The sequence below is a fragment of the Bos taurus genome, chromosome 9, assembly GCF_002263795.3.
Source record: "Bos taurus isolate L1 Dominette 01449 registration number 42190680 breed Hereford chromosome 9, ARS-UCD2.0, whole genome shotgun sequence".
Classification (NCBI taxonomy): domain Eukaryota; kingdom Metazoa; phylum Chordata; class Mammalia; order Artiodactyla; family Bovidae; genus Bos; species Bos taurus.
In genome coordinates this window covers 72,941,717-73,005,700 of record NC_037336.1, presented here as the reverse complement: position 1 = coordinate 73,005,700, position 63,984 = coordinate 72,941,717, and the positions used below count along the sequence as shown (strand labels likewise).

The 63,984-nt window shown below is 43.6% G+C and overlaps 1 protein-coding gene and 1 long non-coding RNA gene across 3 annotated transcripts; both read left to right on the top strand.

The window, feature by feature from the left end:
* The first annotated feature begins 3,779 nt into the window (after positions 1-3,779).
* ALDH8A1 (aldehyde dehydrogenase 8 family member A1) lies at positions 3,780-28,375 on the top strand. 2 transcript variants are annotated; one of them, NM_001075626.1, is given in 7 exon segments: positions 3,807-3,967; positions 8,511-8,658; positions 11,534-11,689; positions 13,296-13,445; positions 18,362-18,618; positions 20,573-20,734; positions 27,091-28,375. In NM_001075626.1, coding segments are annotated over 7 exon segments (1,464 nt in total). In that variant the 5' UTR covers positions 3,807-3,829; the 3' UTR covers positions 27,544-28,375.
* Positions 28,376-33,926: 5,551 nt separating this feature from the next.
* On the top strand, positions 33,927-38,071 carry LOC112448139 (uncharacterized). Its single transcript, XR_003036538.2, has 3 exons — positions 33,927-36,116; positions 36,709-36,819; positions 37,646-38,071. It is a non-coding gene; the product is annotated as an uncharacterized lncRNA (long non-coding RNA).
* Positions 38,072-63,984: the final 25,913 nt, after the last annotated feature.

Below are 63,984 nucleotides of genomic sequence, written 5' to 3'. Positions count from 1 at the left end.
GAACAAGGTAAAGCAGCAGCAGTCATCCACGTTAGCCACAAGAGGGCGTTAATCTACTCAGGCGTGTCTGCTGCTGCTTCGTCACTTCAGTCGTGTCCGACTCTGTGCGACCCCATAGACGGCAGCCCACCAGGCTCCCCTGTTCCTGGGATTCTCCAGGCAAGAACACTGGAGTGGGTTGCCATTTCCTTCTCCAATGCATGAAAGTGAAAAGTGAAAGTGAAGTCGCTCAGTCGTGTCTGACTCTTAGCGACCCGAGGGACTGCAGCCCACCAGCAGGTGTGTCTAGTGTTGGTTAACTCAATTCATCAGGAGCGCAGAATAACCTTGTCCAATGTCAGAGATTTAAGAATTAGCAGTGTCCAATAGGAGAACACCATGCCCCAGCTGTGAGTGCCAGGTCAGCTTTTAGCTTTCAGAAGATCCCACTTCTCTTATATTGAAACCACTTAAATTAATAGTGAAATAAATGAAATAAATATGGTAACACTATTTACAAAAGCCAAGACATGGAAACAACCTAAATGCCCATCGAGTGATGAATGAATAAAGATGTGGTATGCACACATGATGGAATATCACTGCACCATAGACAAGAGTGAAATAATGCCCTTTGCAGCAATAGGGATGGACCTAGAGATGAGTGAAGTATTAATAAGACAGCAAAAGACAAATATATCACTCATGTGAAACCTAAAAAAGTGATACAAATGAATTATTTACAAACAGATCCACAAAACAAACTAAATTCATAAATCATAAATTTACAAACAGATCCACAAAACAAACTTTATGATTACCAAAGGGGAAGGGGGGGAGGGATGAATTGGAAATTAACAGATACACACTTCAGTTCAGTTGCTCAGTTGTGCCCAACTCTTTGTGACCCCATGGACTGCAGCACGCCAGGCCTCCCTGTCCATCACCAACTCCCGGAGTTCACTCAAACTCATGTCCATTGAGTCAGTGATGCCATCCCACCATCTCATCCTCTATTGTCCCCTTCTCCTGCCTTCAATCTTTCCCAGCATCAGGGTCTATTCCAATGAGTCAGCTCTTCACATCAGGTGGCCAAAGTACTGGAGCTTCAGCTTCAACATCAGTCCTTCCAGTGAATATTCAGGACTGATCTCCTTTAGGATGGACTGGTTGGATCTCCTTGCAGTCCAAGGGACTCTCAAGAGTCTTCAACACCACATTTCAAAAGCATCAATTCTTCAGCGCTCAGCTTTCTTTATAGTCCAACTCTCACATCCATACATAACTAATGGAAAAACCATAGCCTTGACTAGCCAGACCTTTGTTGGCAAAGTAATGTCTCTGCTTTCTAATATGCTATCTAGGTTGGTCATAACTTTCCTTCCAAGGAGTAAGCGCTTTTTAATTTCATGGCTGCAGTCACCATTTGCAATGATTTTGGAGCCCCCCAAAATAAAGTCTGTCACTGGTTCCACTGTTTCTCCATCTATTTCCCATGAAGTGATGGGACCGGATGCCATGATCTTCATTTTCTGAATGTTGAGCTTTAAGCCAACTTTTTCACTCTCCTCTTTCACTTTCATCAAGAGGCTCTTTAGTTCTTCTTCACTTTCTGCCATAAGGGTGGTATCTGAGGTTATTGATATTTCTCCCGGCAATCTTGATTCCAGCTTGTGCTTCTTCCAGCCCAGCGTTTCTCATGATGTACTCTGCATAGAAGTTAAATCAGCAGGGTGACAATATACAGCCTTGACGTACTCCTTTTCCTATTTGGAACCAGTCTGTTGTTCCATGTCCAGTTCTAACTGTTGCTTCCTGATCTGCATACAGATTTCTCAAGAGTCAGGTCAGGTGGTCTGGTATTCCCATCTCTTTCAGAATTTTCCAGAGATTGTTGTGATCAAAGGCTTTGGTATCGTCAATAAAGCAGAAATAGATGTTTTTCTGGAACTCTCTTGCTTTTTTGATGATCCAGTGGATGTTGGCAATTTGATCATAATGGGCTTCCCACGTGGCGCTAGTGGTAAAGAACCTGCCTGCCAGTGCAGGAGATGCAAGAGATTCGAGAGACACAGGTTCCATCCCTGGATTGGGAAGATCCCCTGGAGGAGAGCATGGCAACCCATTCCAGTGTTCTTGCCTGGAGAATCCCATATACAAGAGGGGTGGTCCATGGTCCATAGGGTCGCAAAGAGTCAGAAACAACTGAAGCTACTTAGCAGCAAATATAAAATAGATAAGCAGCAAGGTCATGCTGTGTAGCCCGGAGAACTCTATTCAGTATCTTATAATAATCTATAAGGGAAAAGAATCTTAAAGAGTATACATCTGAAACTAACACAATGTTGTAAAACAACTATACTTCAACATAAAAGGAAACTGTTTGGGGGCTTCCCTGGTACTACAATGAATAAGAATCTGCCTGCCAATGCAGGGGACATGGGCTTGATCCCTGGTCGCGGAAGATTCCACATGCCGTGGGGGAACTAAGGTTGAGAGCTGCAACTACTGTAGCACGTGTGCCTAGAGCCTGTGCTCCATGATAGGAGAAGCCACTGATGCCAGAAGCCAATGCACTGCAACTAGAGAAAGCCTGCATGCAGCAACCAAGACCCAGCAACCACAAATCAAATAAATAAATACAAAAAATGTCATATTAAAAAAATAAAGAAGCTGTTCTTCAGGCAGCTTGGCAACATAGCTCCTCTTAGTCTTTCACATTCCCTGCTTAACAGTGATATGTAGCATCTTTTCACACCCTCATTAGTCTACTCTGTTCCCTTTGCTATGAATTGCTTTTTCCTTTCCTTTGCTTGGGGCTTCTCTGGTGGCTTAGAAGGTAAAGGATCTGCCTGAAATGCAGGAGACCTGGGTTTGATCCCTGGGGCAGGAAGATCCCCTGGAGAAGGAAATGGCAACCCACTCAGCGTTCTTGCCTGGAGAATCCCAGGGATGGGAAGCCTGGTGGGCTGCTGTCTATGGGTCGCACAGAGTTGGACACAACTGAAGCGACTTAGCAGCACTAGCAGCAGCAGCAGAGAGACTAACACTTTCACACTATCCTTTGCTTATCTTTTCTATGAGGTTGTTCCTTTCTCTTACCTATTTGCAGAAATTCTTACATCATGGACATGGATCCTGGTTGTGTTATACACATCATGCATAGTTTTGGCTGATGTCATCATCTTCATAGCACCTCTGGGAAGATGTTGCTGCAGCAACCACCCTGGTTTCAGGATGGACAGTGTAGTCACAAGACAGTCAGGGTAGAAGTTGGTGGGTGGTGGAAAGAGAGAGTCTGCCCTCAACCACCTCTGATGGTGAAGGCAGTGACGGATGCACTGAGGAAAAAGCAGGCAACTTGGAGACGAGATGACTGTTTAGCCTTACCAACTATGCCATTTGGACTTCACTTCTTTGAAGCTGGCTTTTCTACAAAAGAGGGGAAATTTGCTTTCTATAGGTTTTTGTGTGGAACAAATGAGTAAATTCGTGTAAACAGCCTGCCTCAGGGCCTGGCAGTATCCGTCTGGCACCCAATAACATGATATAGACAGATGCTTTTTGGCCATTTTGAAGGATCATCAACCCATAGCTGATGCTACTTTAATATATTTTTATTATCCATTTGTCATAATGTCCTGGTCAGCTGTGACATATTTGGGAACTCTTCATTCAAAGCTTGGAGACTGAAATACTCTCAGACTGTAAGGTCGCCGCCCACTTTCAGTGATTGGCAGATGAGGCCCTGGGGCCGGAAGTGAGGAGGAGACTAAGTCAGGAGTCCTGGAGTCGGGGGCGGTAACTTCATCCAGCAAAGCCAAGGGGAAGGGCAGGCGAATCCTTTACTATGGCTGGAAGAGGAGGTCTTTTGATGCTGGAAAACTTCATAGGTGGAAAATTTTTACCTTGTAGCTCATACCTAGATTCCTATGATCCCTCCACAGGGGAAGTGTACTGCCATGTGCCAAACAGTGGGAAAGAAGAGGTGAGTACATTCAGCTGGAGGAGACTGAAATCTACTTAGCCTGGCAGTGACTTATGGTACTTAATTTTCGAGGAGCAAAGAGGATGGCTAAATGTTAGCCGAAGGAAGATTTTTAGTTCTAAGAAGGTTTATTTTGTAGTTGGGTGTATATGATGTATGGAACAAATCTCAGGTGATCATATGCAGAAATGACTAATAAGCTAGATAACCTCACAGGGAGCCACAACTCTCAGATATTCCTCAGTGGCTGCTAGTAAAAAGTAGTATTTGTAAGAATTATCATATTACTAAGTGTTCCCTTTCTTGATCAAGTTTGCCTGAATTTGCCACTGTATTCATGGATTTCCAGAAAACCTGTTACTTCACTAAAGTAAACAAAATTTTTAAACCCAGGGATTACTTATCCTCTAATAATTCTTCATGTCTTAAAATTATCTAATAAAGTAAAAACCGATCATTTGAACGATGAAATGCAAAATCAAATTCCTACATATTTTTGGATTTAAATTTAACATTACTTTTTCTTACTCAAAGGAAACACACACACATTAAAACTTTTTTTCAGTGATGTAGAGTTAATATTATTCAAGAGTTTTGTAAGATATTTAAGATATATTTGATTAGTATCTTATTGCACTGAGAAAATAAGTATATTTGAGGTGATAAATGTGGCTGATGAATGTATACTCATCTAAAGCCTAATAGATTTTAATTTACTTTGTAAAGCACAAAGAACTAGATTATTTAAAAGATAAATGTAGTCTTTATATATATATTAGCAAATAAGTATATGCAAGGCATTTTTTTAAAAAAGGGTTAAGATATTTTTTTCTCTAAGTTAATAATATTGTAAATCTGTTTTGTATTAAAAAAAAAAACCTTTAGACTTCTGGATTAAAGTTTGCAAATATTGACTAGTTTGTTGGTTAAACTGTAACCCACAGTTTTATCTGTTTCAAATGACCAGGGATTACATGCGGAAAATCCAGCTTTGTGTTTTCCAGTTCTCCCTGTCTGAGTCCTTTCTGAAATAAAGTTAAAAATGACAAGTACATCAAATTCAGGTGAAATCTTTTCTGCAGCTAATGACTCAGCCTTTTCAGATGAGAGAGAGGGATCAGTACACCTGCCGGTAGAGGAATGTATATTTTGGATTTCCCAGTAATCTAGCTTGCAAACATTGCATCTGATCCCACAAATCTCATGTTTTTCTGGCTTGAAGAATATGGTTGTCATGCAGGTTACAAGCCCAATGTCCCCCAAAAGTCACTCACAAAAAGTGCTGCGATGCTGCCGACGGGGCTTGTGGTCTTTCAGCATCTGCCTTGTGCTGGGCATTCACTAAGCCATGGAGCAAAAATCATCCCAAATCAGCATTGTAACACCTGTAAATGAGACTCTATCATCATCCTTATTTTACGGGTGACAGCGTGCTTATATCAGTGATCACACGTACACACACGCAGGCACACACTTTCATAGCTTTTGCACTGTAGTGTTGCAGTCATAAGCACAGATTGGGGTTCGACTGCCTGGCTTCAAAGATCGGCAGCACCACTTACTATGTATGGTCTGAACTTAGAGCTGAACCTCCCTGTGCCTCAGTCTCTTTATCTATAAAATGGGGATAATAATAACATCTTCAGTGTTGTTCTGAAGATTAAACAGACTGACATATGTAGAGCCCTTTGTGTCTAGCATCGGTAAAAGCTTTCCAAGTAGCTTTTGCTGTTATTATTGTATATAGTGGATTAATACGTGCTCTATATTAAATAGACATAGGACGTGTGACCGAAGACAACTTAGAAAATATGACTGGACTTGAATTTTCTGCTTTTTAAAAAGATCAGAGTTTTACATGGACAATTGGAGGAAGACCAGATTTGACACTGACTTTCCTCTTGTTGGCTGGCAGTAAGGTGTCCCTGAGGCTACAGCTCCTGGTGGAGATTTGAGATTTGGTTTTTGAGGTGAAACTACCCAATTCCCAGAAATTTATAATTAAGATGAGAATCATTTTTTATACCTTTAGCTTATCTGAAAGTGACCTTGTTTACGTAAAGAAAACAGGAAGGCGTGTAGATCAGATTTGGAGTGAGAGGGCAACTGAATTGTCACATCATGTGATGCAAGAACGGCTTCCCTGGTGGCTCAGTGGTAAAGAAGGGGCCTTCCAATGCAAGAGATGTGGGTTTGGTCTCTGGGTCGGGAAGATACCCTGGAGAAGGAAATGGCAAGAAAGATGCTTGGCTGGAAGACTGTGGGAAAAGATTCTGAGACTGAGATTGGGTCCCATGGTGGAAGAAAATGTGTGATTAAAAGTGCTATGCAGGTGAGAGAGGAGAGGAGTGAGACGCAGCCTCTGGATTTGCCGTCTCTGGAAAGGGCATGGCTTAGATATTGTTTAACACATTATTGACCAGGGATTTTTACAGAACCTAATGCCTATGGCTGTGGGCTTCCCAGGCGACTCAGTGGTTAAGAATTCACCTGGCAATGCAGAAAAGGCAAGAGACACAGGTTCAAACCCTGAGTCAGGAAGATCCCCTGGAGTAGGACATGGCAACCCACTCCAGTATTCTTGCTGGAACACCCCATGGACAGAGGAGCCTGGTGGGATACAGTCCACAGGGTTGCAAAGAGTCGGACACGACTGAACACATACAGTGCCTGTGGTTGGTGATTTGTTAGGTGAGTGAATGTTGGATCACAGGGATATTTGTCTTTTTCTTGGCCTGATATTTACATCGTCTGAATCAGAACTATATTCTGAAGAACTGTCATCTTCTGAGACAGTCAGACAAAGTAGCTGTATAAAATTCACTAAAAAACTTTTCTTCACTCAGAATTTCATGATGCATCATTTTTGAAAATTTTACAGAAATCAACTTGCGTTTATAACATACACAGGATTGGAACAAAAACCCAGGGAAGCAAAATGTGAATGATAACAACAGTCACAAGTTGTATAATGATCCCTCAATCAGTTTTAAGAGAGGAGAAAGGCAGCAGGGGTTTAGTTGCTTAGTTGTGTCCAACTCGTGTGACCCCATGGACTATGGCCTGCCAGGCACCTCTGTCCATGGAATTCTCCAGGCAAGAATACTGGAGTGGGTTGCCATTTCCTTCTCTAGGGAATCTTCCAGACCCAGGGATCGAACTCAGATCTTTTGCATCACAAATGGTCTCCTGCATTGCAGGTGGATTTTTTACTGACTGAGCCACCAGGGAAGCCCTGAAGGGGCAGAAGATGCCCTGATAATTCATTTCGCCTGCATGAACTGGCCTTGCTCATATCTTCCCATTCATTGTTTGCTTTGGATTTAACTCTAAAACCTGGTCCCCAAGCCATCTGTTCAAATTCTTCTCCAACAGAGGACCCTTCCACTGGGTGGAGCCAGGCAGAGGCAGGGACTGTGGTTATGCCATAGCAGGCCAGCTGTGGTCTTGGAAACTACAAAGACCTGGGTTTACATCCTGATTCTGCCACTTATTAGCTGTGTGACCTCTGGCAAGTTACTTGAGCTCTCTGTGCTTCAGTTTGTTCATCTGTAAGATGGGCTTAACAATACTCATGTTACAGAACTTTAAAGGGGGTTTAATGAAATAATTTGTGCAAAGCATTTAGCACCTTCCTTTATGTATAAAAAATAGTCAATTCATAACTAATATGACAAGTCATTCCAAGTCAGAATGACAGTCTGGGATGTGATTTCAAACTTTTAGACTTATCAAGTATGTCAAAACTTCTTTAAGAGTTTAGGGACTCAGTACACCCTTAAGATTCCTCTCTCATATGATATTCAAAAACTTCGGTATTTTGAAATTACTGAAAACGTATACTAGCTATTGAAATAGCTTCTTTCGATTATTACCACATTCTGGATAACTTAATTGAAATGGAGAATTTGGGGTTTTTTTTGTGGTGCCCTGCTTTGCTGGTTAAGTAAACAATGCTTCATGGGCACTCAGCACTGAAGAGTGTCAAATATTTGGAAGTAGGCAGAAAAAAAGTGAGATAAATACAGACCTGGATTCTGGACGTATCTACCCTCGAGTGGTTGTTCAGTTGCTCAGACATGTTTGACTCTTTGTGACCCATGAACTGCACCATGCCAGGCTTCCCTGTCCTTCACTATCTCCTGGAGCTTTCTCAAACTCATGTCCATTGAGTTGGTAATGCCATCCAACCATCTCCTTCTCTGTCATCCCCTTCTCCTCCTGCCCTCAATCTTTCCCAGTATCAGGATCTTTTCCAATGAATCAGCTCTTCGCATCAGGTGGCCAAAGTATTGGAGCTTAAACATCAATCCTTCCAATGAATATTCAGGGTTGATTTCCTTTTGACTGGTTTGATCTCCTTGTTGTCCAGGGGGCTCTTAAGAGTCTTCTCCAGCACCACAATTTGAAAGCATCAATTCTTTGGCACTCAGCCTTCTTTAGGATCCAACTCTCACATCTGTACGTGACTACTAGAAGCTATTAGCTTCTGTTCCACAAGAGCAACAGGGTAAGGTGACCCTTTTCTGTTTGCTCCTGCAAGGTCGAAGCCGCGGTGGAGGCTGCCAGAGCAGCTTTTCCGGGCTGGTCCTCCCGGAGCCCCCAGGAGCGCTCACAGGTGCTGCAGCGGCTGGCGGACTTGCTGGAACAGTCCCTGGAGGAGCTGGCCCAGGCTGAGTCCAAGGACCAAGGTGAGAGGGGTCTGTGTCAGCCTCTTCCCTCTTTCTCCTGCCCCCTCTCTAGTGGAGCCAAGTTTAGTGCCCTGTCCTGTATGGAAATGCGCTTACTCAGATGCTGGCCATTCACACCCTCCTTCCAAGTTGTCAATTGATCTCTTGCCTCTTAATCATATGAATAGAACTCAGGACTCTTCCATCACGTGACCCCTTGTGGGTCCATCAGGCCCGCCCACCCAGTGCTTCTCTTGGCAGCGATAAAGCTTGGAAAGCCCGACCAGCCAAGGCTTCAATTGCAAGCCTCTGAAGGCTGAGGCTTGCAATTGGCCCACTTCTGCCTCATTCTGATGGTCAGAGCAAGTCAAGGCTGAACCCAAGTTCAAGAGGCAGGGAAATAAACACACTGTTGGTAGAAGGAACTACAAAGATGTTATAGCAAAGGGCATGGATTTGGGGAAAGAGGTAGAACAAGAAGGCTGAGAGTGCAGCCCTCCACCAGTTCTAAGTAGAGAGTTTCAAACCAAAAAAAAATTTTTTTGTCTCTTTTTTTTTTACTGCATTATTCATTTGTTTTTTATTATATTTTTTTAAATGGAAGTATAGTTGCACTTATAATGGATAACCAACAAGGATAATGGATAACCAACAAGGACCTACTGTGTAGCACAGGGAACTCTGCTCAATGTTATGTTGCAGCCTGGATGAGAGGGGAGTTTGGAGGAGAATGGGTACATGTGTATGTACGGTCTGAATTGCTCTGCTGTGCACCTGAAACTGTCACAGCATCATCACTCGGCTTTACTCCGATGTAAAATAAAAAGCTAAAAGCAAACAAAACAAACAAAAGTTGAAGTGTAGTTGATTTAAAATTTTGTGTTGGTTCCAGGTGTACAGCACAGTGATTCAGTTATATACGTCTATATACACATTCATGTAAAAGTGTGACTGCTCTTCAAACTGTCTTATGTGTGTGTGTGTGTGTGTGTGTGTGTGTTGGTTGCTCAGTCATGTCTGACTCTTTGCAACCCCATGGACTGTTGCCTGCCATGCTCCTCTGTCCATGAAATTCTTCACTCCAGAATACTGGAGTAGGTTGCCATGCCCTCTTCCCGAACCAGGGGATCTTCCTGAACCAGGGATGGAACCCATTGCAGGCAGACTCTACCTTCTGAGCCACCAGGGAAGCCTATGTATATGTATGTGTGTGTGTGTGTGTGTGTATTAGTTGTTCAGCTGCTCAGTCATGTCTGACTCCTTGCGACCCCATGAACTGCAGCATGCCAGACTTCCCTGTCCTTCACCATCTCCCGGAGCTTGCTCAAAACTCATATCCATTGAGTTGGTGATGCCATCCAACCATCTCCTTCTCTGTGATCCCCTTCTCCTGTATTTAATCTTTCCCAGTATCAGGGTCCTTTCTAAAGAGTCGACTCTTTGCATCATGTGGCAAAAGTACTGGAGCTTCAGCCTCAGCATCCGTCCTTCCAGTGAATATTCAGGACTGATTTCCTTTAGGATTGACTGGTTTGATCTCCTTGCTGTCCAAGGGACTCTCAAGAGTCTCTGTGTGTGTGTGTGCATATATATATATATATTCTTTTTCAGATTCTTTCCCTTTATAGGTTATTACAAGATATTGAGTATAGTCCCCTGTGCTGTACAGTAGGTCTTTGTTGGTGATCTGTTTTATATATAGTAGTGTGTATATGTTATCCAACCTCCTAATTTATCTCTTTCCCCTCCTTTTCCCTTTGGTAACCCAAGTTTGTTTCCTAAAAGCAAAGATAATTTGAAGGGCACATAGTCAAGTAATGTAGAAAGATTTCCAATGTCAGTCACTGTTCCACTCCCAACACAATTTCCCAATTTTTAAAACTGCTTCCCAGAAGTCATCGTAATGGAGTAAACGTCTGCAAATCTCTGTAAAGATGGTTAGGATATACGTGTATGTATATATATGTATATGTCTGCTCCTGCTGCTGCTAAGTTGCTTCAGTTGTGTTCGACTCTGCAACCCTATAGACCATAGCCCACCAGACTCCTCCGTCCATGGGATTCTCCATGCATGAATACTGGAGTAGGTTGCTGTGCCCTCCTCCAGGGGATCTTCCCAGCCCAGGGATCGAACGTGCGTCTCTTAAAGTCTCCTGCATTGGCAAGCAGGTTCTTTACCACTAGTGCCATCTGAGAAGCCCTGTATGTATGTATGTACATATGTGTATATGCATATGTGTGCTGTAAAGGGGCCTAAAGTTAGAAAGCATCTTGACCCCAAACCTTTAAGTAGAAAATGCTTCCTGACATGGCAGAGTCTCCCAGCATCACTAAAGATAACTTAGGTACAGTTCAGGTAAGTGTGTGTCTAGGAAGTGCGGGGGGCCCGTGACGGTGAGCAAGGCCCACACAGCATCCTCTGCTGGTTCCCATCAGCGTTCTGCCACATGCTCATCTTAATGGCTCCACTGTGTGCTGAGGAGTTAATTAATATCATCACATGTTTTTTGGTGATGTGCAAACACAGCTGTCTTAACACCCATTATTCCATCCCCTCTGCAGCATGTCCAAAGCTTGGTGATTCTGAATTGAAAGAGCTGGTTCGGGTGAAGTGGTAGCATCTGGAATGATGATAGCTATGAATCGTTCATTCTAATAAGCAAAGATTATTTGACTCAATTCTAACCACTTCTACTTCATCTTATAATCTCACATCTAATTATTTCAAAGTCTTATTAAACCATGATCAACACTCTCTGTAATCAAGCAATGCGCATCCCAGGCTGGAAGGAGCAGAAGCTGCTTCAGAGGGAGCTGGGATTAGTGTGCGGTAGCGTCCCCTCGAAGTTCGAGGTGAAGTACGCTGACAGTGCCTTCTGCTGTTGACTTCTTACAGGGAAAACCATAACCCTGGCGAGAACCATGGACATTCCCCGGGCTGTGCACAACTTCCGGTTCTTCGCCTCCTCCATCCTGCACCACACGTCTGAATGCACACAGATGGACCACCTGGGCTGTCTGCACTACACAGTGCGGGCCCCCGTGGGCATCGGTAGGTGCCGTGCAATGACAGCTGGGCCACAGTGGCACGTAGAGATGCTTGGTCAGCCCTGTAGAAGTGATCTAAGGGAACAGACTTTAAACAAAGAAACTTCTGCTTTATCTGAAATTTAATTGACCTTAAAAATCTAAATCTAGTTTATTTTGTTTGTGTCAAATTCCCTACTTATCCCTACATTGTTCTTGAGGAATCACAGGGAAAGGAATGACACTGAGAATAAATTCACAAACCAGGATGTTTTGTTCCTTGTAATTAAAAAAAAAAAAAAAAAAACTTTCAGGAAAGTAGTGCGGTTAAGATCACAGTGGGGTAAACGTCACTTTTGTGTGCTTCAGTATTGTTATCTGGAAATTGGGAGAATAGTTTAATTTTGTCTATATATGTTGTATGTGAATTATATAAATTAACAGATGTAGAGCACTTAGAACAGTGCCTGGTACTGTGATAAATAAGCCTTGACTGTCTTATCTATTGATACTTATTTCTGTGGTTCCTGCATTTCAGAAATATATGCAATGACTAAAGATGTCCACTAGATGTCATTGTTTCCTCTGAGAAAAAACCATTAACTGTTATACTAGTTCCATTTTATGATAGGATAAAGGAAGATGTTAAAGAAAAGAAAATGGACATTTTGCCACTTTGATTATCTGAACCCTTCAGAAATAACATTTTCAAGGCAGTATAACAAAACTTTAGTCTCCAAGAAGTATACTAACACACTATGCTGCAAAAATATTCTCTTAACTCCCTGAAGAGCAGATTTTTCAGTGGGAAATTTAATAATATATAAAGCATATTTACTTTCATAGCTCAGGTTTGAGGGTAGAGTATAAAATAAAGTGACTCCATTTACTTATTCATAACATGGGTTTTATTTTTATGCGTTTTGTGGTCTGAAATCTGGATGGCTTCTTACATGAAGACACATTCTAAATGTTATAGATGTTACTTAGCCAGCAAACCTATCTGATTAGGATACAGGTGAGAACCTAGAGATAATTTATTTATTAAAAAATTCCCTGGGTTAGCTAAAATGGATTTCACATCTCAGAACCTATTTGCTCTTATTTATTACAAATGTGAACGATTTAAGATCTTATGTCTCAATCTACAGCTAATTAGAAAAACAGGTGGAAAAATTTAGAAGAAATAGTGCCTAGACCATTTAAAGATAAAAAAGATTGTTGAGACAGTGCAAAGATCAGTCTACAAACCTCAAAACTGATCACATTCTGAGACTGTTTAGGGAGAGGTGACAGCATTTTAGCCCTGGTACTTATACTGTTCTTGTTCATAAATATAATTGAAAGTCATCAAGAAAAGAGTAAGCTGTATTGACTATAGTTTTAAAGGTATGGCTGCTTGTAATATATTTTAGACTTATTTCTCTGAAATTCTACAGAAATTCTGCAAAAGATTGGAGATTCTTTGTGGAATTTTTTGAAGCATTGAAATTCCACAAATGATTGGGATTTTGGAAGAGCAATCTGACATTTGGTGTAGCACGAAGGAGTTTTCATTAGTAAAGCATGTCTGGCCCATCTGCTTTGAAGGGTATGTCATTGCTGGCAATGCTTCTGTTCTCCTCTGTTAGCTGCTCTGATCAGTCCCTGGAATCTGCCCCTCTATCTGCTGACCTGGAAGATCGCGCCAGCGATCGCTGCTGGCAACACAGTGATAGCTAAGCCCAGCGAGCTGACTTCCGTGACCGCGTGGATGATGTGCAGACTCCTGGAGAAAGCAGGTAATCAGTGTTAGGGTGTCAGAGGAGAGGCACATGACTGGCTTTGGAGATGTATGTTTGTAGGCTTCAGCCACTGTAGGGTCACTGACATTTTTAAAATAATGAAAAAAAATTTTTATTGGAGTATAGTTGCTTTACAATGTTATGTTAGTTTCTACTGTACAGAAAAGTGAATCAGATGTGCATATACATACATGTCCTCTTTTTTAGAGTTTCTTCCCACTTAGGTCACCACAGAGCATTGAGTAGAGCTCCTTGTGCTGAGGTTTTCATTATTATCTGTTTTATACATAGTAGTGTATATACTGGAGAAGGAAATGGCAACACTTTCCAGTTTTTGTACCTGGAGAATCCCCATGGACCGAGGAGCCTGGCAGGCTTCAGTCCACAGGGTCACAAAGAGTCAGACGTGACTGAGTGTATATATGTCAATCCCAATCTCCTAATTTATCCCGCCCTCCCTTTCCCCTCTTGGTGTCCATACATTTGTTCTCCATGTCTGGGGCCACTGACATCTGAAAAGTTATTCTGAATAGAAATCTGCTTGGCAGATCCCAGGGACATCTTTGGTTATTTGTCTTCTTTAACCTTTTCTGAGAAATACACTCTCTGAGCAGATCCACGGGCTTTGCTCCCACTGCTTCCTTTAACCTTGCCCAGAACGCACTGCTGTCGGACAGTCCTCCCTGCGGGGCTCCATGGACAGCAGCCAGAGCAAAGGACAGCGGCACAGAGGCTGGCTACAAGAGCCTGACCAAATCCGACACCAGCCTTCCCCAGACAGTGTCTCCAATCATCAATTTAAATCCTGCATTGGCACCACGAGTGGATCTTGATGAAAAGAAAATATTACTAGATACCACTCTGATTTGCATAGAAACAGAATGCCTGAGACAAATAGCCCATTTTCAAGACAATTGAATAGACACCCCTTAGTTTTCCCTGCACGGGAACCCACTGCCGTGTGGATGATGATGCACTGTGGCTCCTTGTCTTTCTCTTGCTGATGGTTTAATGGCCACGTGTGTTCCTGGCTTCATTCCAGAGTGTTGAGCCGACACCGTGCCAGGGTTGGAAGGTCACAGGCAGGAGGCTTTAGCTTGTAACCCACAAGGAAGCCCCTCACTGTGAGGCCCTGAGCTCATGTCTCTGGGTTGGAATGACCCGCAGGTGGGCTGAGGGAACAGGCTGTCTTTCGGGCCCTGTCAGTCTCTGCTGTGCTCGCTTCCTTCCAGCCCCCAGAGAAGGTGCTTCCCCGCTCATTCACGACCAAAGAGGGGGCGGTTGCTGAAAGCCTGTCTCTCTCTCCTAAATACCTTTTCTCTCAAAGCAAAAACATACATGTTGGCTTCCAGCATAGCTGAGCCAGTTCCTTACTCCAGGGTATAGATGACAAGTTAAGTGGCGCTTGTTTAGGGAAGCACATGGGGCCTTGTGACCCTGGTTTATTTCCCTCGTATCCTATGGAGGAAAGAGGTTACCCAGGCTAGGTCTCGGGGTTGACGTCAATGGCTGCTCTGGACCTCTGGAAACATCCTTACCAAACTGGTAAGGATGAAGCGGACATCCTTACTTTCTTTGCATCCCAGAATGTGTCATCCTTTCCTTACAAAGGTGACCGTGTTCTATCCCTTTCTTTGCAAAACTGAGTCTCTAGTATCTGCAAAGGTCCAAGGGGTTTCTTCCCTGTCTCTTGCCCGCTGGTTCTTTGGTGTGAGACAAAAGGGGGGCCTCTGCTCTGCTTCATCCTGTGTTGGGAGGATGCATGAGGAGGTGGGGAGGGACCACAGGGCCACATCCTAGACACCTCCCTGTCCTAAAATCAGCTACGTCTTGATCTATGAGGATTGTTCTTGTCTAATCACCCTTCCCTTTCAAATAACCCAGAACCCAGTCTGCATGAGAGTTTAATGTTTCCATTTATTTGCGCAGCACTGCACTCTTATTCCTATGGGTAAATAAACCTGTTATACCAAGATGGTCCTTCCCTCCCTCCCACTCTGGGCTGGTTTTGCCAAACTCTCCTCCTCTAACAAACACTGAGAGTGTGATGATCCAATCACACCTGATATGAGCCCTCAGTTTCTCCACTGGGATAGGGGTGTCAATCTCATCTACTTAATTCTGTTTAGAGCACTCTAAGAGAAACTTCCAACTGTGTAAGAAAGCTAAAACCACCTGCTAATACAGTCTGGATATTGCAAGATCTAGCTCCTCTAGTCCTGAGTGTTCAAACAGACTTGGAAGATGAACTTCCTTTGAAATAAAAAATCATTTAAGATGTTTTGAAGTACCCCATGAATACCTCTTTGCAAATCTTAGAATATTTGTTTTTATCTTGGGTGCACCAAATGTTTGCCCTTATTCTTGAAGTGGCCACTGGTGGTAGATTTCTGGCCCTTCCTATTAATTTTTGTTCTGCTCTATTTAAGCTTAAAATTTTCCTTATCACCATCCAGCCATATCCTGGCACTGGCAGGCCTCCCTTCGCTTCGCTGTCTCTTAGCCACCTACACTGAGTTTTAGTGAATTGTTATTTGCCAATTAAACTGTCTTTCCTCTCTTATAACCAGAATCTCTTAAGGGTAAAGGGTGAATGTCTCTAGAAAAATTTCATTAATGTCTGGATCAAATGGCAAAATGGTTTTGAGAAATACAAGCCACTAGATACATAACTCAATTTATTAGCATTGGAGTTCAAGGAAATGTAATCAAAATGTAAATTCCGTTGAGTAGAAGGCACTCTGCCTGCTGAAATGAGCTCATTTTCCTGTAATGATAAATATGTGGTATTTCTGTTTTTTCTCACCCTTTTAAAAAAATGCTAAAATAAGCATTAGAAGTGATTTGAGCCATTTTTTTTGCCTTCAGGATTCACAAAGTCCAACAGTCCACATTCTCTGGCTCTCAACTCTCCATCTGAATACCGGGCAAATATCCACAAGCTCGCTAGTGATGGAGATGCAGGACTCATGAGAACGTGAATGACGGGAAACTTTGTCCTTGTTTTCCCCTATCATCAGCTGGCAGGACCTCTCCCTCAAACCTCCTCTTTGGCCCAACCCATGGCCCAGCTGCTCTCATATGGTGTCTGTGAGCCAGGATACACTTGAGCTGGATTTCAAAGAAGTACGCAGGCTGAATGCGGAGGTGGGGCCATTAGAGGGAGACTCTGCCAGATCCCTGTCTCTTTAGGGGCTCATCTGGATAGGGCCTCAGGGTGATATGGTGAAGGCTGTGCTCTGTGGGAAGGGGTTCTTGATGGTCATGGATCATCAGTGAGAACTTATCATGTATACCTTAAGAGCATGTTCTTGAAGAGATGATTTTAATCCAAGAGAGTATGTGTAAGTCGGAGCAAGGGAATGATGATAGGAGCGAGAGAGTAGTTACCTTACAAAAGAGCATTTCTGCATCTCCTGTTGTTCAAACCTGCAAACACAGGGAATATACTCAGCTACCTCCAGGCAAACCCTAAGAGTTTCCTGGACACAATCGAATGCACATAGATTTTTTTTTCTCAACACTTAAATCTTCCCGAAATCAAGAACCTTTTCTGAATTGGATACTGTACACATTCATGCATTCATTGACTTAATAGTTACTTACTAACCAACACCTAGTTTTGCCTTCTATTGGTTGTTATTTAACCCTGGGATTAAACCTGGGTCTCTTACGTCTCCTGCATTGGCAGGTGGGTTCTTTACAACCAGCACCGCTTGGGAAGCTCTTATTTAACCTCACTTTGCCTCAGTAGTCTCATGAGTGATGTGAGGATATTAATATGATGTACCATGCGGAGCTATTGGGAGATCTAAAGGGTGTAACCCACTTATAGTTACAGTTGATTCACAGTGAGCACCCAATAAATGTGAGCATTTACTGGTATTATCTCTTTACATTTTTATTTTTATTATTAGTAAAATTATTTTAATAACATATATAAGTAGCATTATATCTTCTTTTCTCATTGATCTGTTTTAAATGTGATGCATTAAAAATATTTTTCTAGGGATTTCCCTGGCGGTCTGGTGGTTAAGGCCCTGCATTTCAAATGTAGTGGGTGCCAAGTTCGATCCCAGTTTGGGGAGCTGAGATCCCATATACCGACAGCATGGCCAAAAAAAGATTGTTTTTAAATTGAGTATTCATTCTATCTGGCAAAGTAGGCCATGGCACAGGGGATACAACAGAGGGCAAAACGCAGACCCGTGTCTGCCCTTGGCTGATGCCCCTTCTGGTGGTGGATGTGTAGTGAACAGGTAAATCCATAAAACACAGTGAATACGTGCAGGTATAGGGCAGTAAGTTTTTGTAACAGAAAAGCCTGGAGCACCTACGTGGGGGTGTTCTTGGACACTCAGTCTTAGAGGGTGATGGTGCATCCAGATCATGGGGAACAGGACCTTCATCTCAAAAGTCACCTTCCCCGGGGGACCCTCCGTCTCTCTCCTAGGGAGGTAGCTGTTCTCTTCTCTGGCTTCTGCAGTGTGGATGCTCCCTGAACTTAACCTTTGCTGTCCTCTCTCACAGGCCCTGACCTGCCTGAGGGTATCTCTGCATCCTCAGCCCCTGAGGCTTAGTCAATACTCTGGAATGAATTACGTAGGACATTTAACCCTGCATTTCCTAGGGCAAAGCACCCAGAGAAATTCCACCTGGGGCATAATACAGGCAGAGATGATGCTGTCGTCTCTGTTTTGCTATTGACTAGAGACAACCATTAACGTCCCTTCTCACCCCCATTCAAGCTACAGAAACGAACACAACATTGACAGCAATCATTTTGCCAAAAAAATCCCAAAACACCACCCCCCAAACAAACAAACAAACACTGTGAAGGAGAATCCCTGTGTAACCTGAAGCCCTTGACACGCTGAGAAGAATGGCTGTAACGGGTACTGCTTCCCATCCAGGTGTTCCCCCAGGTGTGGTAAATATTGTGTTTGGAACGGGGCCCAGGGTAGGCGAGGCCCTGGTGTCCCACCCAGAGGTGCCCCTCATCTCCTTCACTGGGAGCCAGCCCACCGCCGAGCGCATCATGCAGCTGAGCGCCCCCCACTGCAAGAAGCTCTCGCTGGAGCTGGGGGGCAAGAATCCTGCCGTCATCTTTGAAGATGCCAACCTGGCCGAGTGCATTCCGACAACTGTCAGGTCCAGCTTTGCCAACCAGGTATGTCCTCTGTTTTTCTCCCCCTTTGTTTTTTCGCTTGTTTTTTAACTCAGCAGGCTTGTCAAACAGCATCTGTTGTATCACAATGAAAACCAGGGTGCGTAGGTCAATGCAGGGCTATTTCAGTGAGAGGAGAATGGTTACACTGTGTTACTCTTTTGACTATCTCTTCAATCTTATTGTCACTTGGTGGCATTGTGGCATCACAGCTCCTGTTTAGCGAGCTTTTCTTCTCCAGTTGTTCAGTTGCTCAGTCAGGTCCCACTCTTTGTGACCCCATGGACTTCCCTGTCCTTTACTCTCTCCTGGAGTTTGCTCAAACTCACGTCCATTGAGTAGGTGATGCCCTCCAACCCTCTCATCCTCTGTCACCCTCTTCTCCTCTTGCCCTCAGAACTTTTATGGGGGACCAGCCATGGGCCAATGATTACTTTCTAGCTTCTCCATTCCTCTGTTTATACTTTTCCCAGTCTTTTCTTGCTGTCCAAGAGTCCTATCTCTTGGAAAGCTTATTCTCTGCCCTCACCCAAAAGCACCTCAAATGCATTCACACACTTAGAAATAAATATTTGAATCAGTCTCAAGTGAGTTTCTTACCTTAAAATCATGGAGGAGCCTCAAGCAACTTTGTATTTCCTGATCATTGGAAGAATTGTGAAGATCCAATATCAATGTGATGAAAATATATGTTTATGTGTACAGGTGCAATCATATATACACAATGTTGACAAGTCCACAGTGTGGTTTGTAAACTATTACATGTTATGCTCAAATAATAGTAAGGATGGCTTTTCACTCAGAAACCTTTTAGTGCCTCTCCCGGGAGCACCCAGTGTCTCTGTTTGGATGTCCAGTATCATCTGAAACTTCACCTGAACAAAGCAGAACTTATGATTTCCCTCCTTTCCCTGCACCATCTCTGCTCTCCCTGCCTCGTGTTTTCCTTTCTGAAGAAAAGACTACCATCCACTGTGTGCTTGGGCCAAAAATCTGGGACTCATCCTTGTTCTAACCTGCTCTTTTCCTTCCACCTCACTTATCCACCAATAGGTCCTATTGGTTCTATCTTTAAGGTATATCCGGAATCTTCTTGGGAGCACCTTTGCCAGTTTCTTTACCCTTTTGGAGTCCCCTTGCCCCTTTAAGAATCTGTTGACCTCAGTGGATTCCTTTTACGTCTCTCATCTCTGTTCCACCTGGTCCAAGGTACCTCCCCTTACCGGGTGTCTGAAAAGCTCTCCTAACCCACTCTCATTCTCTCCAATTCTATTCTCCACACAGCTGCCAGAATGGTCATTTAAAAATGTAAATCCTGACCACATCTTCTTGCTGCTTAAAGCTGTCCATGATCCTTTCATGATACTGGGGATAAAATGCAAGCTCCTTGTGAGCCTGTGAACCTATAAGATTCTGCATGATGTTGCCTCGCTCCTCACCTCCTGCCTTTGTCTCTATGTTGCTCTGACCCCCATTCCTGCCTCCCCTCCCCCACCCCCTTCAGCCCCATTCACCTTCCTCGCTTTCCTCACACACTCCAAGCTCATTTCTCACTTACTGCTGAGAATTCTGTACCTCTATCCATCTGGCTCCTTCACATCAGTCAAGGGTCAATTCAAACATTTCCTGTTCACTAGCATCATGCAGGACTCCCTTTAATAAAAGGGAGTAAAAGTTCTCCCTCCCCACGAGTTTCTACTCTTATCCTCAGCTTAGTTTTCTTGTATTGTTTTGGTCATGGCCTGAAGTTGTGTTATTTATTGAGCATTATTGCGTTATTGCCTGTCTTCCCACAAGACAATGTATTCCAGACGGTGGGACTTTGTCTTGTTGACTGCTGTTCCCTATTGTCTAGACCAGTGCTGGATATCTGACAGGCACTCAGAAGTGCGGGGCGATCTGTCCATGCAGTGGAGCCCCCTGTCTTGTCCTTGTCTTCATGAGTCATTCTTGGCAGGGTGAAATCTGCCTCTGTACCAGCAGAATCTTTGTCCAGAGGAGCATCTATAGTGAATTTTTAAAGAGGTTTGTAGAGGCGGCCAGAATGTGGAAAGTTGGTATTCCTTCTGATCCATCGGCTGACATGGGCGCTCTGATCAGTAAAGCTCATCTGGAGAAAGTAAGTAAAACCCTCTGTGTAAGTTTCAGAAAGAATTCTTAAAAAAATTTTTTTTTTTTAATTTTGTATTGGGGTGTAGTCACTTGACAATGTTGTGACAGTTTCAGGTGAACCGCAAAGTGACTCAGCCATACATATACATGTATCATTCTCCCCCAAACGCATTCCCATCCAGGCTGCCATATGACATTGAGCAGAGTTCCCTGTGCTATACAGAAGGGCCTTGTTAGTTTTCCATTTTAAATATACCCATGTTCCATGTACTATGCGGGGTTTCCCTGGTGGTTCAGATGGTAAGGAATCTGCCTGCAATGCGGGAGACCCAGGTTTGATCCCTGGATCAGGAAGATCCCCTGGAGGAGAAATTGGCAACCCATTACAGTATTCTTGCCTGAAAAATCCCATGGACAGAGAAGCCTGGCAGGCTATAGTCCCTGGGGTAGCCACAGAGAGTTGGCCATCTATACAGCAGGTCCTTGATGATTATCCATTTTAAATACAGCAGAGTGTACATGCCCACCCCAAACTCCCTAGCTCTCCCTTTCCCTGATCCTTCCCTTGGCAACCGTAAATTTGTCCTCTTAAATCTGTGAGTCCAGAAAGAATTCTTATGGGGAGAGAAATTCAGTGCCAAGGCATAGCACCATCTTTGAAATACTGTTAAATTACTGTCCTATTCTTTTGTTAAAAATTATGATCTGTGAGAAATTGTCTCCGGGTCCCAAGTCTGAATATGTTAAAGATAGATACACAAATGTAATCAAGTTAAAGCAGTACCTACATGATGTAAATAAACTTGGGAAGTCAGCATGGAGTCAGGCTTCCACAGAGCCAGTCAGAGTGAGGAAAGCAAATTTCAAAGCATAAAGGTCAGCTGACGAGAGTGTTGTGGGCTGAGGGTGGCAGGGATTTCCACAGGTAAATGTTCCCAGTCAGTTCTCAGGCAGTGAGGTTCTGCCTCTGGGTGATAGCAAACACGGGTTCTGGAAGTGCGCATCCAGTCTGAACAATGTGGACTTTAGCTGGTGGGGTGACTTGTGGGGTCTTCGTGGGAAAAGCCATTGAAGAAGGTGTTCTCGGGTGCTTTGTGGAATTTGGGTCTTTAAGATCATTTTCATTTCCTGATAAAACTCCCACAATAAGTCATAGAATTTTGGAGTTAAAAGATGTCATTTTGAGCTATGGTAACTAAGACCAAGCAAGGGTAATGGTAGTACGCCCCCATGGGTTAACCAGTGAGGGACAGAGCCTTTACGTAGATTCAGCAGACTTGCTACGTTTGAACTTTGACTTTCACTATACTGTGAAGCACAGATTCCCACAGGTAGGAACATGTAGCATCAGTCTTCCCAGTCTCTTCTTATTTCTTTTCTTTTCTCAGTAAAATAGGAAGCAAAGTGAGGAGGGGAGATGGTGTTGAAGGTTTCAAGGAGGAGGAAAAGTTCTGAGATAGTCTTCAAGGCGATCAGGAGAGAGAAATGGACTTGAAGTGACAGTATTGTCAGCGGGGCAGCTCCAAGGGCTCCCCCTGGAGCTGTGATCACTTGTGGTCACACTAACAAAGCATATGGTCATTGATTTAAAGTGAGGCGAGCCAGCATGGCTGTGTCTTTCTCCAGTCAGATTCACCTGCATAATTGCAGGCACATAGGTAGCAGTCCCCAGAGTGCCCCTGGGGGACCCACAGCTGTGGATGTTCCCATCTTGTGAAGCAAGGTGTCACCTGGTGTAAGAGGCTCCCTGGTTCTCTCTCATCTGACTGTTCTGAATTCAGGGATCCATGCTGTAAACCTATGCATGCAAATAAGTGGCGAAAAATAACTTTTGCCTCTTTCCGAATGCTTCCTGTGGAGAAAAGTTACCTTTCCAGGAGCATCTTTCATTAAGCTCAGGCCAAGTGAAATTAAAAGACGCTTGCTCCTTGGAAAAGAAGTTATGACCACCTCAACAGCATATTAAAAAGCAGAGACATTACTTTGCCAACAAAGGTCCATCTAGTCAAAGCTTTGGTTTTTTCAGTAGTCATGTATGGATGTGAGAGTTGGACTATCAAGAAAGCTGAGCACTGAAGAATCGATGCTTTTGAACTGTGGTGTTGGAGAAGACTCTTGAGAGTCCCTTGGACTGCAAGGAGATCCAACCCGTTCATCCTAAAGGAAGTCAGTCCTGAATATTCATTGGAAGGACTGATGTTGAAGCTGAAATTCCAATACTTTGGCCATCTGCTGTGAAGAACTGACTCATTTGAAAAGACCCTGATTCTGGGAATGATTGAAGGTGGGAGGAGAAGGGGATGACAGAGGATGAGATGGCTGGATGGTATCACTGACTCAATGGACATGAGTTTGAGTAAGCTCTGGGAGTTGGTGATGGACAGGGAGGCCTGGCGTGCTGCAGTTCACGGGGTCGCAAAGGGTTGGACACAACTGAGTGACTGAACTGAACTAAACTGATGTGCTGTCTGTGTTTAGTCGCTCAGTCGTGTCTGACTCTTTGTACCTCCATGGACCACCAGGAGGTAGCCACCAGGTTCCTCTGTCCGTGGGATTCTCCAGGCAGGTATACTAGAGTGGGTTGCCATGCCCTCCTCCAGGGGATCTTCCCAACCTGGAGATCGAACCCAGGTCTTCCACATTGCAGGTGGATTCTTTACTGTCTGAGCTACCAGGGAAGCTCAGGCCACGGGACCATCTAAGGTCCCCTGTGCAGTTCACCAACTCGCCGGAGACTCAAAGCTCTCTTCATCAACGCAGCAGAGAAACGGTTTTTCTGTCCTAGGCACTGTCATATCATTAAGTTCTCCAGTGAGGGGAGGTATGTCAGTGAAGCAAATCAAAGTATTTGACTTTCCTGTAGCAGTTGAATGATGTGTAGCCCCTCTATGTGTGTGCATGTGCATGCATGCATGCACACACACACAACTGTCTTTTGTGTGTGAGAGAAACCGACACCATTTACAGACTCCTATCGGTAGTTACGACTTTTCTTGGTCATATTCTGATTATTTCTCCCTTTTGCCCTATATCGTGAACTCGGACAAAATACAGACTTGCTGGGTTTCCCGTATTGTAGGTCCTGGGAGCGTTAATGCAATATTTGTGATGCTCAGCATATTCCTCCTGGCACAAAGGGTCCTGTCCTCTCTTTAGCCCCCCACCCCCCTGCACCCTCCTGAACTCCACCACAGGCTCTCCTCTGCTCTCCAACAACAAGCAGCCTCAGGCTGTGTAAGCTACTCTACCCCATGTGGGCAACAGGACCTTTGTCTACTGAGCCCTAGTTCCATTCAGAGGAGAAGAGTAAACAAAGCCAGCTTCTGACCCTGTTGTTGTGCTGTTCAGTCACTCAGTCATGTGTCTGACTCTTTGCGACCTCATGGACTGCAGCACGCCAGGCTTCCCTGTCCTCCACCATCTCCTGGAGTTTGCTCAAACTCATGTCCATTGAGTCAGTGATGCCATCCAACCATCTCATCCCATTTCCCCCTTCTCCTCCTGCCCTCAGTCTTTCCCAGCTTCAGAGTCTTGACCCTGTGGTGCCCTTTAGATGATGCCTCATGATGACAAGACAGTCAAGAGGAGGCCACTTAAAGTCTGGTTGTGCTAAGCTCAAACACACTGCCCTTTTAAAACATCCATCTTGAAAAGAGGGTACCTCATGGGGTTGCAAAGAATCGGACATGACTGAGTGACTGCACACACACACACACACACACACACACACCTCAAAAAGTTCTGAGGTTCTACTAGAAGATGTTGCAGTGTTAAAAAATTTTTTTCACAGTTAAGAACTTAAAAATAGTATTTATCATCAGCCATTTATTTTTGTATTTTAGGGAAGAACAGTACAGATGGTATTTCCATTATTCTAATGCACACAGAAGTGCAGGTAGCTGTGGGGTTCCCCTTGTTTTGTGGTTCCATGCGCAGATCTCTCAGCTTGGCTCGTAGTCACCCCAACACACACTGAAAGTCTCAGAACCATCCTGCTGAGGTTCAGAGGGTCCCTGGACACCTGCCATCCTCACTACTCCGCCCAGAGCATGTGTGCCTGGATGCCAGGAGTCGCAGCTTTACCTTCTGGGTCTCTCACCCCATGAGCCCCTGGAGGGGGGCTTTGCCAGCTTAAGTCTTGTGAGTGGACCCTGTGCGTCTCTGCCCATTGAGAGGGAGCCAGTGGAAACAGCTCGGGAAGCACATATGTGTCTTTTTCAGGCTGCGATTCTTCTCAGTTCAGTCTGCCAAACCTTAGTCTGGGATCAAGGAGGCAGCAGACACGCTCCACTGGTGGTTGTGTTTCCTCACCTTTCACCAGGAAGCTGTGGGGCTGCGAGTCAAGGAGAGGCCGGCTGCCATCTTGGCGTTCCGACCCTCCTCTTCTGCAGTGGGTCTCTGGCATCTCCAAACCAACTTAGCCAGGGGGTCTTTGTGTCCATCCTACTTCTGTGGGATTGTCACAACAGATGGAGATGTGGTGACAGAAGAAGCCAACTGGAGCGTGTGACGGATGCTCTGTAACGGCAAAGGGCTCCTGGGTGCAGGCGTGGAGTCCCAGGTTCCTGGTGATGGCAGGGGAGGCACGGGAACGGCAGGTGATGTTATCCTCAGGGGATGCAGAAATGTCTCCCTTGTCTCTTTCACAGGGTTGCCTTTTGTTTTTGTTTTTTGCTTTTTTTTTTTTACTCTCTGGAATCCTCACCTACATGACTGTCTGGAGAATCTGGCTCTAGGCCAGCCTACCAAAGATGCAAGTAACTGGAGAGAGAGAATGCTGGATGTTGACAGTGAGTCTGGAGGAAGCACAGAGGAAGTTCATGGGTTTATCCCCCAGTAAGGCCAAGCTTTGGGTCTAACTAAGGTCCACTCTTTTATTATTTTTTTTAAACCAAAAACATTTTGTATTGAGGTATAGCCAATTAGCAACGTTGTGACAGTTTCAGGTGAACAGTGAAGGGACTCAGTCATACATATACATCATTCTCCCCCAAATCCAGCTTCCTGTCCTCCTTTGTCAGTTAAGAAAACTGGCATACAGAGTAGGGGACATCCTTCAAGTCTCACAGCTTGCGAATGTCAGTTTATGCGTTATACTGTCATCATCACCATCAACATGAGCAGCAGCATCTGACCCTCAGAAGTTTTGCTATGTGTCAGGTGTCACGCTAAGGACTTTACATATATTATCTTATTTAGTCTTTGCAAGAACCTATGAAAGAGGTGGCACAGTCAATCCCATTTTTCTGACAAGGAAACCGAGGCCTAGAGCATTTGAATCCCTCAGCTGGTAAGGACCTGAGATCGGAGCTCTACTGGACTCCTAAGCCCGCTCTTCCAACCTCCAGGCTTTGACTTTTATGTCCAAAATTACCAAGTGCTGACGATTCTCTGCTCTCTCCTCTCAAGGAAAGGTCTTAGAGGAATAGTTCATTCCATTTTGTATCACCTTTATCAGTCACAAGGTTGTTAGGAGTGTAGATATCATTGTGTCATCTAGGGATATTTTCTCTAGAAAAGAAGTTCAGTTTCATGTGAGTCACCTTATATGCTAAATTAGGTGAATTCACAATGTGAAAACCGACACTTCCCTTCACATTTTATTATCCTAAAAGCTTCGAAGAGAGAATTGGGTAATTTTGCTTAGACACGATCATCTGAAGGCAGAGCGCTCCTTGCACTGTTTGAATGGCTGCTAAAAGTCCTGGCTCTGCATCCAGCCGGGCCTCTGCAGACTCACCTGCACACACCCTGTTCACACAGAACGCTGCCTCTTGGCATCTTTTAATTAATGTGAGTGTGCTGCTTCAATAGGGGCAAGAGAGCAGGAGAAAGAGAATTCTATCTTTATTGTTTATCAGCCATATGAACTATGTACCCTTTCGGAGATTCACTTATGTCATCAGCAAATAGAGAACAGTAATATGTAGCTAATAGAGTTTTGAGAGAATTATGTGAGAATGTGTTAAAAGCACTTATCCACATGCCTGGCTCTTAGACCTTAAATAAACAACTCTCCTTTTCTTACCTGTGAGGGCTGACTGGCCAGATGATGGTTACAGCATGTCTGCCTTCAGGCTTAGCAGCTGAGTGAAAATATAATCAACCATAGATGTTATGGGGGGAATAACCTTATATGTCTTTCCTGTGTGTGCATGCTCAGTTGTGTCCGACTCTTTGCCCCCCCCATGGACTCTAGCCTGTCAGGCTCCTTCATCCATGGGATTCTCCAACAAGAATACTGGAGTGGGTTGCCATTTCCTACTCCAATATGTCTTTCCTAGGTGCTTGAAAAATATTGAATTTTCTCTGTGCTATGTGAAGACCAATGATAAGTTGTTACTATGTTTTTTCTCTGCCCAGGTCAGAAGTTACATCAAGAAAGCTCGCATGGAAGGGGCCCAAATTCTGTGTGGTGAGGGAGTGGATAAGTTGAACCTTCCCCCCAGGAATCAGGCAGGGTACTTCATGCTTCCCACGGTGATAACAGATGTTAAGGATGAGTCCTGCTGCATGAAGGAAGAGATATTTGGTCCAGTGACGTGTGTCGTCCCCTTTGATAGTGAAGAGGAAGTGATTCAAAGAGCCAATAATGTTAAATATGGACTGGCTGCTACCGTGTGGTCAGGCAACGTGGGGCGTGTCCACCGGGTGGCCAAGAAGTTACAGTCAGGCTTGGTCTGGACCAACTGCTGGCTTATTAGAGAGCTGAACCTACCTTTCGGGGGGATGAAGAGTTCTGGGGTGGGCAGAGAAGGAGCCAAAGACTCTTACGAATTCTTCACTGAAGTCAAAACCATCACTGTTAAACACTGACCTCAGCCAGTACAGAAGCTGATGCCTGGCTGCAGAGAATCTGTCGTCCAGTGTGGTGAAAAGAAATCCCTGCATAAATTTCAGCCAAGTCTTGACTCAGCAGAAGATTCTCTCTATAGCTTATCCTCTGTACTCAGTATTTTTACCGACTGGTGAAAAGATGCTTGCTCTTTTCAGTGAGGAGTCAAAGAAGAGATCTCTGAGTAGGAAGGCATGCAAAGGAAGCCACAGAAACATTGGGCTCCTCCTAGGCTGTGTTTTTATTGTATTTTTTCATCATTTTGGTTCAATTCTTAAAAATTCACAGATAATTAGTTTCTTTTTTTCATTTGCAAGTATATGGTAAAAAAAAAAATCTACAAAGCTAAAGAGAAACACATCACCATAATCTCTAACTTTGGGGAGTCTGCAGAAATGGTCTCTCCATCCATCAGCCACTGGCATGGCTCATTAGTAATCGACTGTACCTCATTATGCAAGGGTGCTTTGCATGTTGATGATGTAATTTATGTGGGATTTGTCAGAGTAACCATATATGGTAGGTCCTACTAAATATATCTTTATGAGGACAAAGAAAAATGAAGTAATGACTACTTTTGGAAGAAACTCAGAACAAGGAGTTTGATATTTTCCTACTATGGAGTCTAATCAATTCCAATTCAAAGTGTATGTATCTCAGGAGACTTAAAATTTTTGAATACTGTATGGCTGAGTCTCTTTGCTGTCTACCTATAGCTATCACAGAATTGTTAACTATACTCTAGTATAAAATAAAAAGTTTAAAAACTTTACTAATCTTAAAGGAAACAATAAATGTTAATTTTAGCAAGCAGTCACCTTCTTCATGAATTGTCCTTTATTCTTATCTTCATCCTCTTAGGAGCGTAGACTTTTTACCAAGTATTAGTGATATTCTTAGCTCTTTTTTCCTGAATCTCACAATGTTCAGAGGAGAAATCTGAGATTTACAGACATTAAGTAGCACATTTGGGGTCCCACAAATAATGTGGGGAAAGGAAGAACTTGAATCCAGGGCTCTCAGACGCCATACCCTATGATCTCTGGCCATTTCATGCTTGCCTTGGATATTTCAGAAAAATGAAGTCCTTAGAGCTTCCCTGGTGGCTCAGATGGTAAAGAATCTGCCTGTAATGCAGGAAATTTGGGTTTGATCCCTGGATTGGGAGACCCCCAAAGAAGCAAATGGCAACCCACTCCAGTATTCGTGCCTGGGAAATTGCATGGACAGAGAAGCCTGGTGGGCTACAGTTCATGGGGTCACAAGGACTTGAACACAACTGAGCAACTAACACTTCACACTTCAGTGGTTTGTAGAACACATCATGTTGTGTATCCCCTCTGTGTCTCCCTCCTGCTTTGCCTCTCCCTCCTCTCTCCTGCCTTACTCCACTCAGCCATGCAACCCAATCTATGCAGCCAGCCCTTTCCCAAGTTCTGGTATGCTTCTTCCCACACTGACCAAGACTATCTATTCACCTCTCTCTCTTCCTGATGGGACGGGAGTTGCCACAGGTCACGGCAGACATTCCTCCCCTCTGAAGTCTCAGAGTCACAGTCCAGTGCCTGGCTGTGCACAGAGGGTGCCCAGAATGAGTCACAAGATAGAACGAGGTCTTCCTGGGGCCCTAGTGTATTGGTTGCATAATGTATGGGGGATTGGGGCAGGTGTACAGAATAATCTTTGTCATTTTGTGTAGGATTTAGCGTATGTTGGCTTGTTTACAAATGCTGAAAATTATAAGTCCCTTTGAGGTCATGTGATTATATCTACTACTGTGGACAGGAATCCCTCAGAAGAAATGGAGTGGCCATAATGGTCAACAAAAGAGTCCGAAATGCAGTACTTGGATGCAATCTCAAAAACGACAGAATGATCTCTGTTCGTTTCCAAGGCAAACCATTCAATATCACAGTAATCCAAGTCTATGCCCCAACCAGTAACGCTGAAAAAGCTGAAGTTGAACGGTTCTATGAAGACCTACAAGACATTTTAGAACTCACCCAAAAAAGATGTCCTTTTCATTATAGGGGACTGGAATGCAAAAGTAGGAAGTCAAGAAACACCAGGAGTAACAGGCAAATTTGGCCTTGGAATACAGAATGAAGCAGGGCAAAGACTGATAGAATTTTTCCAAGAAAATGCACTGGTCATAACAAACAAACACCCTCTTCCAACAACACAAGAGAAGACTCTATACACGGACATCACCAGATGGTCAACACCGAAATCAGATTGATTATATTCTTTGCAGCCAAAGATGGAGAAGCTCTATACAGTCAGCAAAAACAAGACCAGGAGCTGACTGTGGCTCAGACCATGAACTCCTTATTGCCAAATTCAGACTTAAATTGAAGAAAGTAGGGAAAACCACTAGACCATTCAGGTATGACCTAAGTCAAATCCCTTATGATTATATAGTGGAAGTGAGAAATAGATTTAAGGGCCTAGATCTGATAGATAGAGTGCCTGATGAACTATGGAATGAGGTTCATGACATTGTACAGGAGACAGGGATCAAGACCATTCCCATAGAAAAGAAATGCAAAAAAGCAAAATGGCTGTCTGGGGAGGCCTTACAAATAGCTGTGAAAAGAAGAGAAGCGAAAAGCAAAGGAGAAAAGGAAAGATATAAACATCTGAATGCAGAGTTCCAAAGAATAGCAAGAAGAGATAAGAAAGCCTTCTTCAGCGATCAATGCAAAGAAATAGAGGAAAACAACAGAATGGGAAAGACTAGGGATCTCTTCAAGAAAATCAAAGACACCAAAGGAACATTTCATGCAAAGATGAGCTCGATAAAGGACAGAAATGGTATGGACCTAACAGAAGCAGAAGATATTAAGAAGAGATGGCAAGAATACACAGAAGAACTGTACAAAAAAGATCTTCATGACCCAGATAATCATGATGGTGTGATCATTCACCTAGAGCCAGACATCCTGGAATGTGAAGTCAAGTGGGCCTTAGAAAGCATCACTACAAACAAAGCTAGTGGAACCCAAATCCTGAAAGATGATGCTGTGAAAGTGCTGCACTCAATATGCCAGCAAATTTGGAAAACTCAGCAGTGGCCACAGGACAGGAAAAGGTCAGTTTTCATTCCAATCCCTAAGAAAGGCAATGCCAAAGAATGCTCAAACTACCGCACAATTGCACTCATCTCACATACTAGTAAAGTAATGCTCAAAATTCTCCAAGCCAGGCTTCAGCAATATGTGAACCGTGAACTTCCAGATGTTCAAGCTGGTTTTAGAAAAGGCAGAGGAACCAGAGATCAAATTGCCAACATCCGCTGGATCATAGAAAAAGCAAGAGAGTTGCAGAAAAACATATATTTCTGCTTTATTGACTATGCCAAAGCCTTTGACTGTGTGGATCACAATAAACTGGAAAATTCTGAAAGAGATGGGAATACCAGACCACCTGATCTGCCTCTTGAGAAATTTGTATGCAGGTCAGGAAGCAACAGTTAGAACTGGACATGGAACAACAGACTGGTTCCAAATAGGAAAAGGAGTTCGTCAAGGCTGTATATTGTCACCCTGTTTATTTAACTTCTATGCAGAGTACATCATGAGAAACGCTGGACTGGAAGAAACACAAGCTGGAATCAAGATTGCCAGGAGAAATATCAATAACCTCAGATATGCAGATGACACCACCCTTATGGCAGAAAGTGAAGAGGAACTAAAAAGCTTCTTGATGAAAGTGAAAGTGGAGAGTGAAAAAATTGACTTAAAGCTCAACATTCAGAAAACGAAGATCATGGCATCCGGTCCCACCACTTCATGGGAAATAGATGGGGAAACAGTGGAAACAGTGTCAGACTTTATTTTTCTGGGCTCCAAAATCACTGCAGATGGTGACTGCAGCCATGAAGTTAAAAGACGCTTACTCCTTGGAAGGAAAGTCATGACCAACCTAGATAGCATGTTCAAAAGCAGAGACATTACTTTGCCAACAAAGGTTGGTCTAGTCAAGGCTATGGTTTTTCCTGTGGTCATGTATGGATGTGAGAGTTGGACTGTGAAGAAGGCTGAGCGCTGAAGAATTGATGCTTTTGAACTGTGGTGTTGGAGAAGACTCTTGAGAGTCCCTTGGACTGCAAGGAGATCCAGCCAGTCCATTCTGAAGGAGATCGGCCCTGGGATTTCTTTGGAAGGAATGATGCTAAAGCTGAAGCTCCAGTACTTTGGCCACCTCATGTGAAGAGTTGACTCATTGGAAAAGACTCTGATGCTGGGAGGGATTGGGGGCAGGAGGAGAAGGGGACGACAGAGGATGAGATGGCTGGATGGCATCACTGACTCGATGGACGTGAGTCTCAGTGAACTCTGGGAATTGGTGATGGACAGTGAGGCCTGGCATACTGGGATTCATGGGGTCGCAAAGAGTCGGACATGACTGAGCGGCTGATCTGATCTGATAGTGTCAGATTATACCTGGTTCTTAGCTTCTACCTTTTACCCCCATTCCTTTCCTCACTTTCCCTCTTCCCTGGCTAAGTCTAGGACCTTGATCCTAGACTTAGGGTATGTGGACAGTAAGTCTAGGACCAATTCTGAGTGTCGGCAGGAAGAAATTCAGTAGCTCCAATGTCTAAGAATCTACATCTTCACTCTTGTAGTTGATCTGGCCCAAGCTTCATCCTTATTTCTAATACCTAAGCCCTATCTTCAGTCCAAATTCTGACAACTGAAGCTCTTAGCTCCTGGTGCCTGAATACCCATCTCCCAACATGCTGGTTTTCTGTCCAGGAATCTGTTCTCTCTGGAATTTGGAGTCAGCCCTGTCCAGGATCTGGATCCTGCCTTGTGAAGGTGCCTGCTTCCTGCCGACAGACATCCTGGGGGCCATTTCACTGTTTCTGTGTCTCTTGTGGTCTCTAGAAGCTCCTCTGGGTTCACATGTCAGTCTCATGGATGCAGATTTGACCAAAGGCCGTTCTCCCTCAACTCACCACTGCCTTGGTTCTCAGTCCTTCAAACCATTAGATACAATGTCTTAGCACCTCTGTTAGACCTTTCCTCATCAGTTCTGTCCCAAGTGGGTGAGTTTAGTTCTAAGACCTTATCCTTCTCCAGCCATCTCATACCCGCTAAAGGTACCATTTGTGTCTGTGCCCACCCCACTACAGAGTTCCACCTGAGGGGAGTGCTGCCTTTGTGTGTGTGTGTTGCGGGGGGGCGGGGGGGGGCAGGGGGCGGGGTGAGTTTGCTCAGAACTGAAATAAAAAATCAAGGGAGATGTTGGCACAGAGCCTGAGATAACTCAGGCCCTTTGCTTGCAACTCAGAGGAGGCGGAAGGAAAGGCAACCCCACCTAGCAGTGAAATTCACCAAAGAATTTCACTTCCCATGGTGAAGTCCTCCTCACTTTTATAGTTATGAGGATACAAGCTGGACTGTCCACATACCCTAAAAAGAAGCCTGTTTCTGATCCCCTCACACACAGACGTGTAAAGTTAGTCCCCCATTCAGTGATGAGTTTCATGGGTAAATTGTCCTTCCAAACTGCAAAGAATAACTTTGCCAATTACCTATAATAATCAGCCAGAATGCTTTTTTATTAAAAAAGTATTACTGACCAATCAGGGACCATCAAATATTTGGTAAAAGAGAAATATCAAGATGTGTGAAAAGTGACGCACCACAGGGGGAACACAAAAGGAAGACAACCAAAAAAAAAAATTGAATTAGCATCTTCAGAGAGGTCTGAGACAACAGTGGATTCACACAAAAGAATAGGCTGCTATGAAAAAAGAGCAGGCAGAAAACAGGAAAGAAGCCACGACAAATTAAACATTCCCCAAATACATTTTAAAAATCAGTAGAATTGAATCACTGGTTTGACTGAAAACTAAATTAGTATCTGGAAGATGAAGTTGAGAAAATGGCTCAGAATGTACAGAATGACTGAAAAGGAAAATGTCCAAAAGCCGAAATGGCAGATAGAGCTAGAAACTTATTAATATGTAAATAATCCACACTCAGAGAACAAAAATGAGTAATGAAATAAATTAGAAAAGATAATTTCCCTGAACTAAAAAAAAGATTTTCAGATGAAAAATATTCACCAAGTGCCAAGAACTAGTCTCTTGAAAATCTGAAATTCCTAATATAAAGCTTGTGGAGAGAATTACCAGGATACCTACCAAAAAAAAAACAAAAAAACAAAGGCCACACAAAGTAAAAAATACAAAAAGAAAGCTCAAAAGACTGTCATCATACTTTACATTAATATTATTGATGCTAGAAGACAATGGAGCAAGACTTCAAAGTTCTCAGGGAAAATTGTTTGAGCCTCATTTAATAGCCAGCAAACTGTTACTTCAGAATTAAGGCAAAGCAAGTTGTCCAACAATGGCACCCCACTCCAGTACTCTTGCCTGGAAAATCCCACGGACGGAGGAGCCTGGGAGGCTGCAGTCCATGGGGTCGCTAAGAGTCGGACACGACTGAGCGACTTCACTTTCACTTTTTCACTTTCATGCATTGGAGAAGGAAATGGCACCCCACTCCAGTGTTCTTGCCTGGAGAATCCCAGGGACGGGGGAGCCTGGTGGGCTGACGTCTATGGGTCACACAGAGTCGGACATGACTGAAGTGACTTAGCAGCAGCAGCAGCAGCAAGTTATCCAATGACTCAGAAATTTTCTCCTATGTCCTCCTCCTGAAATGACTTGGGAATGTAGAAAAATAAAACTGAAAGCAATGAGCAGAACTGTCTGAGGAATAAAATGGAAAGACATTTCAAGTTATCAGCTGTTAATCAGGCCTAGAAAGCAGTTGGCTCAAATTAGAACAGGGAAGACAGGAGATAGTGACTGGAGAACATTGATTAAAAATATGTTTAATAATCTGGAAGATCTTAGACATGTAAAAAAGTACATGTAGGCTATTCTATCCATTAGAATAAGAGAAACAAAAAGCTATTCAGATAGCATGATAAGACAAGGCAAACTGAAATGTGACATGATTTGGAAAAATTGAAGGGGTAAGTGTAAAAAGAATCCATTTTTCCATCTTTTTTTTTGGATGGAAATTTTCGGTAATATAAAAATCACATTTCTATCTTTATGGGCCTTACACACTACTTAATAGTAAAATTAATATTTATATATTTTGAATATATAAGACTAAAGGCAAAAGGAGAAGAGAGTGGCAGAGGATGAGATGGTTAGACAGCATCACTGACTCAGTGGACATGCTGCTGCTGCTGCTGCTAAGTCGCTTCAGTCCTGTCGACTCTGTGCGACCCTGTAGACGGCAGCCCACCAGGCTCCCCCATCCCTGGGATTCTCCAGGCAAGAACACTGGAGTGGGTTGCCATTTCCTCCTCCAGTGCATGAAAGTGTAAAGTGAAAAGTGAAAGTGAAGTCGCTCAGTCGTGTACAACTCTTAGCGACCCCATGGACTGCAGCCCACCAGGCTCCTCAGTCCATGGGATTTTCCAGGCAAGAATACTGGAGTGGGGTGCCATTGCCTTTTGAGTAAACTCCAGGAGATAGTGAAGACGGGGAAGAAAGACTGGCCTGCTACAGTCCATGGGGTTGCAGAGTTGGACATGACTTAGCTACTGAATAACAACGTTTTGAATATCTCAATATCTGTTACTGGTTTTCAATTTTTAAAGTCAAACTATTTTGGAAACTTAACTAAATTAAGCTTGGAAGGTGTCCTCCAGTGCCCCGAGTGCTGCCTGTCTGCCCAGCACGAGGTTCTAGAGAGGCCGACCTAGGAGAATCCTCTTCCCATCTCACCCATCATTTCCCTCCTACAAACACGAGGAGGACGAGAGGCCCTTCTGGCCCTCTGTGGTGAATGTTGCCCTAAGCCAGAGCCCAGACTTTCAAAAGAATCTCCAAAGCTTGTGGTCCTTTCTTTTGGATTTGCTTAGCTCCTGGAAATTTGCTTAATCTTTTTCTTGGAGGTGTCTGCAGCTTCCTGTGACCCCCATTAACAGTGGGTGGATCCACCCCAGAATGTCTCACGATGAGCCCCTCGTAGCAGGCTTTGCGGATGACCCGTTTCAGGGTGTACTTTGAGGAAGACATTATGTTCATGTGTGTCTAAAGCAAGCCTCTGGAACGTGTCCCGGTGTTCACTCGTCTAACGGTCCCAAGCATCTACACTGTCGGTTTCTGTTGCCACGCTTGTCAGTGCCACCATCAGTACTGACTCACTCAGGGGCCTTGTGCAAACCGCTGGCGTCAATACTCTGCGGCTTCTGCCAAACAAACGCTAGGCAGTCTTCTGGGAAGAGTCGTATTTCTGACTGCAGCTGGCCATTCATCAAGCGTCTGGAATTGGCCCCAATCTTGTCTGTTGGCCCCGGATATGCCATCTCCCCGTTCTGATTAAGCTTTCCCATCCCACACCTCATTGCCTCCTCATCCACATTCCTCGGCCCAATCTTTATTTCAGGAGATATCATTGTTCTCCAATCTCATATAATTACCATTCCAGTGTGACTCAACCGTATCCAACGAAGCACTGAAAAATACTCCTTGGAACAGTAAGGACTGGGGGAGTCATTGAATCATAACAAGGTAGAGTTGCCAGGGACCTTGAGCTCACCGTGTCCAGCTCCCCTCTCCTCCCACATGGACAACTGAGGCACGGGGGGATTATCTGACTTGCCAAAGATCTTAACAGCAAACAAAGCCTCTCAGTGGAATTGGACATACAGAGATACAAGTATGGGAGAGGGAGAGGTATTCTGAGGACAATGGAAATAATTGCAAGTTCTGATAAGTATTTTGTACTTCCTCCAATAAATAGTAAGCAGCTGGCCTCTGTCTCCACTGAGGATAAGATATGGGGATGGTGGGGCGGGGGGAGGTTCTTAATAACAGTTTGAGTTTTTATGTAAAAGAAGTACTTCATTTCAATGTTTCTTTTTCAGAAATAAGGAACGGTGGAGGAGGGGGGGACCCCTTTCTGGGCTCTAAGCAAGGGTGGTGCCCCTGTCAGGGGCAGATGAGCGGCAGGGATGAGGTGGGGGAGCCCTGGATGATATTGCACAGTGTCTGACAGCAAGGGCAGCACCGTATGCCCCAGGTGCCCCCTGCCTGTGTGGCTGAGCGGGCCCTGAGTGCTCTCCCCGCAACCTCTCAAGGGGTCTGCTTATCTGATTACAAGGTCTGCCACTGGGAAATGAACAGCAGGGACGGGTGAGTCTCTAAACAGAAGAAATCTGATTTTCCTGCAACATCCCTGTGAAATCAAAGCGTGTAAGAATCATCAAGACAGGTAAAAACTTGATGATCATCTTATTTATCTCTTGGGTGGGGGTGGAGTGGGGTTGGATTTTTAAACCATTTCTCTGATGTTTCAAGTTCAGCAAAATACATGCTTCTGGAGTTCACTTTTGCATTCAGTTCAGGTATCTTCGGGGAAATACACTCTCGCACTCAGTAGTAATAAATCACCAGGAAGCAGTTCTAAGGGGTTATTTATAACTCCTTGGGATCCCATGGCCCCTGGCCGGCACTTGGGCTGAGTTAGCGGTCTGCGGTCAGACTGCGGTTCCATCATCAGGATGGACATGCCCTGTTCCCGGTGGAAGCGACATAAAGCGCTGATGAAGCACTTGCCCTGAGCTGTGACCGCACTCGCTCCGCCCTCTGCCCTTCCTCTGATGGCCTAAATAAAGCCAGAGAGTTCACATCTCCTGGACAGTGGTTGCAGGGAATGTACTGCACCCTTTCCTCAGGATGTTCTTAGTGCATCCTAATCTTGAGTAAGACTAACTCCATGAACTTTAAGGTTAGAAACAATTAGACAAGAAAATCCCTTCCCTAGATTTCTTGTAACTGTCAGAATGAGATGAGTAGTGAAAACATTGCCCCATGCCAGACTTCTCACTCTTGTGAACCTTTGAACCGTATTGTTTATTAAAAAGAATATGACAGTCCCCTGGCGTGATAAGGTGAGCCATTACTATTTCTGCCTTTTGACTGTTCTTTATGCTTTGTTATCCATCACAAGTAGTCACATAACCCTAGAAACCCAAATAAATGCTGTGATTACTCCAGACAGCATACTGACCCTGTCATTCACCTCTCCTCCATTACAGGAAAATCCTGCTTCTGTCTTCGTCAATCCATTTTGGAAAAATGACTTAAATCTTGGCAACTATAGCTTTGTATATCCTATGTGGATTGCTTTAGAGGTCAAGCATATAGAAGGCAGCATTTAATTTTCAAGTTCTGTAGGATCCGAAGGTGGCCCAGTCCTGTTTCCTCCCTCCCCCTTTTTTTCATCATTTATGTATTTTGAAACATATGTAAGTGTCCTCTGTGTGTTTTCCAGGCAGTGCTCTGAAGATGAGTTTCAACATTGTTTCATTCTCTGCGGAGTGTAAACTCCTGGAAGGCAGAGATTGTATTTTACGTTAGATGAATGCCAGGATTTTTCTTTATTCCTGCAGATCCTAGATCAGTGCCTTTGACAGCATGGAAACTGAATACAACTTTACTGTACTTAGACTGAATTTAATAAAAATAAGGATCATTATATGACTATTATCAACTGTCTTTTGTTCTGGAGAAATAATGTATGGTTTACAGTGAGGCTGAGACTGAGTTGTAATAGTTAGGCTAATCTTGACTGATTTCTGCGTAGGCCCGTCCATCCCACAAACACAAGTACAGAAATCAGTTGTCCTGGCCCATCAGACAACGTAAAATCTAAAGCCAGGCTGCTTGTTTCTTGGCAGAGAGTTGTGGCCCAAGTGGTGGGTAATGGAGTCAGGCCCTCAGACCACTCAGAGGTGTGGCCTGGCCCAGGTCTTGTTCTGGTGCAGAGTATTCAGAGAGTTCATTAAATGTGAACTCTAGACCACCTCTCAGGAAGGGCGTAGGCTTCACTATGTGGCTGAAAGGCAATGGTTAAACCACCATTGCCTTAGGTCCCCTAGAATGACTCACTGAATTTCTGTAATACTCTCCAAAATGTGTGTCTGGGATCTGAAGGAGGAAGAAACACTTTGTAATTGAAGACATAAGAGAGAGTGTAGGTACTGATAAGTCAATCTAATGACAAAATGTTAAATTGGTAGCATGAGCTACAGTTTTGTGGGAATTTAAAATCAGATATGTATTGACTCAAGTGTTTTGGGTTAAACTCACTAAAGCAATAATTTGTACCTTATCAAATGAAGCCTTTTGGCGGGGTGATCTGGCCATTCAATGAAGAGGTGACATCATGGACCAGAAAAGTCCCTGGGGCCAGAGTTTGGACATGTCATTCACAACTTCTACTTTCATCTCCTGAAAACCCTAAAGCCATTATTTTCCTTCCTTCAACCCTTTCTTCCTATGATGGTTCCTTTATTGTGACAAATGCAAAATTCTGAATTCCATCCATGGATGAGAAATAAAAATTTTCACCTTATTTCTGTAGCATAGGAAAAAAAAAAACACTTTTCCTCTATATTCTTAGGTTTATACCTGGGGCCTCTATATTAAACTGACAAAAGATTAACAAGAGCAAAGACATGACAATTTGAATTTTATGAGTATGAGGGCTCCAGAGAAAAGAAATGAAGCCCTCTGAACAGCAGTTATACTTGGGGGGAAGGGCTTATATGCCATCTTAACAAAGGTGATAAATGGTGGAGAAAGGACTGAGCGAAGAAGGAAAGAGAGTTAGGGCTTCTGGGAATGGCGAGTTGTGGGGAGGTAAATACACGGGTGGAAGCTAACAGTGTGTGCGTGCTCAGTCGCTCAGTCGTGTCCAACTCTTTGAGACCTCATGGACCGTAGCCCCCCAGGCTCCTCTGTCCTTGACATTTTCCAGGCAAGAATACTGGAGCGGGTTGCCATTTCCTCCTCCAGAAGTGATCAGTAAATGAGGATTATTTCGTAAGTTTGTTCAGGCAGACTCATCTAGTCTCTGTCTCTGTGATAGAGGTTGTTCTCTTTCTGGTTTGGGAGAGGGTGGGAGACACCTTCACACAGGAATTTATGCCCTGTTTTTTTTTTTTTTGTAAATATTTTGTTTGCAGTTCAAAATAATCCCTATACCAAAGCAGTGTACTTTAGCGTGGCATATACCATGCTTAGTTGCTTAGTCACGTCCGACTCTTTGCGACTCCATGGACTGTAGCCTGCCGGGCTCCTCTGTCCATGGAACCAGGCAAGAACACTGGAGTGGGTTGCCGTTCCCTACTCCAGGGGATCTTCCTGACCCAGGGATTGAACACTGGTCTCCTGCGTTGCAGGCAGATACTTTATCATCTGAGCCACCAGGGAAGCCTGGCATATATTGATCACCTTTGTTTTACTTATTTATTTATTTGGCTGCACACAGGATCTTTGTGTCATGCAGGCTCAGTAGTTGTGGTGTGCAGGCTTTCTAGTTGTGGAGCAGCATGTAGGTTATTAGTTTCCTGACCAGGGATGGAACCCTGGTCCCCTGCATTGCAAGGCAGATTGTTAACCACTGGACCACCAGAGAAGTCCCTCCCCTTTATTTTGTATATTTCCCATCACTTAAAGAAAATATGCCCATTACAGCTAAGTGAAGAAATATTTGTATTTATGCTTGGATGAGAACATTCTGGGAGAAAAACATACCCAGTTGGAGGGCAAGTGATGTAGATACTGTGAGTAATTGAGGTTTTTAAACTGGGTTTTCAAGGCCCCGTGTCCTCAGAGAGTGGCATCTGAACAAAAAAATGCAAAGGCTAGTACAGATTCTGCACTTCTGGGTTCCAGGCTTGTTCAAGAACAGAAATGAAAAAAGTGGGTTCTAGTGGGTAGAATCATCATTTTAAGAAGATCTATGAAAAAAGGAGTTGAACTTACCCACAGGGATTGACCAAGTCGAAATTTTATTCGTAAAATAAAAGTGGTAAGGAAGTCCAGGTCCTGAGTGTGAAATGGAAGTGGACACTATTTCATAGTTTTCTCAAGACTTCGTATCTGAAAGGAATCTTTTCAGTAATAACTTAGAACAGAGATTTCATCAAGGATTTAATGCTTAGTGTGTTATATTTTCAATATATAATGGGAATATTTTGAATGCCCTTGCTATTTGTAGGGTCATACAATGGAACTAAAAAAGAACAGGTTCAGAGTCTTTCATTTCACAGAGGTTTTAAGTGAGGGAGAATGAAAAAAGATGACTAAACAACAGAAACAGAATTGAGTAACACAAACTCATGTAAATAAATACAATACAAAGCAAGGTAGATATTATCACAAGGCGGTATTCTCCCCAAGGGAAACCATCAAGAAGATCTGGAAAATCACAGGTTTTTGTTGAGGGGTGGGACACTGAAATGCTAGAAAAGGAAATGTATTTCCGAGCATGGAGACAGTTGAGTAAAGCATTGCTGTTACCCTTTTCCTTAGGATGATTCCATTTCTCAGGAATTGGTGGGTTTAGAGGATGCTTCTAAACAGATATCTCTCTTATCCCTTTTCTTAGCCTGAGGTAACTGTGAGTGAACTGTGTTCACTGTGAGTTTCTTTAAAAGAAGCCAGGTCCTTGGAGGCAGGTTAACTGAAGCAATGCATCCTGGTCCTGGGAATCTCTGTTTAATTTGGGGACACTTGCTGTCTTCTGGGGAGCTGTTTGGTTCATGATGACTTTCATATCCTCATCTCCTTTCCTCTAGGAATTTCTGGTTTTCCATTAATCTTCACTTGGTCTGTTAGATATTTTTATGGTGTGGAGTTTTCCCATTTGGATATTTATTCTTGACCTGATGTTTTTCACTGAATGGAGATTTCCTGAATTAAATAATTGCATCCCTGAAAGTGCATGTTTCATAAGAAAAACTTCCTTTCTTTTAACAACTTGGTAAGTCCTTTGTAGCCTAAGTTCGTAGGCTGTTCCATTTCTCTAGCAGGGTTTACCTCAAAAATGTTAGGGTGGGATTTTAAGATGCAAATATTTCTGTACCCATCGCCCTCTGTTGGAGCTGTGAAATGCTGTAAATACTGCAACTGGCCAGATTTACGGACTCACCGTGCCTCAGTCCTACTTGGCCTTATTCAGTCCTTGAGTCCCACTTGGCTCTCTCTGCTACTTGATGGATGGAAAATGCTGACACTGAGATGGTGCCTGGGAGCCCTGTGGCTGGCTCGGAAGGGATTTGTTTATCTGGGTTTGGGATGTACTGAAACAATAGGCAGGTGGCTTTAAGGCAGGGGTCCCCAACCTCTGAGATCTAATGTGGCTTGAATCATCCCAAAATCACCTGCCCCTTCCTCCATCTGTGGAAAAATTGTCTTCCACAAAACTGGTCCCTGGTGCCAAAAAGCTTGGGGACCACTGCTTTAAGATCATGGGGAAATAGAATCCAGAGTTGACCTAGTTATCCCCAACCCCAAATCCTCTTCAGCAGGAATGATATTAGTGAATTGTGCTTTACAACTGTGGTAGGGGGCAGGGCAGGGATGGGGGCTCTGGGACCACATCCTGCTCACCTTCGTTTGCCTTCAGAGTTTAATTTTGTTGGGAGATAATTGTTTGGGAGTTCCCTGGTGGCCTAGTGGTTAGGATTCTGAGCTTTCACTGCCATGGTCTGGCTTCAGGTCCCGGGAAACTGAGATCCTGTGAGCTGCATGACCACCACCATCAACAACAAAATAATAATTCTTTGTATTCCCGGCCTGGTGGTGTCTGCTCACCAGAGATGAGGAAGTAGGGGTGGCTCCTGTTACAAACAGTATGAAGCCCTCTCTATAGAACCAGACAGAGGGCCTGCAGTGGGAACTGCATTCATGAGTGTGATGCCACTGGGAGCCCCTCATCCAGGACTGGGGATGTAGAACACCTCATTCTTTTCATTTTTTATTTTTGGTGTGTTTTACAGAGTAATTTTGTATGTGTGCCAGTCTCTGGATTTTTTTTTTTTAGATCTGCATCATCATGCAGTTTCCCCTCCATCCACCTCCCCCATCCTTGGGTATTTCTCAGATAGGATCGGAACAACCTGTGCTCAGAACTCGCATCACGGGCTCCCCTGTGATCTGTACATGCATATCTGTCACTGAGTATTGCTAAGTCAGATGAAATGTGAAGATTATGGGGACTCATATTAGGTTACAGATCCTTGAGACAGCATGTGAGGTGGCGTGACAACTAATGTTCCCTGGTGTGGTTTCTGAACTTGGCCTTTCTGCAGGCTGTGCAGTTTTCAAGGAAATGGCTGAGTGGTTTTGTTCTGGTTGCTGGCAGGGGATGGGGACGGATGAGGAGAAACTCACTGTACCTTCAAGTTGTGCTCAAAGGCAGGAACAGAAAAAAAAAAAAAAAAAAAAGGAAAGTCCAACCTGGCTGGTTGTCCTTGGCATTGACCTAGCCAATGAGCTGATGTCCACTGAATGCCTTCCCTGTGCAGTGACCGAAGGTGTCTGGGGAAATATGCACTCCTTTGGAGCTGGCTGTTTCTCTGCACAGGGCTGCTCTGTATCAGGAAGACAGGAAGAGATGATGCCTTTCATTTCTTTGCTGGCTTGAGGGTCCTGGAGTGGGAGAGTCCTGGGGTGGGAGAGTTGGGTGGGCATTGCAGCTCCAGGTAGCCTGTCCTCACAGGAATCCTGGTGGGCCTCAGGGAGGGGAAGTGAGTGAGATCTGGCCACTCGGTTTATGGCTCCTGGTCTCTTTCAGTCTGTGGACAGTGTGACTTTCATCAGGCTGAAGATGGCTTCATTATGAATGTTTCTTGACCAGCTGAGGAAATATACACTGAGAACAAAAGTGCTTCTCAAGTAACGAAAGGAAAATTCCTCTCTAATCATAAATTATTTTTTACATCTAAATTGGAGTTCACAAATCCTAGTTAACATGTGTGCATGCGTGTGTGTGTACTCAGGCATGTTTAGCTCTCTGTGACCCCACCCTTGAGGCTCCTCTGTTCATGGGATTTTCTTGGCACATAGCTAACTTTATTTACTATGTATAGGGGCTTGAGAAGAGCTTGGACCAGGTGGTAAGGAGAGGTGGTTTTGCTGTATAGTTCAGCCAGGATCAGGTATGGTTGAGGCATGGCCTGGTTAATTGTCAAAGTTTAGAAAGAGCTAGGACCCTGCACTGGCTGTCCCCAAAAGAGTGGGGCAGGCATTAAAGGTCCAGATGCTTCGCAGAGCTGGGGTAGGAAGTGATAGCACCATTGTGGCAATGGCCACTAGGGGGCGGCAGTGCAAACAGCTGGAAGTAGTAGGGTGCCTATCCTACCAGGGCAACTTAAACAGATTAATAAATAAAATGTGGTCTATACATACGATGGAATACTATCCAGCCTTAAAAAATGATGGAAGTTCTGATCATTGCTACTGTATGGATGAAACTGAAAACATGATGCAAAGTGAAATAAGCCAGATGCAAAAGGACAGACAGTGTATGATTTTACAGGAGGTACCTGCTCCTGCTGCTGCTGCTAAGTCGCTTCAGTCGTGTCCGACTCTGTGCGACCCCACAGACGGCAGCCCATCAGGCTCCCCCGTCCCTGGGATTCTCCAGGCAAGAACACTGGAGTGGATTGCCATTTCCTTCTCCAATGCATGGAAGTGGAAAGTGAAAGGGAAGTCGCTCAGTCGTGTCCGACTCTTAGCGACCCCACGGACTGCAGCCTACCAAGGCTTCTCCGTCCATGGGAGTTTCCAGGCAAGAGTATTGGAGTGGGGTGCCATTGCCTTCTCCTGGAATCATCAAATTCACAGAGATGGAAAGTAGAGCAGTGGTTACCAGGGATTGGGAGACGAGGCAATGGAGGATTATTGTTTAATGGGTACAGGGTTTCAGTTTGGGATGAGAAAAATGTTCTGGAGGTGGATGGTACTGTTGGTTGAACAATAGTGGAAATGTACTTAATATAACTTCACTGCACATTTAAAACTGGTTAAAATATGCTGTGTATATTTTACTACAATAAAAAACAAGTGTGGGATAGCTAAAGTCAACGTATCAAGAGAAGGATAGTAGAAGGTCATGGTCGTTGGAAGGAAAAGCCATCTGGGCACCTGGTGTAGTGAATCAGAAACCTGGACCCAAGCCCAGCTCTTGGTGAACAAGTCACCAAACCTCCTTGTCCTCTTCTTCTCATTTGTGGTTAGAAACCAGGACCCCATGTTCTACCTCAGAGGAAATGGCTTATCTTGTGAAAGTATGTAGTGAACTCATAAAATTCTACCACAAAGGCATTCTACCACAAATTCTACTATGAAGGCATTACTACCTAAGGGGATGGAAAAGCCTATTGTAAATTCATATTTCACTGACCTGGATGATCTGGATTCACAGATATACTGCAAAATCACCATGTGCCCGAGTCATCCTACCATGCTGCTGCTCCGTTAGGTCTCCATGGGAGGCTCGGACACATTTACAACCTCAGTGAAGCTGCCTCTTTCCAGCTGAGTGTCTCTGAATGGCCTGCCACCAATAAAGTTCTTAATTAACATCCATAAAACCCAGTAAGGGGTGCCTGTTGGATACACATGACCTGTGTCTGGTACAGGGTTTGGGCAAATGAAAGAGTGATTGATCCCAGGTGATATTCTAAGGCTATGGCTCTAGACATCCATGCGCCTCTTTCTCTAACTGCTTATTTGCTGCTGCTGTATGTTGCTGTGCTGTGCTCAGTTGTGACTCTTTGTGACCTTATGTACTGTAGCCCACCAGGCCCCTCTGTCCATGGGATTTTCCATACTGGAGTGGGTAACCATTTCCTCCTCCAGGGGATCTTCCCAACCCAGGGATGGAACCCACATTTCCTGCATCTCTTTACTACTGAATCACCTGGGAAGCCCATGCAACGTAAAGTACAGAATTAAAGCAGGTTTCATTGCAAGATTCTTCTGGTTCTGTCATCTGCATAGGTTGAAACTTTCAGAGAGGGCCCATTATTAGAGTTACTGGTTGATCAGCCTTAAAAGTGATTGGAAGGAATACTAGCAGCTTTATCACTTTGGGGTAGAATTTTCTGGTCACTCATCAGGGGTGGCACTTGGCTTTTTTAACTCTTGGCTTTATGCAAGGAGCCCAGTTCTAGCCACCTGTTGAATAAGGGCTTGGGGCTAAAACTCTAGAGCAACAGTTCTGAGACACATAAATCCTCCCAAAGCATCTAAGGATTACCTGAGTCAAACATCTTTCCATAGCTATGTCCTTAGAGGTCTTGTTCTCAAGATTTTATTTCTTTCTTTTGAATCTGGTTGTATTATACAGCATATACATATGTTATATAGCAAATTATATATATATATATGTATGTGTGTGTGTATATATATATATATGAAGGGAATGGACACAATTTAGTTACTAAGCAAAAACAACAATAGATGTATTTTTTTAATCCAGTATTTCTACCTATGCTATGTGTTGATAAGGGTAGTTCCTGTATATGTCCAGTTTACCATCTCAATTAAGAATGGAGCTTGGAATCCATATTAGTAACTTCTGAAGATTTTGATGCTTGGCCATCCAGGCAACCAGGGAACCAAGATGGTGCTCTTTCTGGAGCTTGGTGTGTCCTCCTAGGGCTGGTGGTCCCTGATCCCTTGGTGGCTCTGTCCATGATCACTTGGAGTCACTAGAGCCTTTTAGGAGGGAAGAACAGGTCTCACTTATTACCATAAAGCTAGTCTTTTGAAGACACTGACATTATTGAGTTATACTGATTGAAAGCAACTTCATTTCTATGCATCCAGTAATAGACCAGGGTTGGAGTAGAGAATGGGCTTCCCAGATGGTGTAGTGGTAAAGGATCTACCTGGCAATGCAGGGGATACAAGAGACATGGGTTTGATCCCTGGGTTGGGAAGATCCCCTGGAGGAGGGCATGGCAACCCACTCCAGTATTCTTGTCTGGAAAATTCTACGGACAGAGGAGCCTGGCGGGCTATAGGAGTCCGTCAACTTGCGAAGAGTCAGACACGATTGAGCGCCTGAGCATGATGTTGGAGTAGAAGACTGGGAGAAGAGGCATGGCAAAGGGGGGAAAGAAAGGGAAAGAGGGGCAGAGAAGGAAGAATAAGAATGAGACAAAGGAAAATGATGGAGGGGAAATTTAGGTCACCCCAAACGGAGAAAAGAGTAAGAGAGGAAATGAGATGGGATCAGGGAGGGACATATTGCCTTCCTGTCTCCTGTTCTCTGGAAGCTTCACTGTTAGCTCTATAGCTGGCGGCTTCCAGCCACAGCCGAGTCTGGGTCTGTGATTGCATCTGCAGGTGGCAGCTGGCAGGTGAGAGCCTCTCAGCCTGGTCCTCTTGAGACCCCACCCTTCATCTCTCTGATTCACTCCAAGTCCAGCTCTGGAAGCCTGGCTTGGTGTGACCTGAGGGAAGCCCCTTTCCAGTGAGTACATCAGCCAGAGGAGTCATCAGTTGCTATTTTTTACCATTTCTAGACAATGGCTTTATCTATCTATAAATGTGTTCTATTACCACAGTTGTTTTTCCTTTTTGAGCTGGGGACATCTTGGGGAAATTTTTTTTTTTTTTTTACCAGCCCTGTTACTGTGTCCCAGAGAAGATCAGTGAAAATCTCACATGTGTGAAAGAGCTCTTGAATGTTCTGGAAGATCTGAAAACGCAGTCTATCTGACTGACCAGCATTCAAATGATCTGCCATTCGAGTTTTGCTCCAATGCACAAAATTAATGTGAGGCGTCTGAATTGTGAGATTGATGAATTCCAATTAGTTCTCTCTTTTAAATAGCAGTGTTTGGTGTGTGGTGCTATTTAGAAACTTCTAGCACCCCCATTCTATTTATAAACTGCCTTTATAAAGCATAGGTTTTAAAGGCTGAAAGAGACCTTAGAAATGCTGTAATGAAAAGAACGCTTTCCAGCTTCAGCTTGGAAACCTGATTGTTGGTGACCTTGAATAAACCACTGAACTTCTCTGTGTTTGATTTTCCTCCTCTGTAAAAAAAAAAAACCTGCTTTTGCAGACTGTGAAAATTCTCAGTTTCTCACTCTCCTTTATCTGTTGGCCCACTGTGGTTTCTCACTGTGAAACGGGGCTCTGAGAGATAGGCATCCCGGCCAGGGCCGCCCCCGTGGTCAGGGACAGGTCCCCCGGCTCCCCACCTCCCACTCTTCTTGCAATGAGTCCCACACAGTCTGGGCCACTGGGCTGCCTGTGTCATGCGGAGGCAGACAGAGCCCACGCAGACCTACATCAGCTCTAGAGTTATCAGCTCAAAGTAGTGATCCTTGTTGGGTGGGAAATAAAGCTAGTTCCCAGAACTCACCAGATCAGTTCTGGGTATAAATCTGCCAAGAAATTTGTGTCTCTACCCCAAAGCAAAGTCTGTCAATTTAATCGAACAAAAGCTTTCCAGTTTGAACATGGACACTTTTCAAATGAATTTGACAGTTCCCATTATTATCTCTACTTCTAGACTCCTTGCGATCAGTTTAGCTTCTCCTTCTGAACACAGACTGGGCATATCTAAATAGGTGGACCATGGGGCTATGACTTAAACCATGTCAGACACCGAACTCATTGCTCACACCCTGCCCCTCTCCTTGTATATCTTCTATATTCATTACTACAGTTCAGGGTACTGTGAGGAAATCTGGGTTCACTTCTTGGAGGATATTAAGCCAAAAGACAGCCAAGCCAGAGATCAATTAGGAGAAGGAAGGCAAGAAGAACACTGGAGATCTTTCCCAAAGTGATGTCCTCCCAAACAGCAAAATTGGGGGAAGTTTTGAGCTAAGAGTAGATGCCCATTCATGAAGGGGAGTGTCTGGTGTATGCTTATTTATGATGAGGAATGAGCAGAGGGGATTCCAGCATAGAGTTGGGGCAAAGGCCGACAGGGTACACAGCTGTAGTTGACTGATGTCACTGAGGGTCAGGAATGGTCAGCACCATCATCCCTTGGGTTCCAGTTGATCTTTAACATTGAAACAGAACTGGGGGTCTTTAAAGACTTTGATTAACATAGCAAAAATCTTTGCTATTGTTAATTCTCTTGCCTGAAAACAATGGTTTGTTCTTGCATTCTTTCATTCTATTAGGATGGTTAATTATTCAGACCTGTTAAAGGACAAGTGTTACAGTGAGGCTTACATCACCAAGAGGCTTACACCAAAAAATGGCTTCTCTTAAGCCCAGAAAGCCCTGCCTGATTCTCTTTCTGGGACCCCCTACTCCATCTGCTTATAGCACTAGCTTCTATCCAGTAGTAGCCTCTAGCCTCTATAGCTGGTCCAAGCCAGGCATATCTAGGTCACTTTTGATCTCTCTGTTGCCTTCTTCTTCTTTTTTTTTTTTTTAAATAGTGCAATTTGGTAATGCATTTGATGTCCTTTGGGACTTCCCTGGTGACTCACAGTAAAGAATGCAGGAGACCCAGGTTCGATCCCTGGGTTGGGAAGATCCTGTGGAGAAGGAAATGGCAACCCACTCCAGTATTCTTGCCTGGAAAGTCCGTTGGACAGAGGAGCCTGGTGGGCTATATAGTCCATGGGGTTGCAAAGAGTCAGAGAGTGACTAACACTTTGATGTCCTTTTAATTTTTAAAATTTATTTGGCCACACCCTATAGCATGTGGGATCTTAGTACTCTGAGCAGGGTTCAAGCTTGTGCCCCCCGTGTCAGAAGCATGTAGTCTTAACCACTGAACCACCAGGGACGTCCCTCTTCTCCTTCTTGACCCACACATCAATTGGCCTCTGTGTTAGTGTTCCAAGCCTGCTCTTACAAAGTACCACAAACGAGGTGGCTTAAAGCAACAGAGATTTATTAGAAGTCTAAAATCAAGGTGTCATCAGGGCCATGCTCTCTGTGAAGGTCTAGGGGAGACTCTATTCGCACCTTTCTCTTAGTTTCCGGTCATCTCGGCATCCTTGACTGGCAGATGAATCACTCCATTCTCTGCCTCTGTCACGATGTGTTCTCTTGTGGGGGAGGGCAAACTTCGCCTCTTTCCCTTCTTTGTTCTTTTGCTGGCAGTAAAAATGACATAAGGCAGATTAATAGGAAAAAAATCAAATTTATTATGTATGCATGAGGAATTTGCATAATGGTGAAGAATTTTGACGACAGCAAGGTAAGGCAAAGTATATTTTCTGGACTAAGGAGAAAGGGGTCTGAGTGTTACTGAGTCCAAGCTTGCTCTGCTCGCCACACAACAGGCCGATTAATCTGAGAGATGAGGTGTTGAGGCAAGGAATAGACTTTAATCGGGGAGCCAGCAGACTGAGAAGATGGCAGAATAGTGCCTCAAAATAACCATCTTATTGGGGTCTGGATGCCAGATTCTTTTATGGATTAGAGAGAAAGTAGCAAATAGGAACTAAAGTCAAAAGGCAGAATAGAGGTGGAGATGCAGTGGGGAAGTAAAGTGAAAGGGTCTGCAGTCTTGCAAAACATCTCCAAGGGAATGTCCAGCCTTCAGAAGGGGTGTGTTAATCTCTTCTATTCACAGGTGACCGGGACAAACTCTCTCTCCATGAGCTGAACAAAGGCACTTCAGTTTACAGTCAGCAGAGGGCAGGGTCCTCCAGGCAGCCATGGAGTATAATTATAATAAAGAAAGCAAGTTAAAGAAACAGTTTCCAACATGGAGTCAGAATTGCTTCCTCCCTGCAACAGAAGTATGGCTACCCACTCCAGTATTCTTGCTTGGAAAATTTCATGGACAGGGAGCCTGGCAGGCTACAGATCGTAAAGAGTGGGACATGACTGAGGAACTAACAGTGAAAGACTCTGCTGTTTTGGGGCTCCAAAATCACTGCAGATGGTGACTGCAGCCATGAAATTAAAAGACGTTTGCTCCTTGGAAGAAAAGCTATGACCAACCTAGACACCATATTAAAAAGTAGAGATTTACCAACAAAGATCCATCTAGTCAAAGCTATGGTTTTTCCTGTAGTCATGTATGGATGTGAGAGTTGGACTATAAAGAAAGCTGAGTGCCAAAGAATTGATGCTTTTGAACTATGCTGTTGGAGAAGACTCTTGAGTCTCCTTTGGACTACAAGAAGATAGTCAATCCTAAAGGAAATCAGTGCTGAATATTCATTGGAAGGACTGATACTGAGGCTGAAACTCCAATACTTTGGCCACCTGATGCTAAGAACTGACTCTGGGAAGAGTCACAAGAACTGACTTTGGAAAAGACCCTGATCTGGGAAAGATTGAAGACAGGAGGAGAAGGGGACAACAGAGGATGAGATGGTTGGATGGCATCACTGACTCAATGGACATGAGTTTGAGTAAGCTCTGGGAGCTGATGATGGACAGGGAAGCCTGGCGTGCTGCAGTCCATGGGGACGCAAGGAGTCAGACACGACTGAGCTACTGAACTGAACTGAACTGAGCAACTAACACTTTCACTTTCACAAAGTTATTCACAGGAAGATAGAAAGAGTTAATGTAAACGAATGTTGTGGGCCCTTCAAAGACAATGAGGCACGGAGAGGACTTGGATCAAATGGGCTTCACTAGGTTCCTCCCTGTCCCCCACACCTGACATTAATACTTTACTGTAGTTGTCTATGGGGACTTCCCTGATGGCTCAGTGGGTAAAGAATCTGTCTGCAATGTAAGAGACTCAGGAGATGTGGGATCAATCTCTGAGTAGGGAAGATCCCCTGGAGGAGGAAATGGCAACCCTATTTCAGTATTCTTGCCTGGAGAATCCCATGGACAGGGGAGCCTGGTGGACTACAATCCACAGGGTCTCAAAGCTCCTACTGGCACAGGCCTCCTGTCTTACATTCTTCAAGGCAGTTAGGATTCCTCCAAAGGAGGAGAAACTCCGAAGGTTTTTCCTGAGTCTTCTGGATCGCTATCATTTTCAGCTTGAAATGTGCATGCTAGAGCAGCATACCGGGGCGGCCAGCCCTGAACCCATTACTTCCCTGCGCTTGTGTCTTTTCTCCTCTTTTCATAAGAACTCCAGTCGTATTGGATTAAGATCCTTCACTAACTGGATATGATCTTATTCATATCCTGGATGACTCCCCGTGTCCTTCCATGAGCCTGGCTTCCGTTTCTGGAGAATGGATGTGGGGCTGAGGGTCAGGGCTCTTTTCGGCCAAACTTTTAGAAGGATGAAGGGAGTCGGAGCAGCTCCTTAGCAGCTTTGTTTACAATGTGTGTCTTTGGAACTTTAGCCATTCAAGACTAAGGCAGAGAATTCATGCAGCATTCTGTTACATATGCATCACAAATGTGCGGGGGGACAGGGAAACATGTCTCCAAGGGCAGGTTCACACTGTTCCTCTGGGAAGTGAAACATTTTGGCTTCTTTTGGCTTCTTTCCTATCCCCCATGCACATGCATGGACCACTTTTTACACAGCTTTATACTGCTTAACTTTTGAAAACAACCTTTTCTACTTTTATATATACAAAAATTTAACCATGAATAACTCTCCTCTGGGAAGCTCCCTTTTACTAAACTGGGGAAAGCAAATGTATCAAAACAGCTAAAGACTTCCTTTCAAACCTCCTCCCCACCCAACTTAAAAATTATTTCCTGAATGTGTGTTCTATGGCTACCTTTGGAATAGAATATATTGTCTTACTTTCTTTGTTTTGAAATTCCAAAGACCTTGTACCTATTCCCAAATAGGACATGCTAAAGGCAGGAAGGCAGGAAGACAGAAAGGAAGGAAGGAAAGAAGAAAAGAAGGAGGGAGGGAGGGGGGTGGGAAGGAAGGGAAGGTAGGAGGGAGGAAGGGAAGGAAGAAAAGAAGGAAAGCAGGATAGGAATTACTAATTAATGACAATGGGACCCTCAGGACTGAGCAGAAGGGAGCTGGGCTCTCATTCTCTGCTTTAACTTTACACTAAAGAGTTTATTGTTATTTAAATTTATTTTGCAAAGAGTCTGTTGCAAGCCAGATTCTTAGCTCAATAAGGAAGCACCGGTCTGATTAAAGACTCTAAGACCTCTGAGCTTGTCTGTCTCCTCAGAGGTAGCACAGAGAACTCTTTGAGGTTTTATTATGAAATTATGATAAGGGCTATCTGTATCCAAACCATCTATTATACTTCAAGAGCTGGTCAAGAGTTTGAGAGTGGCAGAGAGTGATCCAGAACTGCAGACTTCTGGCCTGGAATCCAGTCCTGGACTCTGTTTTGCTGGCTGGTCTTGGGTTCATACTCTCCTTTGAGCCTGAGCTCCAGGAAGCTGCTGTTCTAAGGCTTTCTTCTCAAAGAATTTAACTGAACTGTGAATTTAAAAACCAAGAGCTAATGAGCACAGAACAACCTAGCAACATACATGTCTAATAAAAATAGAAAAATTATGCAACTGCACGAGTATTCACAGATTTGCAAATTAAACAAGGAATACAACTTGCCACGTATAAGCCTAAAGGATATTAAAAAAAAAAAAGAACAAAATCCGATGACTAAGGGATCAAGCCTTCTCATATACTACTGCTATGGTTTAATTGGGACAACATTTTTAGAGTATAATTTTTCAATCTGTATACACGTGTGCATAAGTTTGAATCAGCCGTAATACTTTTAGGAGTTTATTTCAGAAAATGCTTTAAATATGCACAATGATTTAGCTACATGCTGCTTCCTACAGCCTTATTTAAAAGAATGAAAACCTGCATGTAAGCTATCAGTTTAGTTCAGTTCAGTTCAGTCGCTCATTCGTGTCGAACTATTTGTGACCCCATGGACTGCAGCATGCCAGGCCTCCCTGTCCATCAACAACTCCCGGAGCTTGCTCAAACTCATATCCATCGATCGGTGATGCCATCCAACCATCTCATCCTCTGTCATCCCCTTCTCCTCCCGCCTTCAATATTTCCCAGCATCAGGGTCTTTTCCAATGAGTCAGTTCTTCGCATCAGGTGGCCAAAGTACTGGAGTTTCAGTCTCAGCATCAGTCCTTCCAATGTATATTCAGGACTGATTTCCTTTAGGGTTGACTGGTTTGATCTCCTTGCAGTCCAAGGGACTTTCAAGGGTCTTCTCCAACATCACAGTTCAAAAGCATCAATATTTTGGCGCTCAGCTTTCTTTATAGTGCAACTCTCACATCCATACATGACTGCTGGAAAAACCATAGCTTTGACTAGATGGACCTTTGTTGGCAAAGTAATGTCTTTGCTTTTTAATATGGTGTCTAGGTTGGTCATAGCTTTTCTTTCAAAGAGCAAGTTAATTTCATAGCTGCAGTCACCATCTCCAGTGATTTTGGAGCCCCAAAAGGTAAAGTCAGTCACTGTTGCCATTGTTTCCCCATCTATTTGCCATGAAGTGATGGGACCGGATGCCATGATCTTCATTTTTTGAATGTTGAACCATAGTTTATAAAATGCAACTCAACCATTAAAATGAATGTTGTGATTACAGCCCTTCCAGTGCTGCTCTGTATGGCCCAGGGAGTCTAATGCTACGGTCTTATGAAGGATGAGGGTAGGGGGTTCCTAGCCTGTCACATCCTTTTCCAACCAGAAAAGCACAGTGGAGTGAATACTAAATGTGAGAACTACTGCTAGAACAAAAGATGAATTTTAATACAGCAAAAGATGTTTGTGGTATAATATGAAAACAAAAAGGCAATGAAGCAGCGTGAACACTGTTAAAGAGAAAACCACATTAATACTTGCCCTTATTGCAGCTTCCATCTTCTCCAGAAGTGTCATCTTAATCAACCAATCTGGAATGTTCTGGTCAGCACTAATGAGGTGATCCGTCATGCAAGTCTTCTCCATTAACCTCCCCACCTCCACTCTGAGGAAGAAGAGGCAACTGGCAGGCAATTAGCATGCTGCAGTCTATGGGGTTGCAGAGAGTCAATTTACCTGTGTATCCATACAGTGGAATAGAATTTAACAGGAAAAAAAAAAAGAGTAAAATATGTGTACTGTGACATAGATGAACAGCAAAAACATTATGCTCAATGAAAAAAAAAAGCCAGATACAAAAGATGACATGTTATGTGATTCTATTTATATGAAATATCCAGAAAAGGCAAAGCTCTAAGAACGAAAAGTAGATTAGTGGTGGGCAGGGTGGAGGGGAGAGGACACGGTGGGCAAAGCAGATTAACAGTAAATGTGTTACAAGGATGGAAAAGTTCTAAAATACTCCCTGGGTGTACTCCCTTTCTCACCACAGACCTTCCCGTGAGCACACCAACTGGATTCTGTCCCAGATTTGCTAGTTAATGGTGTGGCTCCTGAGAAATAAGAGACACAGTCCTGACTAATTTTGACTGAAAGAAAGTGCAACAGCCACAAACAGATAGCCCCCAAAAGACACAAAAGACAGCCCCCAAAAGAATAAAAACAGATCTTTCCTCTGTCCAATGTGATTACTTCTGAGCAGAACTCTTACTTGCTATTTGTTAATGAATTAGTAAGTTAAAACCCTTGCCATTTTCTTCTCCCTGCAAAAAAGTCCTGGCCCACAAATAATCCTTTCTTTTTCTAATAGCTCCCTGTCCTACCCTTTTCTCTCTACAAATGTTCCAGTTTGTACAGCTTCTCAGAGAGCTCTTCCAATTGCTCAATGGGATACTGCCTCATTCATGAATTGTTGAATTAAGCCAACTTCATTTTCAATTTTACTTGGTTGCATTTTGTTTTTAACAATACCCTAAATCTACATTTTTGGTGGCCTGATGGTTTGGGGGTTTTCCTCTCCAGTTTTCCCTTGCTAAAGCATTTCTTTTTTCTTTTTTTTTTTTGGATTTTTCTGCTCCATTCTTTTTTTTTTTTTTTTTTAAACTTTACAATATTGTATTAGTTTTGCCCAACATCGAATTGAATCCGCCACAGGTATACCCATGCTCCCCATCCTGAACCCTCCTCCCTCCTCCCTCCCTAAAGCATTTCTCTCTCCCAAGAGAGGCAGGGCACATACAAAGCATAACAGAAGAGAGTTCTTATAATGGAACTCAAAGTGGGAAAAGAGAGGAAATGAGAGTGATAGAGACAGAGGGAAAGAGAGAGAATGAGGGGGCAGGGCTTTCAAGCACACTATTCTATTTCATATAAATAGATTCACATAACATATTGTCTGTTGTATCTGGCTTTTTTTTTTAATTGAGCATAATGGTTTTGCTGTTCATCCATGCCACAGTACATATATTTTACTCTTTTTTTTTTTTCTGTTAATTTCTATTCCACTGTATGGATACACAGGTAAATCGACTCTCTGCAACCCCATAGACTCCAGCATGCTGGCTTCCCTGTTCTTCACTATCTTCCAGAGTTTGCTCAAACTCAGTTCCATTGAGTGGTGGTGGTTTAGTCGCTAAGTTGTGTCCAACGCTTGCGATTCCATGGACTGGAATTGCGATTCCAGGCTCCTCTGCCTATGGAATTCTCCAGGCAAGAATACTGGAGTAGGTTACCATTTAATTCTCCAGGGGATCTTCCCAACCCAGGAAATGAACCCAAGTTTCCTGCATTGCAGGAAGATTCTTTATTGACTGAGCTACGAGGGAAGCCCACTGAGCAGATGATGCTATCTAATCATCTAATCCTCTGCCGCCCCTTTCTCTTTTGCCTTCAGTGTTTTCCAGTATCAGCATCTTTTCCAGTGAATCAGCTCTTCACATCAGGTGGCCAAAGTATTGGAGCTTCAGCTTCAGCAACATATTAAACAATTAATCAATCAGTTAACCCATTTATTATTTATGGATTGTCTACATCGTGGAACCATGTCTAATGGATTCGTTTCTCAATTCTTGTTAATCCAGATGTTTCTGACGCCTTAACACCGTTATTGCCTCCCTCAGGCTTTGGGTCAGGATCTCTTTCTTTCCTCTAAAGTACCTTCTTTTTGGTGAGGATGGGGTGTGTATATATATATATATATATATATATATATATTTTAACTTTAATCTTTCCTGTTTTGTGGGCCTCTCTTGGTTTAATATTCAGAGTTATTTTAAGTTATTATATATGCCTTGATTCAGAGAAGTATTGCAGAGTCAGATTCCTCTTCGGTTTTTGTGTATACATTTGTGATCTTGAAAACCCTTCTTTTTTACTTATGTGTCTTTTGTACATTCAGGACATCTTTTCACATCTTAGTGTCATTTCGTCCTGTGTCTGATTGCCAGGTGAGTCATCTTAAAACCCAGTTCTTATCATTTTATTTTCCTTCCCAGAAATCTTCAATGCTTTTCAATGGCTTACAGGAACAAGCTCAAACTCCTTATTCTTGCATTTATGAAATCATTTAATCATGTCTCAACTTCCCTTTCCTGCCTTATCTCACTCTATTCTCCTAAAAAGTCTTACTCAGGTTAAGTGGATCTTCCTGTTGTTTATTAGCACATTGCATTTCATTTTCTTTAAAAATAAAGAATTTTAACATGTTTTCTGCCTCTATTTTTTATGTTTGCTCCATTTTCCCCCATCATCCTTGAATGTTATCTGAATTCTAGCAATTTTTCCAGATGTAACTCCAGAAATCTTTTTTCCATAAAACCTTCTCTGGTCCCCTGCCTGCAGCCCTGGTTCTCAAAGCAATCAGGTCCTTTTCACTCTGGGGCCTACGTTGTTTGCTGATTAGCCTGATTTTTTATTCTTTATAGTTGCCATTTATGTTTGTATGTTTTCATGCCAATTCTCCACAATGAGACATCAGGAATGCATATTACACTGTGCAAGTCTGTGTGGTCAGTTGCTTCAGTCATGTCTGACTCTTTGCTACCCCATGGACTCCTCTGTTCACAGGATTCTCAGGCAAGAATACTGGAGTGGGTTGCCATGCCCTCCTCCAGGGGATCTTCCCATCCCAGGGATTAAACCTGTGACTCCTGCATTGCAGGTGCATTCCTCACACACTGAGCCCCCTGGGAAGCCTGTCTTACACTGTATATACCCCTCAGTATTGAAAATGCCTTGTGTGAAATTGCACTCATCAGACACAGGTTTTTCTCCATGTGGTAGAATTCTAGAGCTGGATGGAGATTTGGAGATCTGACAAGCTGGTCGATCAATTAATGGAGTCTGAACTAAAGAACACTTTAAACTTTTGAACCTAGCTATATACTCAAAATAATCAATTTTGATTAAGTGGCTTTATTAGTATATATTATTGAGGTTGATTTATAAAGAAAGATGTATAGCATGCATGAACAGTTTGAAACACAAGTATATCTAAGTGAAGTGAAGTGAAGTGAAGTGAAGTGAAAGTCGCTCAGTTGTGTCCGACTCTGCGATCCCATGGACTGTAGCCCGCCAGGCTCCTCTGTCCATGGGATTTCCCAGGCAAGAAGTGGGTTGCCATTTCCTCCTCCAGGGAAGTATATCTAAGACATGGCTAAAATTAACCTGTGGAGAAATCTTTCCACAGTCTGATGGTCTTGTCAAAGTTTAAAGTTTCAGCTTCTGATTAAGACAAATGCTCCGGATTCTGTATTCAGTGAAACCTCAGACTCCACGATTCTTCATGATTTGTGTTACCACATGCAGCACCATAATATCCAAGCAGGTGGCGCCGTTTCTCTGCAGAAATTTTTTTTGATGCGTTCATCAGCCTCCCTCTCACCCACATTGCTATTGCAGAGGCCAGACCACACAATTTGAAAATCTTACCTTAGTGGAGGGGCTTTCCTGGTGGCTCAGCAGTAGAGAATCTGCCTGCCAATGCAGGTGACATAGGTTTGATCCCTGGGTTGGGAAGATCTTCTGGAGAAGGAAATGGCAACCCACTCCAATGCTCTTGCCTGGGAAATCCCATGGACAGGAGTTTTGCGGGCTACAGTCTGTTGGTTTGCAGAGAGTCAGACATGACTCGGTGACCAAACAACAACCACCTTAGGGGAAATAGGAATTGCTTCCATTTCTTATATAATCCCTGATAAACAAGGATATCAAAAAGTCAGGTTTTAAAAAATGATTTTCATTTGAACATTTCTGACCTTGAAAGACTAGTTTTCTCATTATTATCCTCAAACACTTCAGGTCTTTCGGATCTTGTAACCAGTTGAGGAGACCGAGAGGACTTGAGAAGACCGTCTAGGATCTTACGGCCCAGATCCTTGGGCCAGATCCTCACTCAGAAGCAAAGGCGGAGCCAGGAGGCAAACCCAGACCTCCCATCAGTCGCCTTCGCGGTCCCGCCCTGTCCGGGCCGTGGGTGTGCATCAGCTGCGCCTGGCCACCAAGTGAAACGTGACAACGCCAGTATCCACTTCATGCCCAGGAGTTACCAGGGGTGTCCCCAAATAGGAGTGTGCGTGTCTCTGTGTGTGTGTGTGTGTGTGAGAGAGAGAGAGAGCAGGAAAAGGATTCTGTGCAATAATTTTATTACTCTCTTTGCAGCACCTTACTTGGGGTAAGCCCTCCTTTTTTTTGAATGAATGAAGGATGGAAGGAAATGAAGAAAGAAAGGAAGGAAAGCTTCAGGAGAGGGAAGGGAGGAAAGGAAGAAAAGAACAGAAAGAAGCAAGGTAAAGGGAACAGAAAAGGAGAAGGTGGGGCCTGGAAGGGGAGCTCAGAGACTTGTAGCATTGCTAACCACCCACCGCGTCTGATAGATGTGGAGATGATTCACACTCGTTTAGAGCACTCTGAAGAAATAGGATGGAAAACATTTTCTGGCCAACTGGGTTATTTTATTAGCTCTTATTTCATTCTGCTTTGCTGCGGGCAATAAATTAAAAGGTGAATTCAGCGGTGTGTAGATCTCAAGGAGGATAAATCTCCACCAGCCGCTGTGTCACATCCAGCAGCCACAGCAGCCATTAGGCCGCTTCCTGAGTCCCGTCTGCAGACATCATGGAAACTGCCCATTCATGACAGCAGATGGGACAGGGAAGTTTTGGGGAACAAGTCCATATTCAGTCAGAAAAATTCCAGGAAACCCAAACACATGGTTTTATTAAATTCACGTCTCAAAGGAGAATTATCGCTCTACATGGAAGCAGAGCATAAGAGCTGTGGCCCAAGACAGGAAACAGTCTCTCTTACTTCTGACTCAAGCACGAAGTATTCACTTTTCTTTCTTGTGATTTATCTCATTCTAGAGGCAAAGCCTAAATGTCTCGGATTTTATTTCTGTGATTTTTTCCTTTAGACCTAGCCCCTCCTTAGGGATTTTAGGTTTTATGATATATATCTCACTTGACCTGGTCAGCCATCAAAACTCATCTATTCTGTGTTCCATTCTTAATCTTGCTAGTTGACTAAACAAATTAATCTGAAGTGATAATTCTTATCTTAGAGGACACATGTCATTTAAAAAAACATTTTTATTGAAATATAGGTGGTTTACAATATTATGTTAGTTTTGGGAACACACCAAAGTGATTTAAACTGGGACTTACCTGGTAGCTCAGACGGTAAAGCGTCTGCCTACAATGCGGGAGACCCGGGTTTGATCCCTGGGTCGGGAAGATCCCCTGGAGAAGGAAATGGCAACCCACTCCAGTACTCTTGCCTGGAAAATTCCATGGACAGAGGAGCCTGGTAGGCTACACTCCACGGGGTCTCAAAGAGTCAGACTCAACTGAGTGACTTCAATGTCAATGTCATATATAAACTGAATCAATTATGTATAATCAATTATAAGTGAATCAGTTAATATTATTTTTCAGATTCTTTTCCATTGTAGGTTATTACAAGATAATTGAATGTAGTTCCCTGTGCTATACAGTAGGTCTTTGTTATCTACTCTACATAAAATAATGTGTATATTTTAATACCAAACTCCTAATTTATCCCTCCTTCTTGTTTCCCCTATGGTAACCATAAGTTTGTTTTCTATGTTTTTTTGTCTGTTTTGTCACTAAGTTCATTTGTATCATTTTTTAAGTTTCCACATATAAGCGATAAGATATTTGTCTTTCTCCATTGGACTTACTTCACTTAATATGATAATGTGACTTGCCAGGTGCTATATTGTCATGGACTAAGTCACAAAGACCATGGGAAGGTGTGATTTGCCAGGCAATATGATGTCATGGAGACCAACCTAGGCAGCATATTAAAAAACAGAGACATTACTTTGCCAACAAAAGTCCATCTAGTCAAAGCTATGGTGTTTCCCGTGGTCATGTGTGGATGTGAGAGTTGGGCTATAAAGTTGAGCACTGAAGAACTGATGCTTTTGAACAGTGGTGTTGGAGAAGACTCTTGGGAGTCCCTTGGACTGTAAGGAGATCAAACCAGTCCATCCTAAAGGAAATCAGTCCTGACTATTCATTGGAAGGACTGATGCTGAAGCTGAAACCCCAGTAATTTGGCCACCTGATGCGAAGAACTGACTCACTGGAAAAGACCCTGATGCTGGGAAAGATTGAAGGCAAGAGGAGAAGGGGACGACAGAGGATGAGACGGTTGGATGGCATCACCAACTTGATGGACATGAATTTGAGCAGGCTCCGTAAGTTGGTGATGGACAGCGAAGCTGGTGTGCTGCTGTCCATGGGGTCACAGAGTCAGACATGACTGAGCAACTGAAGTGCACTGAACTGATGTTGTAATGGACCAAGTCACAAGGCCATGGGAAGGTGTGTCTGTGTCTTTACAGAAGACACAGGCAAGGGGTCTGTGTCTTTGCCTCTGCATGATGACATGCAGCGGACTGAGTGCTGCAGGAGATCTGTGGGAGGCGGCAGAGGAGAGGGTGGTGTTCAGGGTTGGTAAAAAGATAGACTGCAGTCAGTGGCAGCTGCCCAGGCTGAGTGACAGGGAAGGGAAGGAATTGAAAGTGACTTCTAGTTTTATTTTAGAAACTCAGTATGTAGAATGAAGTGTACAAGGGAGTGTACTCACAGGGGAGCCACAGTTACGCAAAAATGTGTGTATAAGAAAATCTGAGTGTGTTGAGGAATTGAGGATGGTATATTTTCAGTGTAGGGGATGAAGGGCTTTGAGCCTAAAGACAGGCAAGCTTCAGGTGACCTCACTGTTACCAAGGAATACAATACATGCTACAGCTTTTATTTGTTTTTCTGGCACACATAAGGTTTATTTTAAACATCTTAAGGACAGAGTTTCACCATAATTATAAAAATGACATACAGAATCAACAGAGTTATATCACTTATACTTCTAAATGCAGAGACCAAGGAACCATTTACACATTGTCTAAAATTAAAATAAAATTAAAAATGAATTCAAGCTTGAAAGATGAGGTCATTTACCTAATCTTAAAATGCAGGCATGAAGACCTCTTGAGCTATACACATTCATTCAAACTGTACTTATGATGGAAAACATAAACACGGCAACATTTCCCAAAAAATCACAAGCATATTGGCCATAATTATTTTGTTATAATCATTGTTCCTATATTTTTGAGAATTTTCATGTTTTAAAAGACTAGTAACTTAATGTTTTCAGTTCAGTTCAGTTCAGTTGCTCAGTCGTGTCCGACTCTTTGCGACCCCATGAATTGCAGCAAGCCAGGCCTCCCTGTCCAGCACCAACCCGCAGAGTTCACCCAAACTCATGTTCATCGAGTCAGTGATACCATCCAGCCATCTCATCCTCTGTCGTCCCCTTTTCCTCATGCCCCCAATCCCTCCCAGCATCAGAGTCTTTTCCAATGAGTCAACTCTTCGCATGAGGTGGCCAAAGTACTGGAGTTTCAGCTTTAGCATCATTCCTTCCAAACAACACCCAGGACTGATCTCCTTTAGGATGGACTGGTTGGATCTCCTTGCAGTCCAAGGGACTCTCAAGAGTCTTCTCCAACACCACAGTTCAAAAGCATCAATTCTTCAATGCTCAGCTTTCTTCACAGTCCAACTCTCACATCCATACATGACCACTGGAAAAACCATAGCCTTGACTAGATGGACCTTTGTTGGCAAAGTAATATCTCTGGTTTTGAATATGCTATCTAGGTTGGTCATAATTTTCCTTCCAAGCATTAAGTGTTTTTTAATTTCATGGCACCATCTGAAGTGATTTTGGAGCCCCAAAAAATAAAGTCTGACACTGTTTCCACTGTTTCCCCATCTATTTCCCATGAAGTGGTGGGATCAGATGCCATGATCTTCATTTTCTGAATGTTGAGCTTTAAGCCAACTTTTTCACTCTCCACTTTCACTTTCATCAAGAGGCTTTTGAGTTCCTCTTCACTTTCTGCCATAAGGGTGGTGTCATCTGCATATCTGAGGTTATTGATATTTCTCCCAGAAATCTTGATTCCAGCTTGTGCTTCTTCCAGCCCAGAGTTTCTCATGATGTACTCTGCATAGAAGTTAAATAAGCAGGGTGACAATATACAGCCTTGATGTACTCCTTTTCCTATTTGGAACCAGTCTGTTGTCCTATGTCCAGTTCTAACTGTTGCTTCCTAACCTGCATATAGGTTTCTCAAAAAGCAGGTCAGGTAGTCTGGTATTCCCATCTCTTGAAGAATTCTCCACAGTTTATTGTGATCCACACAGTCAAAGGCTTTGGCACAGTCAATAAAGCAGAAATAGATGTTTTTCTGGAACTCTCTTCCTTTTTCCATGATCCAGTGGATGTTGGCAATTTGATCTCTGGTTCCTCTGCCTTTTCTAAAACCAGCTCAAACATCTGGAAGTTCACAGTTCATGTATTGCTGAAGCCTGGCTTGGAGAATTTTGAGCATTACTTTGCTAACATGTGAGATGAGTGCAATTGTGCGGTAGTTTGAGCATTCTTTGGCATTGCCTTTCTTTGGGATTGGAATGAAAATTGACCTTTTCCAGTCCTGTGGCCACTGCTGAGTTTCCCAAATTTGCTGACATATTGAGTGCAACACTTTCACAGCATCATCTTCCAGGATTTGAAATAGCTCAACTGAAATTCCATCACCTCCAATAGCTTTGTTTGTAGTGATGCTTTCTAAGGCCTACTTGACTTCACATTCCAGGATGTCTGGCTCTAGATGAGTGATCACACCATCGTGATTATCTTGGTCATGAAGAATGTTTTCAGGCACTACAATTTATGACCATCAAAATTGTCTTCTAATGGGTCCACAGCATTCAGAGATTCAAGCTCAAGACACTTTGGGGTTTGGCATGTAAAACAGTCAGTCAGTCAGTTCAGTCACTCAGTTGTGTCTGACTCTTTGTGACCGCATGGTCTGCAGCAGGCCAGGCTTCCTTGTGCATTACCAACTCCCAGAGTGTGCTCAAACTCATATCCATCCAGTCAGTGATGCCATCCAACCATCTCATTCTCCGTCATCCCCTTCTCCTCCTGCCTTCAATCTTTCCCAGCATCAGGGTCTTTTCCAGTGAGTCAGTTCTTCACATTAGGTGGCCAAAGTATTGGAGTTTCAATCTCAGCATCAGTCCTTCCAACGAATATTCAGGACTGATTTCCTTTAGAGTTGATTGGTTTTATCTCCTTGCAGTCCAAGGGACTCTCAAGAGTCTTCTCCAACACCACAGTTCAAAAGCATCAATTCTTCAGCGCTCAGCTTTCTTTATAGTCCAACTCTCACATCCATGTAAGAGCACCAGAAAAACCATAGCTTTGACTACATAGACCTTTGTTGGTAAAGTAATGTCTCT

Excerpts from the sequence above, each read along its gene's own strand:
- ALDH8A1 (XM_005210963.5), top strand. The coding sequence starts at position 3,830 with ATGGCTGGAAGAGGAGGTCTTTTGATGCTGGAAAACTTCATAGGTGGA. Across the intron at positions 3,968-8,510 it reads CAAACAGTGGGAAAGAAGAG|GTCGAAGCCGCGGTGGAGGC; the intron begins GTGAGTACATTC and ends TGCTCCTGCAAG. Across the intron at positions 13,446-18,361 it reads CAGACTCCTGGAGAAAGCAG|GTGTTCCCCCAGGTGTGGTA; the intron begins GTAATCAGTGTT and ends CTTCCCATCCAG.